The sequence below is a fragment of the Triticum urartu genome, chromosome 6A (assembly GCF_056163025.1).
Source record: "Triticum urartu cultivar PI428250 chromosome 6A, HENAU_Tu73, whole genome shotgun sequence".
Classification (NCBI taxonomy): Eukaryota; Viridiplantae; Streptophyta; class Magnoliopsida; order Poales; family Poaceae; genus Triticum; species Triticum urartu.
The window spans coordinates 500,806,937-500,877,891 of NC_141878.1; the positions used below are offsets into that span (position 1 = coordinate 500,806,937).

The window sequence follows — 70,955 nt, forward strand, 5'->3', positions numbered from 1 at the left end:
ATTTATTTTGGGAAAGTCATTTTATTCCCTCTCTCATATTTTTGTAATAGAAATAATTGATGATAAAATAAATAAAATCAAATGATCCTATTCTCAAAATTTGAGAAAACTCAAATATGAAAATAACAAAATCCCCAACTCTCTCCGTGGGTCATTGAGTTGCGTAGAATTTCTAGGATCAACCAAAATGCAAAATAAAATATGATATGCATGATGCTCTAATGTATAACATTCCAAATTGAAAATTTGGGATGTTACAGGAGCGAGAGCAATGGCCGGACACCACCGAAGACGTCAGCCTCGACTGCAATCATCCGGACACTCCGGTAAGTATTCAATCTCCGCTCACCTTTCATTCAAGCATCTCTTGACAGGACACTAAACGACCTGCCCTTATACAGGACTGGATAAAGAAAGCGGTGTTAATCTGGTGTCCGGCGCCCCTTCCCGAAGACCCTGCATCCGCCCTACTGGCGCGGATGTTGACTCCGACACCGTACTTGGTGTCTGCAGAGGGGGGTGAGAACAGGGAGCCCAGAGGTGATGCCCATCCTGAGGGCGATTTAGGCTTTGTGTTTGGGGAAACCGAAACCCTTTTGCCCAGGGGCAAAGGTGTGGAGGGAGCACTTCATGGCAAGAAGAGGGCGACTTCTAGAGGTCAGGAGGGAAAACCTTCCAAGAAAGGGAAAATGCCATCATCCGGTGGCGTGGGCCGGGAAAGTGATACCTTCATAGAGCTTGATGATGAGGACGAACCTCCGGCCAGACCGTAAGTGAAGCAGGGCACTTTAACCATACCTCAATCTTTTCCTTATTACCGAAATAATCCTCCGACATGCGTGCATCCTCGCAGGTTAACACCTGGTGTTTCTCAATCGTCCTCCTCCTCGGGAGACCTGCTTCCAAAGATGATGGAGAGTGACACGCCTTCTCTGGCCTCTTCGCCCAACAGGGCGGATAATCTCGAGGTGTCGTCCCGGAGGGCTCGGCTCAACCAGCAAGTAGCGCATGAAACGAGGAAGGAGGTACCTAAAGGTGGTGCCTCTGTCACTCAGGGTTCGGGGATCAAGAATGACGGCCTCGAACTGTCCAGTTTACAGCCAGAGACAATGCTGGAGGCGGTAAGCGAATTCCTTCAAAGGAATGTCGTCCTCCGACAGCAGTGTCCGAAGACCCGGGAGTGTCGGAGACGCTGATGGACATGCTGCGACGAGCGTCCGTTTCGGAGGAGCACCGTGCCTTAATGAGTACGGTGGTCGAAAAAGTTTTATCCGTGAAGAGCGGGTTGAACGAGGCCTTTACGTGCCTTCTGAGGGGTTTTGAGGTTTGTGATGCAATGTTGTCAATTGGATAATATTGACAGAATGCACCTGTTGTGTATGCAGTAGCCCCTAAGACTCGGATCGCCTTCCAAAGGAGGCGATCGGAGGATCGAAAAGATATTTTCAGGTGCTAACCTAGGTTTAATTTGGAATGCAGGCTGTCTCCCCTCCCGCCACTGCCCGAAATTCGGAGGTGACCGAACTATAGCGAAAGCTGGATATTGCGGAGTATGACATTGCTTTGATCCACAGTTGTCTTGACGACTCGCAAGGTATATATTTCGAGTATTTCTTACACCAATGTGCTTGTAATTTAAGCTTGGCTCTGAAAAGAGTTTGATATGAAATGTGCATGAATGCAGATGGTGCTACCACCGTGGAAGCCCTTCGGGCGGAGCTAGCCCGGGCCAAGGAGCAGGCCCGGTTTAGTAATGCGGCGGCCAAAAAGGCATCAGCTGAATTGAAGGCCGAACAAACCGCGCGGTGTCAAGACAAGGAGACGATGTCCACCATGGCGCGCGAGTTAGAAAATGTGGCTAGCCGCTATAAACTTCTTGAGAAGGAAAATGAAGCCAAGACGGCTGAACTTGACAAGGCCTTACGAGAGGCGAGAGAAATGCGGTTTGAATCCAGAGCCGGCAAGCTGGGGAGATTGTGGCTGGCAAGCCCTTTTTGCTGCAGGCTAGGTTCAGCGATCCGAACTATGCTCAGCTTAACCAAGTATGGAGTTCTCCGGACAATTTTTTAGATTTGTCGAAGAGTTCTTCCAATGCGGCGCAGTTTTATCAGGCGCAAGAGGGGTATGCAATGGAGAAGCTTTTTTTGTCACAATTTGGCGCGTCGAAGCGCCCTCTGTTGCTTAATGAACATATGTCCCAGTGGGCCGAGCTGCATAGGATATCCGGCGTGGCCATGAAGGACGTCATAGTCCGATTGTGGCCAAGTGAGCCTATTCCGAGTAGTTATTTTGGCCTGGTGCGGCGGCTTGTCGATGCTGTGAAGCGGTCGGCGTGCATTGAAGGTGCACGGATGGCCTTTGCCCAGGTCAAAACATTTTGGGGCAAGATGAAGGCCATCGATGTTGCGGCGAGGAGTCCACCCAAGGGCAAGGACCATTATGAGCCGGAGCACTATTTTGAAGACGTCTTAGAAGCTGCCCGCTTGATAGAGGGTCAATGCTCGAAAGATATAATGTTCGAGTGATTTATATAATGATGTAACAGACAACTTTATAGTTTCTATTTATATTTTGCTCAAAGGCTTGAATTCCTCCTCTGTGGCCGTTTTAGTATAATCTGAAAGTTTTCCAGTCGTCGGCTTCAGCCCCCTCGTAGGAAGTACGGGGGTGTTCGGAAAATCATTTAATCACTCTTTATCCAACGTCTTGGTCCATAAAGGAGGTGATAATGCGGTGAACCAGGCAATCGGACTATAGGGCATTAACACTTTCACTTAGCCATAGGAGTTTTATGGTGGGGCTACGACATAGCCCCTAGTATGTATACGGCGCATAGTGCCTTACATATGCTGATCTAAAAAGATCCCTCGTGTGACACAGAGAATCACTAAAGATTCGAATAAGTCTTCAAGTGGTTGACCAGCTCTCGCTGCATCATGACAGTCAGTTTTCGGCTTTCTCTGCTGAGGTGCTCATCCGGTCTAGGCCAGGGCACAATAGCAGTAGTTCTCCCTTTACTACCCTAGCCGATAGAGCGGAACGTAGGGCAGCAAGCACAGGAGCCGGGCAACCCAACTATTGACCAAAGACAATGATTCGGAGCTGATGCATATAAGGCCAAACTTGCGACGCTGAAGTATGCTATAGAGTTGTTCGGACTTTTACTGGCGACTCGTTTGTTCCCATACTGGGCCCCTGGCAAGTTATGTCGAGGCGCGTCTTCTAAGGCAGCCGTTATGGCCGGACTCATTGTAGAAAGAGCATGAAATATTAGTTCGGATAAAGTTTACTGGGAGCGGAGCAATATGCCAATGATAAATATATAAAGAGTAAAAACCACAACCCAGCTATTTGACATGCTCGGGGTTGGGAATAGAGGAAAAGGGCATGGTACAGGCTCAAAAAGGAAGAGTGCGGTCTACAAAAGCTTATTTTGGACCTCCTGTTGCACGTCTGCGCCGCCCGTCCTCGGGGAGGGGAATCCTTAACGGGAGTGGCCCCTTAGGTGAGTGTGCGGATCCGGACTTCGAGAGAGTCTGATGTAGATGTTGTCCTGATGGTCACCTGTTTTTAAGAAATTATACAGAAAAATAAGAAAGGTGGATAAAAACGTTACGGGGATTCTTGCAGGGTTGTCCATATTGTGCTTCCGTCGATGCCCATGGTATCTTGAGTGCGTAGTTATGTACGCGTGGTGTAAACTTTGCCGGTATAGTAGGTGGGTGGTGGAAGCCGAACTGCTATTTCCATTCTGGGAGTGGTCGAACTTCAGAGGGAAAGTGTTTCTGGGCCCTGGTGTTTGGCTGGCGAGCCGATCCGTCGTCTCTGACGCCTGGTGGCCTCCTCCCCTTGTGATCGGCGTTGAGTTTGCCTGCCTGCTTAAGGACCCAACAGTTTCTGTTGGTATGATTAGCTGGCCTATCAGGGTGACCGTGAATCTGACAAGGTCGGTCCAATATCCTGTCAAGGGTGGATGGTCCATCCTGGTTTGCCTTTAGTGGCTTCTTCCATTGACCAGGCTTCGGATTTGTGAAATCCGGCGTTCACCACTGTGTCGCATGTATTACTGCGACTGTTGTGTTCGGTTCATCGTGGCTTACCATTGCCGTCTCGAATTTCGGAAGTGCCCGGGTCGCTGGCATTGTTGCTTTTACGAGCGAGCCAGTTGTCTTCTCCCGCACAAAAGTGAGTCATTAGAGCGGTAAGAGCTGTCATGGACTTGGGTCCTTCCTGGCCGAGGTGACACGCTAGCCATTCATCCCGGACGCCATGTTTGAAGGCTGTGAGGGCCTCTGCGTCCGGATAGTCGACAATTTGGTTCTTTTTTACTAAGAACCTGGTCCAGAGCTCCCTGACTGACTCGCCAGGCTTTTGGACAATATGACTTAAGTCATCAGCATCTAGGGGCCGGACATATGTTCCTTGGAAGTTGTCTCGAAAGGCGTCTTCCAAGTCTTCCCAGCTACCAATAGAATTTTCTGGTAAACTGTTTAGCCAGTAGCGAGCTGGCCCCTTAAGCTTGAGAGGTATGTATTTAATGGCATGAAGGTCATCTCCGCGAGCCATGTGAATATGGAGGAGGTAATCCTCAATCCATACCACGGGATCTGTTGTTCCATCGTATGATTTGATGTTAATGGGTTTGAACCCGTCTGGGAATTCATGCTCCATTACCTCGTCGGTGAAGTAGAGAGGGTGTGCGGATCCTCTATGTTGGGCCACACTGTGAAGCACCTCCGGTGGACTCCGCTTACGGAGTTCGGACCGGGCGTGGTCGACTCCGTAGTGTCCGAATGGGTGACCATCATAGTCGGTCGGGGTGTATCTCCGTGATCTGTACATCGATCTTGTGCGCCCTGCTCTATCCTCCGGGTCTTGGTTGATGTCGCGAGTGTTCCCTCCAGCTGTTTTGTTCTTGATTTGACGGCCGGATGGGTTGTTATGTTGCTCTGTATGGGCTGCTGCTTTGTCTGGACCGAACTGTGGCCGGCACGCCGCATTGTTCAATGGTGGTGTGGACTCCATCGCCCTGCCATCGTATTGAAGGAGCCACCTACCCTTTGGGTGGCTTTTGTCTGGGCTACTAAGGCCGTATTCTTCGGTGGCTAAGACCTCGGTCCATCTATCATTGAGCAAATCTTGGCTTGCTTGAAGTTGCAGCTGCTTCTTCCTTAAGCTCTTTGCAGTGGCTATAAGCCGGCGTTTGAAACGCTCCTGCTCGAGAGGTTCCTTAGGCACGATAAAATCCTCGCTGCTGAGGATCTTCTCTTCCTCGGAGGGTGGGAGATAATTGCTGTCCTCCGAGTCTCCGTATGTGGCCTGTTTATCAGGGCTGTCTTGCCCCGTTTTCCTGTTCCTCCTGTTCGGATTCTACCACAACAGGGTCTTCATTGTCCGGAGTGTTTTCTTTTCTGGTGCTAGCAGTGTTTCCTCTTGGGCGATGTGGCTTGGAGCGGCGCCATGGGCGCCGGTGTTCGGACTGTGTACCAGGAGGTTTATTCTCGATTGGATCATCCTCATCATCGGGTGTGTCTATCATACACACATCATACCAGGAAGTGGCCATCCCATGTCTAGCGGGTAGCGAGCTCTGGCCCTGCCCCTCGTCGTCGTCCATGCCAGCGATGTCTTCGGAGCGGGGGTCAGGCGTGTTGGTTGGGTCTTCGACGGTGGCTATAAAGTGGGTGGCGGGTGGGAAGCAAAATTCTCCATCATCCGCCGTAAGTTCGAACCGAACATAGTTCGGCGATGAGCCATCTGCTAGGGATAGGTTTTTTAATGAGTTTAGTAGGTCGCCCATGGGCGAGTGTTGGAAGACATCTGCGGCGCTGAACTTGAAGATCGATAACCGACCGAGTTCGGTATCCGCGGACTCGCAGGGATCGGAACTCGGCGCCGGTGAAGAGTCCGGGGTTCCATTGATGCAGATGACATACGCAGTGGAATCTACGAGAGGCTCCAACGTCGTAGAATCGGTAGCCCCCGCAATGGGGTTAAGCTTCCCAACTTTGGGGGACTTGATCTGCTCCGTATCTAAGGCTAGAGTTGCTGCAGGAGCTCTCTCCTGGATGCGGCCCGATGACAGGTTTAAGCCATGTCCATCGGGGCAGCGGGGAGCGATTGCTGCGGTCTCGAATCCGTCGAAGATCAAGTCTCCACGGATGTTCGCAACGTAGTTCAAGCTTCCAAATATGACCTGATGGCCAAGGGCGTAGCTGTCAATCTGCTCCATATGGCCAAGCGAGTTGGCCCGCAGTACGAAGCCGCCGAACACGAAGATTTGTCCGGGGAGAAAGGTTTCTCCCTGGATAGCGTCATCATCGACGATTGAAGGGGCCATCAAACCTTTTGATGACGACACAGTGGAACTCTCAATGAAAGCACCAATGTCGGTGTCAAAACCGGCGGATCTCGGGTAGGGGGTCCCGAACTGTGCGTCTAGGATCGATGGTCACAGGAGACGGGGGACACAATGTTTACCCAGGTTCGGGCCCTCTCTATGGAGGTAATACCCTACTTCCTGCTTGATTGATCTTGATGAATCTGGGTGTTACAAGAGTTGATCTACCACGAGATCGTAATGGCTAAACCCTAGAAGTCTAGCCTATGAGTATATGGTATTGAATCTGTCCTATCCGGACTATGCCCTCCGGTTTATATAGACACCGGAGAGATCTAGGGTTACATGGGGTCGGTTACATAGGAGGGAATCTTCATAATCGATCGCCTAGATTGCCTTCCACACCAATTAGGGTCCAATCCGGACACGGGTATAGTCTTCGGCCTTCATGTCTTCATAGCCCATCAGTCCGGCCCAAAAGATAACAGGCCGGACGCCCAAGGACCCCTTAGTCCAGGACTCCCTCACCGACCTCGATGGTTGAGCTCCTCCTATCTCCCGCCACAGAATGAGGATTGACCTCCTATGATGCTGCCACCGCCCACCGATCGAGGATTGACCTCTTCTCCGGTAGCCGCTGCCTAGGCCGCCGCCACCATCTCTATATGCAGAGCAACTGTTTTTTACGGATATCCGCGGAGCGGCTGCTTACACGGTATCTCACCGTAACTCAATTATATGGACAGGGTAGTACATCACATACGGTTATGTAATGGCAACCGTGTCTAACCTACGTTGTCTTCTCACACGGTTTGGTGCAGAAATTGTGTGTGACATTGTAATACCTAACAAAAATGACATGTACAAACAATGTGCCGTATACAACATATATATAGTGCCATTAGTAGTTCCCGGCCGTTAGCTTATCTCCATAATTTCCCCATTTCCCCCAAATCCCTACATAGCCTCAAAATTCCCTCGCGTGGTGCTGACATTGGGGGAATGCGGACGAGTGGTGCTGATGGTTTCGATGTGGCTGCTCCTACTCGTATCGCCGCCACGATGGCGGTCGCCGCCGAGAACTTGCCTAAGGTCATCAGAAGGCAGGTGTACTACGGATCCAAATCGTCCTGTCAGGTTCCAATCTATCCTAATCTTTTTTACCATGTCCAAAGTATGTCTCCTTGCTGAATCCGTCCTGAATGACCCCCCCCCCCCCCCGAGGAAAGCACTATGCCGCCGGATCCGGAGCTTGACTCCGGACTCCCACAACACGAGTTCGACTCCGAGTTTTGCGCCACCGAGAAGTACCAAAAGCTGAGTTGTGTGCACGGGCACACTCTCGCTCGACATGTATTCACGGAGGGTGACATTGGCAGGCGGTTTCTCAGTTGCCCCTTAGAGGTTAGTGCTAATTAAGTTCATCATTTTACTTCAGTTAATGCCACCGCTCATCCAGAATACTATTTAACATTGGCAGGGATATGAGGCTTGTGCCTTTGTTAACTAGCTGGATGAAGAATGGCATGGTAGGGCGCGGAGTGTTATCACCAAGCTCGTAGAAGATAACGTAAAGCTGAAGAAGAAACTGGCTGATCTGGAATGTACAATCAGTACGATGAAGCAAGAAAGAATCAATCACAGGCAATAGATGAAGGCAAGAGACAAGAAGGAACTAGCATGTGTAGTTGTGGTTGTGTCATTAGCCATGTTCTATGCGCTGTTTGCAATGATGATTAGGGGTTTTGTTTGACAGTATTGCTAAAGCACATCTAGATGTGCTCTAAGTAATGCACATCTAGGTCCTATATATGCCATTGATGTTACACGAAGATTTGTGCAGATATTTTTCTTTGTCTTTTTTCTTTTCCTTTCTAGTTTGATTATTACTGGCTTTATCAATAAGAAGAGCTCAACGTATTGCTTTCCAACTGTCCTACTCCGTTCATACCGGTACCGGTGCATAATCCCAAAACGCGTTCCTTGTTTTTGTCCTGAAAAAGGAAACCAGCCAAATAGCCAATAGGAGTCCTGCGCAACCCCGGGAATTTGGAGCGACTTGGTACAAATAATTACGGTTGATTATATCAGTGGTTAGATAATACGTCAACCCCCGCTTCAATCCTCGCTTCAATTGGCAGTTCCTCTTCTCTGCATACCCCGCTTAAGTGTCCACCATCTTCATCATCCTCGGCAGGCCACGCTACACACTAGCACACACTTTGTAGCCATGTCGAGCTATAGCGAGGACGACAGTTCGGCCAGCATTCTGGCGCCCGATGATAGGTCAACATCGGAATCATCCCGCTCGTCTTCCATGAGTCCGGCGTCAAGCCTAGACCTCGATTATATCCGGTTCATGGAAGGGACGCCGCCTCCGGAGTCGTCATATGACAACCAGGCGGACGAGGAGCCGTCGAAGGATGAAGAAGAGTACGACGATGATGAGGAGGAGGAATGGTCGAACAAGGAGGAGGAGGACGACGACAGCAACGATGATGACGACGGCGGCAGCGACAAAAAGCCAACGGTCAGCGGCAAGAAGCGTCCTCGCCAAGACGATGTCACGGGGCCATCCAACAAGAACAACAAGAAGAAGAAGGACTAAATTAAGCAGACTGTATATATCTATGTTTATCCTCTCAATCTCATTGCAGACGGTTAGTAATATGTATTCGACAGAGATCTTCTACATTATCGCCAACAGGTTGGTTTGTTGAACTGTGTGCCCTGACGAGCACACAATTCACAAAAAAAGACCGTATGGGTTGTCTATAATGATCGCGCACAATTCTGATTACCGACCTGTTTGCCGGGTATCACACACATCTTGTTACGCCAAATCGTTTGTGTTCACCTCGCTCATCGCAAACGGTTCATCAGAGTGAATTGTATGCCGTATATCGCACACACCTTGATCTGCCTGCCCGTTTCGGTTGTTCTGTCTCATTGCAAACAGTTCGTACAGATCAACCGTATGCCCCTCATCGCACGCGCAACTATAATATGAACCGTGTTTGATGTATCATTCATCGCAAACGTTTTGCATCACTTCTAACGGTTTTCGTACAGCACCGTTTACAATTATTGCATCGCACACAGTTTCTCAAAGGGTCTCTGATCGTAGTGTCGCGTTAGCAGCATCCTGCAGTAGTGATATCTTTTACCTTTGGGGACATGTCTATATCCAATAGAGTACCCAGTACTCACACTCCACATGTCATCCTAGTCTTGGTACTCTTGTGGCTCTTTGGTTTGCTCCGTCTAGTAGTTGTATCTGTGTTATCTAACCTTGTTTACTCAGGTTCGTCTCTTCCTAAGCCAGCTCAAGACCACAAGGTAAGTATATGCATCACACTCATCTGCATGAAGATTTCTTGCTAATATACATATTGTTTGCAAGAAGGAATCATGAACATGAAGTTACACTTCATATATTCATATCATTTGCTCTGATGCATATAGCCAAGATACATGTAACACATTGCTTGCTCTGTCATGATTATGCATTCACATGCTCTTACATTCCATATTTACATGAGTACATACATGTAGGGGGAGCCTATGCATGTTACATGTCTTTCCAAAGCTTTACTTGTTATTCTCTATATCTTTATCTAAAGCTTTGATGTATATTGTCATCAGTTACCAAAAAGGGGGAGGTTGAAAGCACAAGTGCTCCCTGGTGGTTTTGGTAATTAATGTCAACATATCTCCTGTTGGACTAATGTTTTTATCTAGAATATTTCAGACAAGTTCAACAGATGGAGTGGCATGGACAAGAGGGTGTGGAACCCTTTCAAGATGCTAAGGACAAAGGATTTTCTCAAGCTCAAAAGCTCAAGACTCTACATTTTACTTTTAGTGATCCAAGATCACATTGAGTCCATAGGAAAAGCCAATACTATTAAAAGGGGATGAGGTGTTGCTTAATGGGTTGCTTGCTCAAAATGCTTAGTAATATGCTCCAAAAACCCTCAACCACTTTCTCATATCCACATATGTCCCAAACCAAAAGTCAAACTCGGCACCACCAAAACATTCTATCCGGCGCCACCGAGTTCTCTTGACATAGCCACTGCCACAAACCCTAGTCACTTCGGTCTCACCGATAGAAATCTCGGTCTCACCGATAGGGGATTGCAAACTCTCTGTTTCCCTTCATAACGTTTTGGTCCGACCGAGATGAGCGATCGGTCCCACCGAGTTCGCAATGCAAACTCTCTGTTTCCCCTTCGTAATGTTTCGGTCTCACCGAGATTAGCGAATCGGTCCCACCGAGTTTGCCTGACCAACTCTCTGGTTAGCTTATTACCAAAATTGGTCCCACCGAGTTTGTGTAATCGGTCTCACTGAGATTACGTTATGCCCTAACCCTAATGAAATCGGTCCCACCGAGTTGACATGTCTGTCCCACCGAAAAACCTAACGTTCACATTTTGAACTAAATCGGTCTGACCGAGTTTAATTATTTGGTCCCACCCGAGTTTGGTGAATTGTGTGTAACGGTTAGATTTTGTGTGGAGGCTATATATACCCCTCCACCCACTCTCCATTCGTGGAGAGAGCCATCAGAACATGCCTACACTTCCATCATACATTTTCTGAGAGAGAACCACCTACTCATGTGTTGAGGTCAAGATATTCCATTCCAACCACATAAATCTTGATCTCTAGCCTTCTCCAACTTGCTTTCCACTCAAATCATCTTTCCACCAAATCCAAATCTGTGAGAGAGAGAGAGTTGAGTGTTGGGGAGACTATCATTTGAAGCACAAGAGCAAGGAGTTCATCATCAACACACCATCTATTACCTTTTGGAGAGTGGTGTCTCCTAGATTGGTTAGGTGTCACTTGGGAGCCTCCGTCAAGATTGTGGAGTTGAACCAAGGAGTTTGTACGGGCAAGGAGATCGCCTACTTCGTGAAGATCTACCCTAGTGAGGCAAGTCCTTCGTGGGCAATGGCCATGGTGGGATAGACAAGGTTGCTTCTTCGTGGACCCTTCGTGGGTGGAGCCCTCCATGAACTCGCGCAACTGTTACCCTTCATGGGTTGAAGTCTCCATCAACGTGGATGTACGATAGCACCACCTATCGGAACCACGCCAAAAATCTCCGTGTCTCCAATTGCATTTGCACACTCAAATCCCATCCCTTTACATTCTTGCAAATTGCATGCTTTACTTTCCGCTACTCACATACTCTTGTCATGCATGCTTGATATGTATTGTGAATGTTTAAACATGTGCTAAAACTCCACCTCAACTTAAAGAAATTAAAAACTGCAACTTTTTCTTGCTAAGAGTCTATTCACCCCCCCCCCCTCTAGACACCTCTTATCGATCCTTTCAGTATGGAGCTAAGGTATTCTCCAAACTAGATTTAAAATCTGGGTACCATCAAATCAGAATGTCCACTGCTGACATTCCCAAGACAGCTTTCAGAACACACATGGGACATTATGAATACAATGTAGTACCTTTCGGGTTATCTGGTGGCCCTGGTACCTGGTACTTTTCAAGGTTTAATGAACAGTGTGTGTGAAGAAATCAATGAACCAGAGGAGAAGAAATGTATCTTAGTATTCTTTGATGATATGCTCATTTTCAACAAATCCTTAGAAGAGCACATTGGTCACTTAGAAATAACTTTTGCCACATTGAGAAAACATGAATTGTATGTCCAAATGCACCTTTGCAACAAATCAAGTGAATTACCTAGGGCATGTGATCTCTTATCAAGGAGTATCCACTGATCCTGGCAAAATAAAGGATGTAATGGATTGGCCAGAACCTGATAATGCCACAAAATTAAGAGGGTTGCTGGGTTTAACAGGATATTACATAAGGTTTGTGAAGGATTATGGAAAAATATGTAGACCTCTACATGATATGCTCAGAAAAGATGATTTTCAGTGGGAATATGCTTAACAAGCTTTTCACACTTTAAAGCAAGCAATGCCAACCTGCCGTGTGTTAGCACTACCAGACTTCTCTGTCCCATTTACTATAGAAGCTGATGCTTGTGCAACAGGGATTGGAGCTGTACTCATGCAAAAAGGGAAACCACTGGTTTATCTCAGCAAGAGTTTAGGGCCCAAGTCTGTAGCTCAATCAATTTATGAGAAAGAACCAATGGCAATACTAGAAGCACACAAAAAGTGGAGATATTATGTGTGGGGAAACAAGTTGATCATCAAAACTGATCAACAGTCTCTGAAATACATGACAACTCAAAGGTTGACAGAAGGTGTTCAACACAAATTGCTATTGAAGTTGTTGGAGTATGATTTTACACCATTGAATATAAAAAGGGAAAGGAAAATGTAGTGGCTGATGCATTGTCCAGGAAGGAGGTACTAAAAGCAACGCAATGCAATACTGTTACTGTGGTGGTTCCTAAATGGACTGAAGATGTAGCACAAAGTTATTTAGGGGACTAGGACAATGATAAGCTACTAAAGAAAGTAGCTGTTGATACTGATCAAAACCCTAAGTTCTCTCTAAACAAGGGACTGCTGAAATACAAAAACAGGATTTATGTAGGAGCTAGCACTGATTTCAGGAAATAGTTGTTACAGACATTCCATTCATCTGCTTTGGGAGGGCATTCTGGTAGTAAAGCTACTTACTACAGATTAAAGAAAGTGTTCTATTGGCCCAACATGAAGAAACACATAGAGGAATTTGTCAGCCAATGTCCTGTTTGCCAATTGAACAAGGTTGAACACATTCACCCTCTTGGACTGCTACAACCACATCATGTGCCTGATATGGCCTGGGCACACATCACAATGGATTTCATCACTGCATTACCAAATTCACAGGGAAAAGAGGTCATTCTAGTAGTGGTGGACAAATTGACCAAGTACTCCCATTTCATACCTCTCGCACATCCTTTCATAGTTCAAACTGTGTTTGAAGCTCTAATGGACAATGTCATCAAACTACATCGTCTGCCTATCTGCATTGTTCCTGACAGAGACACCATTTTCACAAGCAATTTGTATCAAGAATTGTTCCAAGCTTTTGGTGTGAAGATCAGATTCAGTACATCTTCTCATCCTCAAATGGATGGTCAGACAAAGAGAGTGAATCAATGTTTAGAAGCATATTTGAGAGGGACGATGTTCCAAGAACCAAAGAAATGGTTGAAGTGGTTGCCTTTAGCTGAATTGTGGTACAATATCAGTTACCATTCTTCTTTGAAATGTACTCCTTTTCAAGCATTATATGGGTACAAACCACCTCAAGTGAGAGAGTTTGCTGTAGAGAGAACCCTGTCTCCAACAGCAAGATTAACAGTGGCAGAAAGGGAGCAAATGATGCAAAAGCTGAAAGCTAACTTGGAACATGCACAAAGCAGGATGAAACATTTTGCAGATAGAAACAGAACAGAAAGAGCATTTGAGGTGGGAGACATGGTATATTTAAAGATCCAGCCATACAGACAGAATGCTTTTGGTCTCAGAGGATCACTGAAACTGAGCTCAAAATTCTACGAGCCTTACAAAATTCTGGAAAGAATTGGAGAAGTTGCCTACAAGCTGCATCTACCAGAGGGCACAAACAATCACCCAGTGTTTCACATCAGCCAGCTCAAGAAACATGTAGACCATCAAGCTGTGCCTCTACCGCACGTTCCACTGGTCACCACATAAGGATATGTCAAAACTATTCCTGTAGCTGTGCTGGACCGCAGGGTGATTCAACACAACAAGACTCCGGTTGGCCAATGTTTAGTGCAGTAGGAGAGCCTCGCACCTGATGATGCTACTTGGGAAGATGCAGCCTTCCTCAACAAAACCTTCCCAGGTCAGAAGCTTTTTCGCCTCGAGGACAAGGCGGTTGTCATGGCGACGGCATTGTCAGGCCCTGGACCTAGGACATACAGAAGATCGACACCAACTCTGACTTCAAACAAGCAACAGCTGAGATGACAAGATGGCGTTTCAAGCGATCCAACGGCTCGGATGGTTCCTCGCCGATCTCCAGTAGTTTTAAACCTTTTTACTATGTTGTAACTGTTAAGTGACCGTCGGGAGAGTTACTGCTTGAGCTGGAAAGGAGTATACGTAGCGTGAGTCGCGTGAGGGAACACAAGTCATTTTTTTCCTAATTCATAGCATAGTTAGAAACCCTAGTTCATCTGGTAAGGCAGGGTATGTTGGCTCCGATCCCCAAAATTGTAGCAGAACAAGCCCTCGAATTACTCTGTTTTAGGCCTTGTTCGGTTACACCTCTTCTCAAGAGGATTGGAGAAGATTTGGGTGGATTTTGATTTGTAGAAGATTATATCTATCTCAAACCCTGCCAAACCCCTCCTAAATCCATGTCAACCGAACAAGGCGTTAATGAAATTCAGAATAGATCGGAGAATTCCTGGTATTCCGGTCCTCACACCAACGCAGACGTAAGCCGATCCGATCCAAACAAAAAAACTCGGAACCAAAATAAAATCGCGTCGCCACCGGACCCCGCTCCGCTTCGCTTCCTCCCACCCAAGGGCAACACAAGGCACCCACGCCGCCGCGGCGATCCCACACCTGCAGATCGAGCGGCGCGGCGCGGCGGCCGGCGGCCGGAGGGAGATGAGGAAGCGCGAGAGGGAGAACCCGTGCGGGGTCTGCGGGCACTACCACAAGTGCGAGGAAGGGGAGATATGCGGGGTCTGCGGCCACAGGCCGGCCGCGGCGGACGCGGTGGCCCCGGCGAGGGTCGACTCCGCCTTCCCCTCCGAGGTGCTCAAGGGCTTCCTCTTCCTCGGCAGCTACGACAACGCCTCCCGCTCCGAGGTCCTGAAGACGCTCAACATCACCCACATCCTCAACGTGCGTAATGTGCCCCGCCCCTTCTCCCGAGCCCCCTTCCTCCTCAGTTTCGATCGTCTCCGCGCCGTGAGGTCGGAGAAGTGTGGTGGCGTGGATCCGCGATGCTCTTTTGCGCGACATTCGTTTCTGTGGGGTTTTGCCCCAGGGTTTGGTGACTCGGTAGGGTTGCTTCAAGCGTGATGCGAGGGGTGTAAGTCTGCCTGGCGTGCTGATTAGATGTTGAGGAGGCGAATATAGTATCCAGTACTTCTAGTAGCATTAGCCCAATCCCGTTGCTCGTATAAAATCTTCAGGAGGGATGGTTTGATGCGAGTATTGCACAATGGTACAAGGGTTTGTGATCGTGGGTACTTATGAGCTATGGCCTACTTCTTTAGTAGTTAATTTGTCATCATTACACTTGCCTCAAAGGTTATTTTGGTAGGTTTTGATTGTAGTATGGGTACTGCTTTTATTTTATTATAAGCAGTGTAATGAAGTTGTTTTGAAAGATAGTTATGATGAATTCATAACATAATTATTATTTTCCCAGAAAAGGTAATGCTTAATGTGCAGGAGTATCCTTAGGTGCAAAGGAAAACAAATAGCATGAGTGGCTTCTTTGAACCATATATATCTTCTTTGAACCATATATCAAATAGGAAGACCGAAATGGGGAAAAAATTTAGAGTGTAGTGCTTGATTGAAAATTATATGGGAAAAAGGTGCTGTTCACTGATTGGAATCAGGGGTACACAGTTGACCACTGAAATTTGAGGAATAACATCTGGTGCTAATTACTATCTAATATATTTTTAATAACATCTGGTGCTAATTACTATCTAATATATTTTTTCTTATATGATACCCATATTTTGGCACTTCAGGTGTTCCTCAGCTAACTGAAATTAGCAAAACAATAGGACATGACATTAAATGTCTTGTTCAGATCATACTTGTTCACATGATTTTTAAATAAATATTTTTCTGTTTTCTCTAAGATTAGCACTCAAGGTCACACACTTCATGTTATGATATTGAAAAGTAGAACAGTATCTCACGGCTGGCAGTGGCTGGTTGCACTCCATGCAGTGCCTAGGCGAAGCTTCTATGCTGTATCTGCTTGTGCCATGCTCTGTGCTCTGGTGGGACTAGTGGCCTTAGACGCTGTCGAGAGCCTGTTATTATTTACGTGCCGAGGTGAAGCAAAGCTTCTAGATGGTTGCGTGGGGAAGTGGGAGGAGCAAGGATGTGGGAAGAGGCAAATATAATTTGAAGGGATAGGTGTGAGTAGTAATTCATATGGTATTATTATGGGATTAAATCTGCAATCAGGTCATATTTTTGTTTTTAGGGGTTTCAACTTAATTATTGAGATTGGATGAGTAGGATGGTTTGCTTCAAATCCACAATCGTACTTTTGCTTTAAGCTTGTCATGAAAAATAGGTCAGCTTGACAACTAACTCTTGTTTGAATTACATAATCAATATTGCTGTTATATGGATGATATGCTCATCAATAAGTTTTGCCGGTTATTTTCTCTATAAGGTTAATTTCTCTTGCAAGGCTGCAGGCCTGACAGTCATATTGATTCTCTCTGCTTCTATTTATTTTAGAATTGGCTGTATGTGTTCGTATTTTTTACACCTTACAAATATGTTTTCCACCATCAACCATTCATCATGCTAGCAGGAAACATGGAGAGGTGTGGAAGAGGAAAAACCATGAACGAACTAGTTGTGCCTAAGAAGTTCTTGTGTAGCTATCCTCACTTTAATACATTCTTCTCATAAACTATGGAAATCAATATTGCAGTTATTGGTATATAGCAGTGTACCTGTCCTTTGCTATTCATTCAGAAGTTAGCATGCTGGCATTATCTTCTGTTGTTTGTTTCCATGCTTCATTTTTAAGTTGAAGGTTACTCACAGTGGTGCTGTTTAACAGACTGTGCCGGATTGCCATAATCTTTACCGGAATTCATTCACTTACCACTGCCTCCAAGACGATAAAACATTGGATTTTGATGGTGCTACTCAGTTTCTAGGTATTGTCATGTTATGCTTTCAGCGTTTTGTTCTGGAATAGATTGAATGTTGTCACTGCTTACCTTTATTTTTACCCTGTAACCCTGACATTGTTGCTTTATTTTGTTCCAGCATATATTTCTTACATTTTAGCCTTATAAAATGCTGCGTATTGCCATAATCATTTAAACATGACTTTTGAAGCCTTGCTGCTCTTAGTTTTGTTTTATGTTTGTCAAGAAAGAAGTTAGATCCTAGTACGATTTAACTAGTTCTACTCAATCTCTTAATCCTTCGATTTCCTCGTACTCTTCATCTGCATTATTGACAAAATGGAGTACCAAGTAGGAACAGCATGCATTTTTCTTCTCCAGCACCGAACTAGGAGATTTCCTTGCGCTCATACTGTCTATGCACTCCACTCTCCTTCCTCGTACTCTTCATCTATATTATTGACAAATGGAGTACCAAATAGGAACATCATGCATTTTTCTTCTCCAGCACCGAACTAGGAGATTTCCTTGCGCTCATACTGTCTATGCACTCCACTCTCCTTCCTCGTACTCTTCATCTATATTATTGACAAATGGAGTACCAAATAGGAACATCATGCATTTTTCTTCTCCATCACCGAACTAGGAGATTTCCTTGCGCTCATACTGTCAATGAAGATGTTTTGTCTAATCTTGTCCTTCTCCGCTATTGCAGAGCAATGTGAAAGAGGGGCTTCACGTGTTCTTGTCCATTGCATGTCTGGGAAAAACAGGTGCTTGCTTGTAGTTAGCACTATTGCGATTGATTGATGATTACTATCTGGACATATTACTGATTGGTGAATACTTCCCTGGAACACATTTTTTAGGTCAGCTGCTGTGGTGACAGCCTTCTTGATGAAGTCTAGAGGGTGGAGACTTGCACCGTCTCTCCAGTGGGTAAAAGATCGACGGCCACAGGTCCAAATAACAGAAGGTAACTGTATATCCTTGTCTAGTGAGCAAATTAATATCCCTCTCGTGTATTTAAAAATCTGCCAATCAACCATTCGTAATTTTCTTGAATGTTAACAGCGGCTACTCATACATAATGAAAATGATGTGGTGAGATAAATTTGACCATCCATGTTAGTCAATCAACACATGTGTTGTCAACTGAATGTATCATTAGTAGTACTTATCTAGTGAAATTGGTGTTGTAAGATAAACTCGAGTAGCCTTTTTGTTACAGCACAGGGTATGGGTTGTCATTTGAATGCTTGAAAATATTTTAAGGAGCTAGATTAATACATGCATTGTTAGTTAGTTTTCTCATTGCAAGACTCTGGGAATGCTATGGATAACCTGTTATGCAGATTAATCTTGTTTTCCAACAATAAACTTGGCTATATTTTCTCTCATCAAGTCCTTGCCATTGTTTCTCCTAACAAAAAAGTACTACAGTCAAGTTAGTCATCTGTTAGTTGAGCAACTACAGCCAATAAACTTTTTTCTTGCATTTTCAAACTGTATGGATCGATGGGCAATCCAAATGTGTTTTCATAAGCTAACTGTAACCCTTTTCTGTACAGCTTCTCAGTGTCAGCTTGTTGAGTATGAACAGAAGCTCTTTGGACCCAGCGCTGGCTCACCAGCTCAGACAACGGTTCTAACCGAGTCATTTCCTTCACTTGGATTTGGTTTCCCACAACCATCAGGTGACATCCAAGTGCCTGCGTTCAACCAGACTCCTGTGCCATCCATTTTCGAGCGAGCCGGCCCAAACAATGTTCCCAGTAACTTCACTTTCGGAGCCGAGGGTTCAATGGGAGTCGGAGTTGGTCCCGCCGCAGGGATCAGCAATGGCGCAGTCACCCCAGCTTCGACGGATAACCAGATGGACAGCTCTTAAGATGACTTTTAACATGTCGCATATCACTTGGGACGGATGCATGTTACTCTTAGGCCTATCGAATATGTCACTGCATGTTTAGCTTTCACTTGGTATGGGTGCGTGGGTCTATCGAATATGTCATTGGATGTTTAGCTTTCACCAGATTGAGAAATGGTCCTGGCAAACCTTTGGGGTTATATCTTACAGTATATGGCAGTAGACTTGGCACTCGGCAGTTCACTATGGCTGTGGACCTGTGGTTGGTGGCTTATACTATTTCTGTTACCTGCATGACTTCGGGTGCATTCGGGGATGGTTGTGGTTGGTGGCACATGTTTCTGTACCTACATAACTTAACTTTGGGCGCTTTATGCTGTGCATTCGAGCTTGCCGCAGCCAGACGATTGAAATTGTCCGGATCAGGTGACAATTTTAATTTACGCAGTACGACACGCCTGATAATGTTTCTTCGGCGTCAACCCTATTTGTCATCGCCATCGATCCGCTCCAAAAACTTGTTGAGGTGGCGACAGCCAAAGGGTTGTTCCATAGGATCCGCGGCCGCAAGGCCGTGCTCCGAACATGGAACATCGTTATACGCGGATTCCACAGCCCTGTGCACCATGACCCCCGTATCTACCCATCGCGGTCACTGCCCCTTTGCCTTCACCAAAAGCTGTTGGGTTACCCTTTAATTTCAGGGACCAAAGAGTTGCGGGGCCAGGACGCAACCGTTCATTGTGCAACTTGATGGAGTATTTAATTTGATATATCATCAGGATCTTCAGTTTTGCAACTTCTTTTTTCCGGATAAGGCAAAGGCCATATGTTAAAGTCGATCAACCCTAATTAGACAATCCTTACAGAAATTAGAAATTGCACACCAGTCCTTTGGAAATTTGACGTTGTTTTCCTTGTGCACTCACTGGCGACACGCCGTGAGCGAAGCTCAAGGCCGCCTCTGGACCAGCTAGCATGAATCTAAACGTAGTACCAAGCACATTTCGAGCTGGGAAAGAGACCATCTGAACAAGGATATGTTGATACTACTTTGCATCCCAGGTACCAGGAACTCCGGAATCAGGTCATATTTTGGAGAGTTTACATTGTTTTCAGGCTTTCCGCAGAAGCCCCTCCGTCCCGAATTTATTTGTCACAAAAATGTACTCTCTCTGTTCTAAATATAAGTCTTTTTAGAGATTTCATTATAGACTACATACGGAGCAAAATAAGTAAAACTACACTCTAAAATATGTATATATACATCCGTATGTAGTTTGTAGTGGAATCTCTAAAAAGACTTACATTTAGGAACGGAGGAAGAATGTACCTAGACATATTTTAGTTCGAGATACATCCATTTTTACGACAAGTAATTTATGACAGAGGGAGTATATCCTGAATATCACTCCAGTTCATCACCCTGCTAAAAACACGCAGTAGCATGTAATGTATCTGGACGCACCAATGGACTAAGCTACTACTCCACTTGTATCCTTTTCACTGAAGCTTTTTTTTTTTCGGGTGCTTTTCACTGAAGCTTCCATAAGTGGTAAGCAAACCCGATGCGGCGACCCAGAGAATGCCCAACGCAAGCACGGCTTCCATGCGCGCCAGATTCACTGAACCTGGACGTGCAAACCGCGCACAACGAACTTAGACGCACCTACCCGAAACATATATAGAAACGGCCCGCCCCCGTGCAGGATACACGCTACTCCAAAAACCTGCAACTGCTTTGGAAAACTGGTGGCCAACGCACGAGCGGCGGCGAGCCCGATCTCCATGCTTATTCCGACGTCACAGCAACCGCCGGAGCCGCCGATCATGGGGTCCTCGCCGACGTCGTACAAGAAGGCCACGGCGGCGCTGGACGAGGCGGCGAGGGCGCGGCTGCGCGGCCCGTTCTTCGGCGGCACCACGCCGTCCGCCTCCGGGCAGGAGGACGACGGCCTGGTGGAGCTGGTGGATGAGTTCTACAACGGGTACGGCGAGGACGCCGTCGCCAAGGAAGCCGTGGCGCCGCCGGTAGCTACCACGTGGGTCGACGCGCTGCAGACGGCGCTGGCAGATGCGACGGCCGACGCGGCTGCGGCGCGGATCCGCGCCGAGGCGGAGCGCGCCGTCGTCGGTGCGGGGCCGAACGTCGCTGGCGGTGAAGCGGTCAGGAAGCTCGTCGCCGCCCGGCTCCGTGCGAGAGGGTTCGATGCCGGTGAGTGCCCTTGCCTTGCTTTGAGATACTTCTCCAGTCGATTTTAGAGTGCGTTCTAGATTCGTGTCGAACTCAAGAGTGTTAAGCAACAGAGATTGACATTTTTGTTGTCGACGCAGGTGTCTGCAGATCGTCGTGGGAAAGAGGAAGCAGCGTGCCGGCGGGCAGCCACGAGTACGTGGACGTGGTGATCGCAGCCGGCGCGTCGACGTCGCGGTACATCGTCGAGGTCAACCTCGCCACCGAGTTCGAGACGGCGAGGCCCAGCGCCGAGTACCAGGAGCTCCTCCTCGCCCTGCCCACGGTGCTCGTGGCGAGGCCGGAGACGTTCAAGGAGGTGGCCGCGGCAATGTGCGCGGCGGCAGCGGAGTCCATCCGGGGCGCGGGCATGCACGTGCCGCCATGGAGGCGCGCGCGGTACGTGCAGGCCAAGTGGTCCGGCAAGTACAAGCGAGCGGCGGCCGTGGCCGTGGCCGCGGCCGCGCCGTCGGGGTCGCCATGGGAAGCTGTGGCGAGCAGCACTGCAGCGGCCGAAGCTCGCCCGCGCCGCGGCGTGCCGGCGTCGGGCGGCCCGAAGCATTGCGGGATGGAGATGGGCCGCAGGGAGATGGCGTTCGGGAGCAGGAGGCCGCTGATGTTCAGAGGATTGTGACACGCTGCTGCTGCATGCGTTGATGACGTGTCCGATGCTACGATCGGATGAGACGACCGTCTGTTTTTTCGCCTCTTTGACTTGCCAGCTGTGGTGATTTATTTATTTTTGTTATTTTTGTACGTATCTTTTTTTTCTTTTGGATGGCCTGTAGGCTGTAGGGTTCCTGCTGGTCAGGGGCTGCGTGGAAGTGTATGTTTTGGGAGGTTTATCTGAGCAATGAAAAATAATTAATTGTAAGGCACATGTTCCATCAAATTTCTCCGAATAAATATGTAAATACTACTCCCTCCGTTCCATAATGTGTGCCCGGTAGCGTAGTGGCAGGATGAATGAATTTGATCCGTGAAAATATGGAGTATATTGGTTCTTCTAGCCCTTGTGTGAGATTTTTGGTACACTTGTAAGCTGACAGTTGGTATAACAACACTCTCAGCGTGCAACTGGACCAATAACTATGGCTTTCATTGACCCACTGGTCTGGTAGCAGGAAACTGAATGATATCTCCACTGCAAGTTACTCCCTCTGTTTTATAATGTAATGTATATAGGTTTTTTGAAAAAAGTCAAACCCCAAAACCTTGACTAAGTTTGTGAAGAAAAACATTTACATCTAGAATGTATATCATTAGATTCATCATAAGAGTTAGTTTCACATTTTATATATTTGGTATTGTGCATGTATGAAAAGAGAGAGTAATAACCTCCAGTGCAAGTATGTGCACAATCTAAAGAAGCTCTTCTGTCTAACTAAAAAAAGCCTTCTCAAAGGGGCTTCAGATCCTCTTTAATAGTATCTGAATAAGAAGACAGAGACTACGACCAAAACTAAATTACACCTTTGCTGGCACAAGGAACAACAATTAGTAAGTCATTTTCCTAAAAAAACAATTAGTAAGTTACAACCGCTACCCAGGTTTATGAATTCTGATCTTGACAACGCTGCACATATATGTTTCGCTAGTCAAATTAAAGACCTAAAAATTAGACCCGGACCAAAACACAAATTTGCCTTGGAAGCCCCCGCTACTGTCACCCAAAAAGTATCCATCGCCGCCATCCTGCCTGCCTAGAGGCGGGAGACGATCCAACTTCCTTTTTTGTCCCGTCTCCTCCCCCAATCTTATGGCTTCCTCAACCCTCCGTCACCGGTCTACGTCATGTGCCTAGGATCCATCACCTTGTGCTTCCCCGTCGTCATGTGGCGATGCTAGCCCCCGTGTGCCCCAGACCCGCGATCGCGGGAAGGCTTCCTCTAGCTGTGTGGTGTCTGTTGCGCGACGGGATCCCACATCGTTTACACACAATGACACGAGGCGATATGTGTGCGGCCGTGGCGTCGGGAATTGCTAACGAAGGCATTGTCCTACCATACAAAAGATTCCTCCTCCTCGGTATGTTGGCCAACCAGTGGCTGCCACAGGCGAGGACCGTGAAGTAAGAGAAGGCGTGTGGTGGTGTTGTTAGATACAAATCTGTCACCCGCTACCGCATGGCTCGTAGAGTTGTGTTGTCATGATATGGTTGGGGCCGTGGTGGTCGTTGGTGCATTTCGTCGATCACTTCAGGAGTTTTCTGCCTAGGCATAACTTCAGTCTTGTATGGCATTGCTCTTTGTCTATGTGATCCGTTGTATGGGTGCGTTGGTGTTGGCTGGGTATCCTAAGTGTGTTCGCTGTGCTTGTATGTCCTCAATATCTCATTATAAGTCAATAAAATTTTCCTTTGTTAAAAAACCGAAGATCTAAAAATCCGTGTCCGACTTATAAACCCGACACAAGGGAGTAGATGACTAACATGTATCGCCCTTGCACCCACAAGCAAAAGTAAAATACGCCCTAGCAAAGAATATCATCAATGCGACATCCAATGGTTAGCTTTGCAGGAGACCAATACAAGTGCTCCTAAGATTGTGATGGCCTATGTATGAATGGAAAGAGCCAACCCAGTCATGGGTCAGAATGGGAAGTTTTTGTGATGAGTGGATCTTGATATTTTCTACGCTTCCACAATTATCACCGTCGACAATGAAGCAAACACCGTCTTTTGGGATGCATCTTGGGTCCATGACCATAAGCCCAAGGAAATTTCTCCCCTCGTATTTGAGGCGTCTTCACACAAAAATTGAAAGGCGCGGAGGCACTTCATGAGAACGCTTAGGTCTCCAAAATAAATATGGCTAGCATGCTCTCCATGGCCCACTTCCCTCAATTCATTGCTCTTTGGGCGCTTATTGGTGATTTCCACCTTAAAGGAAATGCCAAGATGACAACTGGAAGCACACGGCTAATGGCCAATGCACGTCGGCTTCCGCATACTCTGCGCAATTCTTGGGCACAATCTACTCCGGTATGATGCACACGGTTTGGAAGGCTTGCGCTCAACCTAAAGTAAAGTTCTTGGCGTGGTTGCCCATCCAAAACCAGATTTGGACCGCCGATAAGTTGGCCAAATTATGGACTTTGTTCTCTTTGCAAAAGAGAACATGAGTCCAGGATGCGCCTTTTTTCAACTGCCGCTTCACCCCTTAGGCTTTGAAATTAGGTGAATGATTGGCTTCATCTTGGGCATTTGGACATCATCTATTGGCACTTATAATATCCCATGAAGGATTGATAAATTAAACTCTCTGCCAAGTGTGTCTGTGTGTGTCCAATAGAAAAACTATGACATCAGTTGCCATGCTCATTAGTGGACCCTTTAAAATGAGAGGAACTCCTAGGTTTTACGCCACAAGAGTGCTCCACCTTTAATCTTGTTCAACACCATAAAGCTCGAGGCAAGACATTGGGTTACCGCCAACGACAAAAAATAAACACAAACACTATTCTCTTCTAAATTAATAAATAAGGCAAATCTTATGTCTCCATTTAAAAAAAAGAGAAAGTACAAGTGCTCCTAGATTTGCAAATGAACCCAGAGTCCTAGCAAAGCTAGCGCTTTCAAGATTTATTTTCTTTCAAACCTCACATCATGACGGCATAACAAAATATGCTAACGAAATTGAAAATCAGCGACCAGAAGGATGCCTAACATAGGTAAAGTGTGACTGCAGAAGTCACTTCTTCCGTTCCGAATTATAATATGTTTTGGACATTCAAATACAGACTACATACGAACTGAAATGAGTGAAAACCACACTAAAACGCCTTTATATCCATTCGGTTAGAAAAAAGTTAAAACATCTTATAATTTGAGACACAGCAAGTAAATGATTTGCGATAGCCTACTGACAGCAGAATGAATTGGACCCTGGGAAAAACCGTCCAATCCCGTAGAAAAGATTGCGGTGCTCCTTACCAGGAACACAAGTTTGGCAGCTATATTAGAAACCGTTTTATCGTATTGATCATTGAGCATACGATTGGACTCCCGCGGCTTTCAGTGACCCAGCAGCTCGCACAAACCCTGGGTGCTATCTCCACCACCTATAGACCTAGCTAAGTGGAACGTTTTTTTTTTTTTTGAAATAAACATGTAGCCAAATCAATCTTAGCCACGTACCCCGGCCGTTGGGTGTTTGGCCATGTACCACCACTGCATGCAGCCATGCTGTAACGCAACGCCACGGCATGTTTTCACCGCAGGGGCGAGGCGCTTGCGGCGAAGGGAAGGCGAAGCAAGCCGTGTCTTCGTATCCGAACACAGAAGGCGGAGACGAGGAGAGGCAAAGCGAATTACGCCTTCGCCGGCACCGGGCGCATCGGCCTTGTGACGCTCGCGGCCCCGGGTTTTCTGAATTCTGATCCGCGGACCCGCAAGAATAAGATGGTGGTGGGTACAGATACAGGTCTCCGTCAGGGAACAAAGGCCCCCCAAAGTTCCGTTACGTTGTACCCCTCAGCTTTGCGTCTTCTTTTCGACAGAGGCCTCACCTCACTCAAAACGAATCTGATCATGATCAGTAGGCCGCGAGCTCGCCATCTCACCCGCTCGAGAGTGAAAGAGGACATGTCATCAGTCATCTCCTCAGGTTAGTCCACGAGTTGACATCTTGCTGGACCTGCTGCCACGATTCGGTAGACAGCACGTACAGAAACACACGGCTCCAAGGTCCACGCGACGCCTAGTGCGCGATGATACGTGCGTGCGTACCGGACGCGCACGCAGCAGCCAACCACCGTCCGCCGTCGTTGGGATCGTACCGGAAGAGGAAGACGAGTCGCCCCGACTCTGCTACGTGACGTCGCCTTCAGAAGCTCTGCATGCTTCGTGGGGAGTGGAAAAGAGCGGGCACGGCACGATCACGCACGCACCCGGCCGTAGGACGGCAGAATTCCACCGCGTGATGGGTGCAAGGAATCGGGCGCGCCCCAACCAGTCCGCCTGACTTATTTAGGCGCCGCGTTTTGTCCCCGTCGTCCGGCCCCAGCCGAGCCGACGCGCGCGCCATGGCCTCCTCCCCCCTCGCCTCCCCGGCCCGCCGCGCCCTCCTCTTGTCGTCGTTCCTCCTCTGCTTCCTGCCGCGCCATGTTGCCGCCGGCGCCGCTGGGGCGGCGGGCTACGTCACCGTCTCCACCGCCAGCTTCGCCGCGTCGAGCGCGACCTGCGACGAACCCGGCCCAGGTAGCGCCGCTGCGCTTGCTTTTCTTGACTTTTGAGAGAGCTGGTTAGTAGCTTTCGGGAGAGTTGTTGTTGATTCGTTTGTTGGCTCGGATCTTTTCCGGTTCCAGTGATCGCGCCGCGGCAGGGGAACGGCACGCTGGCGGTGCTGCGGCTGGCGCACCGGCACGGCCCGTGCGGCCCGTCGGCGGCGTCGGCGGTGGCGGCCCCGTCGTTCGCCGAGGTGCAACGCGCGGACCAGCGGCGAGTGGAGTACATCCAGGGGCGGTTGTCGGGGGGCGGCGGCGCGCGGGGGGCGAGTAAGGGGGGCCTGCAGCAGCGGCAGCAGCAGCTCGCGGCCGGCTCCAGGTCGGCGACGGTGCCGACCACCATGGGCGTCGGCACGTTCCAGTACGTGGTGACGGTGAGCCTGGGCACGCCCGGCGTGTCGCAGACGATGGAGGTGGACACGGGCAGCGACGTGTCGTGGGTGCAGTGCAAGCCCTGCGCCGCGCCGGCGTGCTACAGCCAGAGGGACCAGCTCTTCGACCCGGCCAAGTCGTCCACCTACTCCGCCGTGCCGTGCGGCGCGGGCGCGTGCTCGGACCTTGGGATCTACCAGGCCGGCTGCTCGGGGACTCAGTGCGGGTACGTGGTCAGCTACGGCGACGGGTCCAACACCACCGGCGTGTACGGTTCCGACACGCTGGCGCTGACGCCGGGCAGCACGGTGGGCACGTTCCTCTTCGGCTGCGGTCACGCGCAGGCGGGGCTGTTCGCCGGCATCGACGGGCTCCTCGCGCTCGGCCGGCAGGCCATGTCGCTCAAGTCGCAGGCGTCGGGCGCGTACGGCGGGGTCTTCTCCTACTGCCTCCCTTCCAAGCCGAGCTCCGCGGGGTACCTGACGCTGGGCGGGCCGAGCAGCGCGTCGGGGTTCGCGACGACGGGGCTGCTGACGGCGTGGTCCGCGCCGACGTTCTACATGGTGATGCTCGCGGGCATCAGCGTGGGCGGGCAGCCGGTGGCCGTCCCGGCGTCGGCGTTCGCGGGAGGGACGGTGGTGGACACGGGCACGGTGATCACGCGGCTGCCGCCGACGGCGTACGCGGCGCTGCGGTCGGCGTTCCGCGGCGCCATCGCGCCCTACGGGTACCCGCCCGCCCCCGCCAACGGGATCCTGGACACCTGCTACGACTTCAGCCGGTACGGCGTGGTGACGCTGCCGACGGTGGCGCTGACGTTCAGCGGCGGCGCGACGCTGGCCCTGGAGGCCCCCGGGATCCTGTCGAGCGGGTGCCTCGCGTTCGCGCCCAACGGCGGCGACGGCGACGCCGCCATCCTCGGCAACGTGCAGCAGCGCTCCTTCGCGGTGCGCTTCGACGGCGGCACCGTCGGGTTCATGCCCGGCGCGTGCTGATCCACTGATCCATTCTTTGACCACTTCTTACAAAACCTATCACTAGCAGGAGTATAAACATACATACGTACTTGGTATGTATACCGCATGTAGAGTACATGTACGTACACGAAAAGGAGAAGGTAGACGAATATACATGGCAGGATGACGTAGGTTCTTTCGTTGGTGGATGGAGCACGGTTTCGTCGGGGAATAATAACGGGCTAACCAGAGGCGTGTTGACGCTCGACGCGGTTCGTTGGATTTTTGTGTGTGTGTCGCGGTCAGTGACTCGACGAGCTACGGGTGATGATGGGTTTATGACTAGTGGAGAGTTAGGAGGGAGTGTAGACGGAGTCTGACTTTGAGCCGTCCCGGGAGCCGCGGCGCCAAAGTCATTGTGGACTAGACCGGATGGATGTTAGCCTGTTGGGGGATGGTTGTCGATGCTGAACTTGTCGATATCAGAGGGACCCCTTCTGCTTGTTCGACGAAGGTATCTCCGGGGACATCCGATAGTTGTTGGACCAAGGGCTAAAACACTTTAGATTACTTCATGTCAGAGACACATTATTTGCATAGATTCAGGCTACCGTGCAGATGTAACACCCTACATCCTGCTCTGTTCTTCATCCAGTGAAGTAGGAGTATATGGTCAGTTACAAAAGATGAGGCCCAGTTCAGAAAGAAGACATCGATCCTTTACTCGCCGTCGTCGATCGCTCGACGTTGCCCTTCTCTCGTCATCGCCATTACCTTGCGTAACCGTAGCTCCATTGCGGATGAGATGGTGACCGCTGCTGCCATTGCCGCATATCACCGCAAGAGGGAAGAGCGGCTGACAATGCCACGGCCGCCACCGTCGCGTGGCGGCACCACGTCGTCGAGCTCGTGGCTGCTGCATGACGTGCCAAGTAAGCCGCAGTGCTGAGCGCGAGCAGCCGCGGATGAAAGGTGACCAACACATAGCCTAGAGTGCAATGTGGTCTGCCGTGTGATGCTGGAAAAAGCAGGCAGTAGCCGAGCAACAAGGAGCCTGAAGTGAAGTTTCAGACGAACAAACTGAATTTGTGTCTTGCGAGGAATCTATAACTCAGATTGAACTGAGATTGTATATTAACTAACGTTCTTAATTTAAGAGCAGATCACTGATGGGCGCTATAGCTGATTTTCTTCAGCTCTGTACCGAGGTGCTAGGGGCTGCCCCCCTGTATTTAAATTTGTTCTCTCTTTTCTACTAGCAGAAAGAGCATATAGATATAATTGATTCTAGCCATTTGTGATATGGGATGGAGTATTTAAACCCTCTCTCTCTTTTCTACTCCACTAACAGAAAGTGCATATAAATATAATTGATTCTGTCCATTTGTGATGTGGGATGGAGTATTTAAACTCTCTCTCTCTCTCTCTCTCTCTCTCTCTCTCTCTCTCTTTTCTACCAACAGAAAGAGCATATAACTGATTCTGTCCATTTTGTGAGCATATATATCAGTGAATTATGAATCATTCTTCTGTAGTGCAGGTGGCAAAGGAGATCAATTAAATTATCAATGTGAACTTAACCGGGAGCAGAACTAAACTGAATTTTGAGAGCAGATCAATGGAACCATTCTAATAAAGTCAGTGGGCAAATGAGATTAAATAAGTTGAGTGAAGTGAACTATGGTTGATATCACTAAATTAAAAATCACTGTACTATAGGCAAAAGAGATGAACTAAACCTGAGTGAAGTAATGGAAGATTGATGAATTTCAAAGCAATCTCATGATAGAGGTTTGATCTATGTCGAGGCAATCTGATATGGAAGATCAGCCAATTTCAATTTAGCGACAGAATAATGAGACATACTCCCAAGATTAAAAAGCAGAGCAACTCATCCCTCCAGTGATTGATTCCTTCATGGAACGCGCCTTTTTTTCATCTGTCTGGCGCCGTTTTACAGTGCTCACACCCTTTTTCGTCTATGGACATGTTTTCCCTCTCCCGTTCCATTGGACTGGGCTAGATCGTTCTTGTGGGCTGAATGTGCTTTATGTTTTCCCGTTTCCACTTGCTGCCGTTGGATGATTAGCGAACGGTGAAACGTGAAGTACGTCCCTCAACGGTAGTTTTTAGTACATCAGAGGATCTCGTTCTCTTCAAACTATCAGATACATATATACAGTGTTCAAGAGAAAAATCTACTATTTCCTCATATCTAAAATAAGTGCTGCAGTTTTAAACTAAGCTGGGTACAACCTTAGTTCAGACCTGGGACACACTTATTATAGATTGGTCATTGGAGGTACAACTTTTTTTTCTCTTTGAAGGGAATGCCAATTGACTCATTTTATTTAATCAACGATCTGCTCTTTCTATTAAAATAAAGCTGGGGGAGGAGGTCATCGTCCCAATACAAAGTTGGATTTGAACTATGCACATCTAGATGTGCTCTAGTTATTGCACATCCAAATGAGTGAATCAAGCATAAAGAGAAAAAAAACACCCACAGAAATCTTAATGTAAGATCAATGATATAGGACTTAGATGTGCAATACTTATGACACATCTAGATGTGCTTTAGCAAAACTGTTGAACTATAGTGTATGTTTAACCTAGCTAGGTTGCGCGGCAACTACCAACACACGTAGCTGAACTCAAACTTCGGGCGGGAAAAGCCACGTTGGAGACCACGGGCCCCATAATCCAGCAACCGACAATGCCGATGTCTCCGAGGGCAGCCGCGCCACCGTCCGATCCTTCATGTTGTACACGCCGGAGTGGAGAAAATCCTGAGGAATGTTACCGATTCCGACCAGCTCGCTCATGAAGTAGATGCAGTCTTCTCGAGCTCCCCCGCACGCCTGGCCGTCGGCAAGCACCGAGCGCGAGCAGCTTTGGCTGACAAAGAGAGCGTGCCCCATCAGTGTGTCGACCCTGATCCACCGTCCACGGCCGCCGCCGCTCAGGTCCACCGCCTGGAAGACGTCGAAGCGCGTCATGCCTACGGGTTCCGCGTCGGCGATCCGTCTCACCAGCAGCAGCCGGCGGCCCGACGGGACGAGGTAGTAGTAGAACTGATACACCTCTCCATCATCCCTTGGCGTGCCCGGGATGCATTGGACGGACCTGATGCCCTCGTCGCCGACGTCCAGGACATGGAGCTCCGGCTGATGATCGCGTTCTGCGGTGAGGACGTAGAGCTTCCCTTGGAAGGTCGCAATGTCGGCGGCATGGCTGTTCACAGGCGGCGCCCACTCCATGGTCATGGTCCCCTGTGGCCCGCCGGCGAAGACGTGACGTTCTTGGAGTTCCTCTTGGTTCTGGTCAAGACGGCGAGGACGCGACCGGGCACCACCTTGCGGATGTCTCGTAAATTCCGGAGGTCCAGGTGGTCGGGGTTGATCGGGAGAGGGGTGATCTCCCCGGGGAAAGGGTCCATCAGGGAGCACCACCTGCCTTCTTGATGGCCGTGCCGGTGCACCAGGAAGAACATGCTGCCGGTGGACACGCGGTAGGAGACGTCGTCGTAACCGGGGACGGGCAGGCGGCGGACCGTGCCGTCGGCGAGGCTGAGGAAGGTGCCGTCGCGGAAGGCGAACCACGGTAGCAGCGGGGGCGGTGGCTGCAGCTGCGCGCTGGAGCGCCACGAGCGGCAGACCGCCCGGAGGTGGACGCGGTCGGAGTGGGACGGCGTGCGCGAGAGCACCAGGCCCAGCAGCTCCGGCGGGAGGTCCGGCCAGGGCGATTCCTGTCAGCGCCCCAACTACACAGGAGCCAGACACCGTGGCAGCGCCAGGTCAGCAGCCTGCCACGGCGACCAAACCGAGTGGAATGCAGGGCTACACACCAAGGCGCAACGCCAGCAGGCCGGCCCGCGGCATACAGCCCAACAGGAGGTTCGTTGGGCCGGACTGGACTCGCTAGGGTTGATCTGGGGTCGCCACCTACTTACACCCACAAGCGAGTCGAGGAAGGCATCCAGTAGGATCAGATCGGCGGTGGCTCTTTTCCTCATCGCCTTTCCCTCATAAGAACAGCTTGGCTGATTGTATCTGAATTCGAGTTGTATCTGTGATTGAATTATAGATCGATTGGTACCCTAACATCCTGGTATCAGAGACCACTCCACTACTCCTCTCCGCCGCGCCAACCCTGGAGACTCGCCACCACGTTCAAGCGCGGCAAGTCCTCATCGCCACCATGGATCCGGCCCTCAAGGCGTACCTGGACAAGCTGCACCAAGACGCCAAGGCCGACTCCGCCCACGTGCTCAAGCAACTGCAGACCCAGTCGTCGCAGATCGAGGATCTCCTCCGCTGGAAACCCGATCTGGAGGCGAGGTTCGCGAAGCTGGAGACCACCGTGGCGACCCTACAAGCCGCGGCGCCATCCGCGACCAACGGGACGGCGCTCCACAACGCCCTCCCACCGCTGCTCCAAACGCGCGGACCACCTCTCGGGCCTGATGGCCACGGCGTCGCTGATCTCATCGGGGGGGGGGGGGGGGGGGCGTCGGCGACCCCCGTGTCGCCGACGGCACTCCCGGTCACAGGTACGGTTCCGCTTCCGCTTGTCCCTTCCGCCACGGCCCCATTTTCCTCATCAGTTCTCACCACGTTAGGCCAGCCACCACCATCCATGAGCTTCCCTGTTTTCTCCGGCGACAACCCACAGCTCTGGAAAACGCTGTGCGAACAGTATTTCCAGATGTTCCCCGTCCATGATTCTTACCATGTTCCTATGGCCATCCTAAACTTCTCTGGTCCGGCGAGCATATGGCTCCAATCTGTCCAGAAGAAACTTATCGGGCTGGACTGGGAATCGTTCACATCCCTGCTCTGTACTCGTTTCGGCCGAGACAAACACCAAATGCTCATCCGCCAATTCTATGCCATCAAACAGACCACATCGGTCGCTGATTTCATCGAGTGCTTCGAGTCCTTGATGAATCACCTCATATCATATTCAGAATTAACTCACCCATATTTCTTTTTGACTCGTTTTGTCGAGGGCCTGCGACCGGACATTCAAGCGGTGGTGCTCGTGCAACGCCCACCGGACTTGGATACGGCATGTTCGCTGGCCCTACTTCAGGAGGAAGTGGCCGACGGCGAACTCCCGATCGGTCGCGCCATCACCACCCGCGGTCAGGGGAGTCATCCACGCACAGCTACGCCTTCGTTCTCCGGTCGACCTGCTACACCAACCGTGGTCTTCGAGGATCGACGCGGCACCGATGCCGCATGTGCCAACTCTGAGAACAGCAAGGTCGCGGCACTCCGGCAGTTTCGCTGCGCGAAGGGCATCTGCTTCAAGTGCGGGGAACGGTGGGGCGAGGATCACGTGTGCCCACCGACCGTACAGATGCACGTCGTCGACGAACTCCTCGCCTTGTTCACCCAAGACGACCTCGCCATCGAGTCGCCCCCTTTGTCACCAACTTCTGAAGAAGAGAACCTGTGCACTCTCTCGCGCCAGGCAGTGGATGGATCTTCAGACCCGAGCGTTCTTCAGCTACAGGCATGGCTCCAAGGGCACGAGATCTTACTGCTTGTCGACTCAGGCAGCTCTACATCCTTCGTCGACAGCACTCTGGCCACCAAACTTGAAGGAGTGATGCCATTACCGTGACCATGCAAGGTGCGTGTCGGAGACGGCAACACCATCCCCTGCAACCGATTCATCCCAGCTTGTTCGTGGATCACGCAAGGGCACGAGTTCACAACAAATTTCAAAATCCTGAAGCTGGGCTCCTATGATGCAATCCTTGGGACGGATTGGCTACGCCAACACAGTCCCATGAGCATCGACTGGGTTGCGCAACAGTTGAATGTCACCACCCCCGCTGGCCGCCTCCACCTGTTTGCGATCTTTTCGGATCAAACTCAGCGCTCTGTTATTTCTGCCCCAGAGTTGCTCAAGGCCTGTAAGCAAGGATCAGTCGCTCACATTATCCACCTCAACTCTCTTGATGGCAGCAACGAGCACGACACACAGATGCCGGTCGAGGTACTTCGGCTACTTGAGCAGTTCACTGACGTGTTCGAAGACCCGCGTGGCCTCCCACCGCGTCGTGAGTACGACCATCACATACCGCTGATGGCAGGCACGCAACCTGTCACATCTAGGCCCTACCGATACAAGCCAGAACTGAAAACAGAGATAGAGCGGCAAGTTCAGGAACTGCTCGATGCAGGAATAATTCAAAAAAGCTCCAGTCCCTTTTCATCCCCAACCCTGTTGGTCAAGAAGAAGGACGGGACTTGGCGTCTGTGTGTCGACTACCGTCGCCTCAATTCCATGACAGTAGTGGGCAAGTTTCCTATACCGATTATCGACGAGCTACTCGATGAACTTGCCGGTGCCAAATGGTTTTCGAAGCTCGACCTTCGCGCTGGATTCCACCAAATCAGGATGGCCGAGGGAGAAGAGTACAAGACAGCATTTCAAACTCATTCAGGCCACTGGGAATTCTGTGTCATGCCATTTGGAGTTGCTGGTGGCCCTTCAACCTTCAATGGCGCCCTGACCACAACTCTCAAGCCGGCAAATCGTGTCTGCGTCATCTCATTCTTCGATGACATCCTCGTCTTCAGTAAGACCTTCTCTGATCATCTCCAGCACCTCACCCTCGTGCTGCAACTGCTACGCAAGGATCACTGGCAAGTGAAGCAGTCAAAGTGTTCCTTTGCCCAACGCCAGATATCCTACCTCGGGCATGTCATTAATGAGCAAGGTGTCTCTACGGACCAACCAAGATCCAAACAATCCAGAACTGGCCTGTTCCTGAGTGTGCAAAAGATGTGTGCAGCTTCCTCGGATTGGCAGGTTATTACGGCAAGTTCATCAAACACTTTGGGATCATTGCCCGCCCTCTTTTCACATTACTTAAGAAGAACCAGCTATTCGTTTGGACGAGTGACACACAACAAGCATTTGACACACTCAAGAAGAAACTGATATCTGCACCAGTTCTGCAGCTACCAGACTTCAGCAAGCAATTCGTGATTGACACAGATGCCTGTGCCTACGGGGTAGGAGCTGTCCTGCAACAAGAAGGGCACCCGATTGCTTACTTAAGCAAAGCGCTCGGTCCCAAGAACAGAGGGTTGTCCACATACGAGAAGGAGCGCATGGCGATCCTCATGGCAGTCGATCAGTGGCGTCCTTACCTGCACACGAACGAGTTCATCATCCGCACCGATCAACGCAGCTTGATTCACCTCGACGACCAGCACCTGTCAACCCCCTGGCAACAAAAAGCCTTCACCAAATTGCTGGGTATGAGATACAAGATCTGTTACCGAACTGGTGCTTCCAACACCGCGGCTGGCGCGCTCTCTCGACGCACTCCTGATGCATCACTAGCAGCTATTTCAGTTTGTGCTCCAACTTGGCTGAATGACATTCAAGACAGTTATGCCTCAAACCCTCAAGCTCAGAAAATCATCACGAACCTCGAGCGCAGACCTGACCCCAAGCAACGCTTCACCATGCGGGATGAACTGCTTTACTTTCGCAACAGGCTCTGGCTGGGAGGGTCTCCATCCATGCAGCAGCGCGTGCTCCGCTCCTTCCATGACAGCACAGTCGGCGGTCACTCTCGCGCGCCAGCAACTTATCGACGTCTGCGTCGTCTGTTCGCCTGGCCTAAAATGAAGGAGCAGACGCACCAGTACGTGCAATCGTGTGCTGTGTGCCAGCAAGCGAAGCCAGAGCGTGTCCGTTATCCCGGACTCCTCGAGCCCCTGCCTATCCCAGATCACGCCTGGAAGGTGGTCACCATGGATTTCATCGACGGGCTACCCACTTCTGGCAAGTTCAACTGCATCCTCGTGGTGGTCGACAAGTTCACGTGCTACGCGCACTTTCTACCTCTGAGCCACCCCTTTACTGTTGCCAAGGTGGCTCACTCATACTTGGAGAACGTCTACAAACTCCACGGGCTGCCCACTGCTATCATCTCTGACAGGGACCCGGTCTTCACCAGCACCTTTTGGCGCGAGCTGTTCAAGACCATCGGGACTGATCTGAACATGAGCACTCCATACCATCCCCAAACAGACGGACAGACCGAGCGTGTCAACCAGTGTCTGGAAATTTATCTGCGCTGCTTCATCCATGCCTGCCCACACAAATGGCACCAATACTTGGCCCTCGTGGAATTCTGGTACAACTCTAGCTATCATTCTGCCCTCGACACCTCCCCTTTTGCAGCACTCTACGGCCATGAGCCGCGGCACCGGGGGATTGAGGCCGCGTCCACTTGCAAGCTTCCCCCACTCAAGGAATGGCTCGAGGAGCGCAAGCACATGCAACAAGTCATTGCCGAGCATCTCCGTCGAGCCCGCGACATCATGAAGAAGCAAGCCGACAAGAAGTGCTCCGAGCGCAAGTTCGTTGTTGGCGACGCGGTCTTCGTCAAGCTCCAACCCTACGTCCAGACAACAGTGGCTTGCCGCACCAACAACAAGCTCGCCTTCCGCTACTTCGGGCCTTTCAAGATCATCCGCGCCGTCAACCCCGTGGCGTATGAACTGCAGCTTCCAGAAGGCGCCAAGGTGCACCCGGTCTTCCACATTTCTCAACTGCATCGAGCCATCCCCGCCACCACTTTGGTTGAGCCAGAGCTGCCAGCGTTCAAGGACGAGCCTCTCCAACCCGTCGAGATCATGGACACGCGCTGGCGACAGACACTACAAGGCTGGCACGAACAGATGCTGGTGCGCTGGTCCGATCCTTCAATCCTCGACGCCACCTGGGAAGACGCCAAGTACCTCTTCGACCACTTCCCTGCACTGGCTCGAGGGCGAGTCAGTACTCAAGGAGGGGGGATGTCAGCGCCCCAACTACACAGGAGCCAGACACCGTGGCAGCGCCAGGTCAGCAGCCTGCCACGGCGACCAAACCGAGTGGAACGCAGGGCTACACACGAAGGCGCAACGCCAGCAGGCCGGCCCACATCATACCGCCCAACAGGAGGTTCGTTGGGCCGGACTGGACTCGCTAGGGTTGATCCGGGGTCGCCACCTACTTACACCCACAAGCGAGTCGAGGAAGGCATCTAGTAGGATCAGATCGGCAGCGGCCCTCTTCCTCATCCCCTTTCCCTCACAAGAACAACTTGGCTGATTGTATCTGAATTCGAGTTGTATCTGTGATTGAGTTATAGATCGATTGGTACCCTAACAATCCCTTGCTTGGCGCAGCGTGACGAAGCAGCCGCGGGACCCGGGGCGCCATCCCTGCCTTCTTGCCTGGTCCACCGAGGCAGAAGCGGAACCAGAGCCACCGAAGCAGGGCCGCCATCGCCGTCCTGCTAGAAAGCACTGCCATCGCCGGTTCCTTCGACAAGAAGTTGAAAGAGTGAGACGTGGATTTTGGTGGAGGGGCGTTTGCTGGCGGATCTGGGCGTTCGATTGGTTTCTCTCCTCTTCCTCGCATAGATATAGGCTCCGGTTCCGGCCATGCCCCCGACGCGCCAACACCGTCGCGTATTTCATATGAAGCCGCGTAGCGTAACTGAGGAAGACTAGCTGGCCGCGAGCATCCCGGCCGGGATCCGCGCGTAGCTCCGACGCCATCTTGCTCAGCTCCACCGGACCCCTCCGTGCCATCGCCCTCTAGCCCTCCCTTATGCCGCCGCCGCCATATCAGTCAGGTGACCGGCTCCACGACATCTCCTCGGGACACCGACGCAGCGCCTAGTTACATTTCTGTCGCGACATGTTTCTCTCTACAACCTTTTTTAGAAAAAGAGCATAGCCTGATTTTATAAATAAGCCTACGAAAACATTTAAGACAAACGAATGATAGTAGCAAACAGAGCAAGTTCAAAAGCTGCTCCAGCAGCAGAAAATGCTTCCTCCGGTCTTTTTAGTCTGCATAAATTTTGACTTGAAGTTAAAATATCTCTATTTTGGTCAAACTTATAGAAAAATATATTAAGATTCACAATGCCAACTCAATATTTTAGATTCACTATAAAATGTAGTATATATATATTGTAGATGTTGATATTTTTAAATAAAATTTTAGTCAAATTTTACAAAGTTTAACTTGACAGAAATCTAATTCGCGAATTAAAAAGGACCGGAGGGAATATAGTCTTAAGGGACATACTGGCATGCAGGCCAACCACTTACATACCAAGGAACACAAAGAAAACGCCTTCGCAAAGCTTCAGGCCACACATAGAGTCTGGTCCCGATTGGTAAGTTAGCCACCGTGGGCTTCACGTCAGAAATCAGGAGCTCCGTCGCCTCTTGTCGCCATCTTTAACGAGCGGCTTTGTAACGCCCCAAGACCGGAGCTTCAGATGCCTTCTAGGGTTTTCGAGATTCGTCGTGTGAATTGTTAGGTTCATTGCATTCATCATTGCATCATGTGCATTGCATCATCATGTTTTCAAACTTGCATCTGCTTGTAGTTGCCGCTCCTTGCTTCTTGTTGTGGCGTTCGTTGACCGTTCCGAGACCAACCGTGTTTTCGTTTCCCTCTTGTCAAACCACCTAACCCCTCCTTGCATAGTGCATCGACCCTTTGTGCGCGTCCGAAAGTTGTCCCGAACCCGACCCGCTCTGTCGTGACCGATGAGTCCGGATCATCCCCAAACATCTATAAAACATCTTCATTTTCTTATTTGGACTTCCCAAGCATACTTTATCTCGACCGCCCGATTCCAATCGAATGATCCAAACTCCAATCTTTCCTATATATATAAACCTCCTTGTCCATTTTTAGACCAAACCCTAAATCCTAGGACTTTTGTCCCCCCTAGCCGCCGCCACCTACAGCCTTCCTCCTCCTCGGTTCAGCCGCCGCCACCCACTCACCAAATCCCCCTCGGGATCCATCCCTCCCCAACCATCGCTCGCCACATACAGCCTGCCAAATCCCCTCGCATTCAGCCTCCTCCCCTCAATCCACCCAGCCAACCGGAGGAGCTCCTCCTCTCCCGCTCCTCCCGTAGCGAGCTCCTGTCCTGAGCGCCTCCTCCTCACCTCGTCTCCCTCGCGCTGCCCGGCCACCGGAGCCCCCTCCGCCGACGAGCACCACCAGCAGATGAGTGCCCCGAGAGCCCTGCTCCCTTTCCCTCTTGCTTCTGTTTCTCTCTCTCTCACACGCTGCTCTCCTTCTCTGATTTCTTCGCAGCGCCTCCATGGACAGCCTCCTCGATTGACTTCGTGCGCCGCCCCGTTTGACCTCCAGCTTCAGTCCCTCGTCGCCCACGCCCTCGCCTTGCTCCGCCCTCGCCGTCGTCCCGTGGCGAGCAGCACCAGCAGGTCGCTGCCCCCGCTCCTCCTCCTTCCTGCGTTTTCTCCGTTCCCTGCTGCTCCTCTCTGAATTTCACCCGCCATGGCCGCCTCTCTATAGGTCACCGACGTGCCCGACGGGATCAAGCTACCAGAGATCCTGCACCAGCCCTGTCGTTGCCTTCTTCCGCGCTGTTCCAGACCCCGCCGACTCGCGTCGCCGTCCTGCGCCACGCCCGTGCACCGGCATCCTCTGCATTGAAGCCCTGCTTCGGTTGCAGAGGACGAGCGCCTCCCTTCGATCTTGACCGGCTGGGCCATCTGCTTCGCTCGTTGACCGCGCCTCCAATGGCCTCCAAGGCCCAGCCCTAAGCCAGCCAGCCTCCATCCTCTCCACCAGCTGGGCCTGGCCCATGGGTGAGCAGCCCCCCAGCGCCCCTCTATTTTTTTCGCCGATTGGGCCAACCAGATTCAGCCAGTTGTGTATTCTTTTCCTCCAGCTGTAATTTAGCTATTATCCTAGGTTTTGCAGTTTTACAGAAAACCCCTTGCACTTCATGCATATCCTAACTAATTAACCGTGCATCGGATTAAAACAAACTTTATATGTAAAATGTCTAGAATTTTGTCTAGTTTAATAATATGCCACTTTCATCCATGTTTGAAATGTTTAAAATGCCGTTTGTTTAAAACTTGCTCTTATGCCATGCAAAAATGCTTTAATTCATAACTAAATAACCGTAGCTCCAAACTTAATAAACTTTATATGTAAATGGGGTAGAAAATTGCCTATTTTAACATGGTGGCTTCACCTTGCATGTTTAAAAACTCTAAAATTTGGTTTAGGGCAGAACAGTACCAAATCCATAATTATGCTCATAAGGATTTTCCGGACTTGTTGCTTGTTGTTCCGGCCTCATTTAAACTTGCCTAGATAGTTGTTTTACTTTGCTTCACCACTTGCCATGCTAAACAACATTTAATATTGTTGAGTACATAAACAAGATCGAACTAAATAAGTCATGTGGTGTTTTGTCAATATGCAACTCGTTGCATATTGAGCTCCACTTAATTTGTAGTGTTGTTTGTTGCACTTTGCCATGCCATGCATATTTAAACCGGACATGCATCATGCTTGGTTGTGCATCATGCCATGTTTATGTGGTGGTTGTTTACTATGTTGCTTGCTTCTTTCCGGGTTGCCTCTCTAGTTAGCTTCGGTTTCGTTCCGGAGTTGTGAGGATCCGTTCGGCTACGTCCGTTTGTCTTCTTCATGGACTCGTTCTTCTTCCTTGCGGGATCTCAGGCAAGATGACCATACCCTCGAAATCACTTCTATCTTTGCTTGCTAGTTGCTCGCTCTATTGCTATGCCGCGATACCTACCACTTGCTATATCATGCCTCCCATATTGCCATGTCAAGCCTCTAACCCACCTTGTCCTAGCAAACCGTTGTTTGGCTATGTTACCGCTTTGCTCATCCCCTCTTATAGCGTTGTTAGTTATAGGTGAAGATGGAGTTTGTTCCATGTTGGAACATGGATTTATTGGGATATCACAATATCTCTTATTTTAATTAATGCATCTATATACTTAGTAAAGGGTGGAAGGCTCGGCCTTATGCCTGGTGTTTTGTTCCACTCTTGCCGCCCTAGTTTCCGTCATACCGGTGTTATGTTCCTTGATTTTGCGTTCCTTACGCGGTTGGGTTATAATGGGAACCCCTTGACAGTTCGCCTTGAATAAAACTCCTCCAGCAAGGCCCAACCTTGGTTTTACCATTTGCCACCTAGCCTTTTTCTCTTGGGTTCTGCAGACTCAAGGGTCATCTTTATTTTAACCCCCCGGGGCCAGTGCTTCTCTAAGTGTTGGTCCAACCTGAGCGATGTCCGGCGCCCCCTGGGCAACCAGGGTCTATGCCAACCCGACGTCTGGCTCATCCGGTGTGCCCTGAGAACGAGATATGTGCAGCTCCTATCGGGATTTGTCGGCACATACGGGCGGCTTTGCTGGTCTTGTTTTACCATTGTCGAGATGTCTTGTAACCGGGATTCCAAGTCTGATCGGGTCTTCCTGGGAGAAGGAATATCCTTCGCTGACCGTGAGAGCTTGTGATGGGCTAAGTTGGGACACCCCTGCAGGGTTTTGAACTTTCGAAAGCCGTGCCCGCGGTTATGGGCAGATGGGAATTTGTTAATGTCCGGTTGTAGAGAACTTGACACTTAACTTAATTAAAATGCATCAACCGCGTGTGTAGCCGTGATGGTCTCTTTCCGGCGGAGTCCGGGAGGTGAACACGGTTCTTGTGTTATGCTTGAACGTAAGTAGTTTCAGGACCACTTCTTGATCACTTCTAGTTCACAACCGTGCTTTGCTTCTCTTCTCGCTCTCATTTGCGTAAGTTAGCCACCATATATGCTTAGTGCTTGCTGCAGCTCCACCTCACTACCCTTTTCCTACCCATAAGCTTAAATAGTCTTGATCTCGCGGGTGTGAGATTGCTGAGTCCTCGTGACTCACAGATTACTTACAAAACCAGTTGCAGGTGCCGATGATACCGGTGCAGGTGACGCAACCGAGCTCAAGGAGGAGTTCGATGAAGTTCATGTTCGTTGTGTTGTTTCATTTCCAGTTGATCAGTAGTGGAGCCCAGTTGGGGCGATCGGGGATCTTTTGCATTAGGGGTAGTCTTCTTTTATTTTGGTTCCGTAGTCGGACCTTGTTTGTATTCTGGATGATGTAATGCTATATTTATGTATTGTGTGAAGTGGCAATTGTAAGCCAACTCTGTACCTCTTTCTTATTCAGTACATGAGATGTGTAAAGATTACCCCTCTTGCGACATGCCTACAATGCGGTTATGCCTCTAAGTCGTGCTCCGACACGTGGGAGATATAGCCGCATTGTGGTTGTTACAAGTTGGTAATCAGAGCCTTCCCCGACTTAGGAGCCCCCTGCTTGACGAATCGCTGGCGTTGTTGAGATGGCATCCAGCTCGCCCTTCTCATTAAGAGAAAACAGTCGGATGGTATCATCACGAGTGGCAAAGATAATAACATCCTTAGACAAATGAGTCAATTGAATCTGCCTGGCAGCACAATCAAGATGAGCCTTGTGCTTAAAAATCCAGTCCATTCCAAGAATAAGATCAATATCTGAGTCGCCCAGAACAATAGGAGAAGCTAGAAATTTGTAGTCGCCCAACGTGATAGTAACATCCGGGACGCAGATATTAGCTGTCATTTGCTTGCCCGGGGACACGATTTGTAAAGATCTTTGCAAATACTGATAATCGCACTCATACTTTGATGCAAAAGGTTTGGAAATGAGGCAATGCGATGCACCAGTGTCAAAAAGAACTTTTGCAGGAACATCGTTAACAGGAAGGTTACCCATGATGATATCCGACGAGTCCTCTGCCTGAGCTGCGTTCAACAAGTTAACCTTGGCGAACTTGGGGTTATGCTTGACCACTGCATTGCTAGCAGATCTCACAGGAGGAGGAGGAGGAAGGCACCTCTGATTGAAGCATTTGTTGGCATAGTGACCCTTCTGTTGGCACTTGTTGCACGTGACCTCCGAGAGCGGACGGTGATACAGAGCACTTGATCTTGGAGCTTGAGATGAAGTCTTGTTCTGAAAGACTGGGTTGGGTGGGTGGGAAGATCCATTGCCACCTTTGCTCTTCTGCTGATAAGGCTGACGAAACGGAGGAGGAGGCAGCCAATACTTTTGCTGCTTAGCCACTTGAGTTAAGGAAGAAGGAGTTGCATCTCTGACTCGTTTCTTTGAAGCATCGCACTTGAGTTGAGCAGTCTCTTGTTTCAGTGCCATGTTGTAGAACTCATCGTACTTCTTTGGCTCAAAAAGGACGAGAGCTAGTTGGAGATCTTCTCTGAGACCACCCCTGAACTGATAAATCATGCTCTTCTCGTCAGGGACGTCCTGCTTGGCGAAACGAGCGAGCTTATGGAACATGATGTTATACTGGTAAACAGACAAGCTACCTTGCTTCAGGTTGCGGAATTCCTCATGCTTGCTTTCAACAACACTCTGAGGAATGTGATGAGCTTTGAAGTCTTGGCGGAATTCATCCCAGGTAATCGCACGGCCTCCTCTGGAATCTTTGTATTGCTGAAACCATTCTGCAGCTTGGTCTTTGAGTTGGAAGGAGGCAAACTTGACAAAGTCCTCAGGCCTGACGTTACTGCACTCGAAATGCTTGCATATATCCACGAGCCAATCATCAGTGTCCGAGGCCTCGACACAGTTGCTGAAGGTCTTTGGCTGGTTAGCAAGGAACTGGTTGAGTGTAGCAAACTGATTCTGATTGTTGCCATGGCCTTGGTTGCGCTCTTGCAGAATTTGCATGATCAGCTGCGTGTTTGCATTGGTAGCGGCCATCACAGCTTGCCATGCCTCCGGAGGTGGAGGTGGTGGTGGCGGATCCTGATTATGATTCTGACCCTTAGCAGGAGCCATCCTGAAGAGGGTGACATCCGTTAGCATCTTGACAGACAAATATTTAAGCTGAATCAAATGGATCGAAATTGCACATATAGTCTTCACATCCGAACAAAATGAACGAATGCATTCCAATTGAAATGGTCACATTTCCATAAATTGAGAAGCCACTTAGATAGAGGTAGAAGAATAAAACAACAAGGTACGGACAAGAACAAATACTTGGTGAGGATTACCCAATCCCAAACCAAATATCCGCGGAAGAAGAACTAGAGCTACAAGAATTCCCACCTATGAAACTCCCGAACCTTTCCGATTATGCAATCAGGTGTTGGGGATACTGGGGAAGCATAATATCTCACCCAAATCTAGCAAATCCTACATCCAGCTGTATCCATCCTTCAACAGATAACCAAGAAACCTTCGGAAATCATTTATCTCAACCTTCGAAAAGCATCCTTTATACAAGTTATGGCAATACTCCCGAACTCCCGCCCCAGTACTGAGTGGCGTCGAGGTTATCTCACCAACAACTGCATAAAAGAGATTTTCGATGTCGGCGAAACTCAGGTATTCCAGAATCTCAACGATAAAATTGTGACGACAACACCTCAGAGCTCAACTCTCCGGGACACTGCCACAACCCCTAAATGTCAGGAGGCACCAAGAACAATGTTCTCGTCACAAAACCATAAGAACGATTCCAAGATACCCGCGTGATCCTAAATTTTTTTTAGTGAAATTTGAGAAGAGAAGAGTCAAAACTCTATGTCAGGATGCCTCACCAGAGCGACGAAGGGACTGAGTAGTAAAAAGAATTCCTAACTCTCTGATATATAATCCTAAATGACTCAAAACATTTTTCTAGACTCAACAACGCCAACGATTCAATCAAGCAGGGGGATCCTAAGGTCGGGGAAGGCTCTGATTACCAACTTGTAACGCCCTCGATGCGGCTATATCTCCCACGTGTCGAAGCACGACTTAGAGGCATAACCGCATTGAAAGCAATGTCGCATGTGAGGTAATCTTCACAACAACCCATGTAAATAAATAAAGGGGAAAGATACATAGTTGGCTTACACTCTCCACGTCACACAAATACATAAATAAGTCATTACATTCATCCAGTACACTCAAGGTCCGACTACGAAACCAAAATAAAGATCAATCCCCAAATGCGACAAAGTCCCCGATCGCCCCAACTGGGCACCACTACTGATCATCTTGGAAAGACACGTAGTAACGACGAGAGTCTTCATCGAACTCCCACTTGAGATCGGTCATATCATCTGGAGCGGTATCATCGGTCCCTGCATCTGGTTTGGAAGTAATCTGTGAGTCATGGGGACTCAGCAATCTCACACCCTCGCGATCAAGACTATTTAAGCTTATAGGTAAGGTAAAGGTATGATGTGGAGCTGCAGCAAGCGACTAGCATATATGGTGGCTAACATACGCAAATGAGAGCGAGAAGAGGAGGCAAAAGCACGGTCGATCAAGTATGATCAAGAAGTGATCCTAGAACAACCTACATCAAGCATTACTCCAACACCGTGTTCACTTCCCGGACTCCGCCGAGAAGAGACCATCACGGTTACACACGCAGTTGGTGCATTTTAATTAAGTTAAGTTTCATGTCATCTACAACCGAACATTAACAAATTCCCATCTGCCCATAACCGTGGGCACGGCTTTCGAAAGTTCAAATCCATGCAGGGGAGTCCCAACTTAGCCCATCACAAGCTTTCACGGTCAACGAAGGATATTCCTTCTCCCAAGACATTCCGATCAGACTCGGCATCCCGGTTACAAGACATCCTCGACAATGGTAAAACAAGTCCATCAACACCGCCCGAATGTGTCGACAAATCCCGATAGGAGCTGCACATATCTCGTTCTCAGGGCACACTCAGATGAGCGCTCCATACAACTAAAACCAAACCTCGAGTTTCCCCGAGGGGGCGCTGCACAAGGCTCTAGTTTGGACCAACACTCAGAGGAGCATTGGCCCGGGGGGGGGGGTTTAAATAAAGATGACCCTCGGGCTCCGGAAACCCAAGGGAAAAAGAGGCTAGGTGGCGAATGGTAAAACCAAGGTTGGGCATTGCTGGAGGAGTTTTATTCAAGGCGAACTATCAAGGGGTTCCCATTATAACCCAACCGTGTAAGGAACGCAAAATCCGGGAACATAACACCGATATGACGGAAACTAGGGCGGCAAGAGTGGAACAAAACACTAGGCATAAGGCCGAGCCTTCCACCATTTACCAAGTATATAGGTGCATTAAGATAAACAAACCGGTTACAAGATATCCTCGACAATGGTAAAACAAGTCCATCAACACCGCCCGAATGTGTCGAAAGATCCTGATAGGAGCTGCACATATCTCGTTCTCAGGGCACACTCAGATGAGCGCTCCATACAACTAAAACCAAACCTCAAGTTTCCCCGAGGGGGCGCTGCACAGGGCTCTAGTTTGGACCAACACTCAGAGGAGCACTAGCCCCGGGGGGGGGGGGGGGGTTAAATAAAGATGACCCTCGGGCTCCGGAAACCCAAGGGAAAAAGAGGCTAGGTGGCGAATGGTAAAACCAAGGTTGGGCATTGCTGGAGGAGTTTTATTCAAGGCGAAGTGTCAAGGGGTTCCCATTATAACCCAACCGTGTAAGGAACGCAAAATTCGGGAACATAACACCGATATGACGGAAACTAGGGCGGCAAGAGTGGAACAAAACACTAGGCATAAGGCCGAGCCTTCCACCATTTACCAAGTATATAGGTGCATTAAGATAAACAAGATAATATTGTGATAACCCAACAATAAACAAGTTCCAACAAGGAACGATCTCCAATCTTCACCTGCAACTAGCAACTCTATAAGAGGGGCTGAGCAAAGCGGTAACATAGCCAAACAACGGTTTGCTAGGACATGGTGGGTTAGAGGTTTGACATGGTAATATGGGAGGCATGATAAGCAAGTGGTAGGTATCATAGCATAGGCGTAGTAAAAGAGCGAGCATCTAGCAAGCAAAGATAGAAGTGATTTCGAGGGTATGGTCATCTTGCTTGCAAAGTTCTCAGAGTTGCCTTGATCCTCGTAAGCATACTCAACGGGCTCCTCGTTCACGTAGTCGTCTCCCGGCTCTACCCAAAGCAAGACAACAAGCAAAAGGAACACAATCAACCACATGCAATGCTCAAGCAACATGATGCAAACATGGTATGATATGCGGGATGCGATATGTGATGCATATGCATGATTTGGAAATGAATGATTGAACCTGGCCTCAACTTGGAAATCCAAGAGCTCCACTGGAAAGAGGAGTTGATTTCGGTCAAAATCGATATAAAGATCACCAGAATCGAATGCACAGTTTGGAAATGGCAAGCAAAACAAATATGGCACTGGTCTGCGATAAAAAGCAAGTAGCCTCCTAAATGCATCAGGATAAATAATCTACTACACTCAAACATGGCAACAAAATACATGGAAGGGATCCACTTATGATGCTTGACAAAAGATGAACACTGAGCTACGGCTAATTCACTCAATAAAAGGTTCAAACAAGCATGACAAAAGTGCAAAAGATAACAGGTTTTAGACTTTGTGAAATTAACAGCATATTAGGAATTTAACCTCAAGAAGCAATGTTTAGAGCATGAAAACTACATGCTATGGGAACATATCATGGCAAAGCAAGGCATGACATGAAGCTACTCAAAGCATATAACAAAAGTCGCTTAGTGACCATGAGCCAAAAGGGTTCAGAAAATACAATTGCAAGCATGTGAACATAGCAAAAACATAAACAGACTCAGACTTAGTGAAAAACTGAAGCATGGCAAAACGGATAACGAGTAGGCATGTTTACGAGCTCGATGCACTCACTACGAGGCATTGCATGACAAACTAAGCATACACCCAGCAAATAGACATGGTATAGAAGATAGACATGGCAAGAACAACAACATAGCATGCACGGATCAACAACAACAAGCTCAGCAAAATTGCTAAACATGTTAACAATCTGGCAGGAACATTTCATAGCAAAAGTAGAGCTCGATTGACTAAAGCTAGGGTGCTCCATAATTGCAAATAAAGACATGGATGGATAGAGCACAACATTATCTACAAAACATCCTTACTGATCATCCTCAAAAGAGGCACGTATCACTAGGAAAACAACATGAACATATGGCATAAAAATTACAGCAGGACAAGGACTTAGTGAAATTCTAGTCCCTGAAATTAGCATCATTGAGTAATCTACTTTGCATGCTTGTGCTAGTCACCACAAAGATCACAAAAATACAGGGCATACACCCCTGTAAAGATGGCATGGCATATTTCAAAACACATGTAGAGCTCAGGATCATAGCATGCACACATTAATAATGGCAAAAATGACAAAAGTGCATTTGCTGAAACAGATCTGAAACTATCATCACATAGCCCTCTTCCAACAGCATTTAGGGCATCAAGATGAGCTCAAATGAAAATGATGCAATGAGATAAAATGATGTACTTGTTGAGACGAACATTTTGATATGCTACACGCACGAATCGGAGCTACGATGAGGAAGTTATGGCATGTGGAAGAATGCAAAAATGCTAGGGATAGGGACGAAAAAGTCAACCGAGGTGGTTCTGGATCCAGATCGGATATCGTCGGGAACTGTAGCAGTGCATGATTTCCGAGGATGGCCGGCCGGAGTTGCTCGTCAAGGGGGTTGCCAGAGTTGACGAGGGAGGCCAGAGGAGGTGCGCCGGCGAGGGAGGAAGAGGCGGCGGCCTCGGGCGGCGCGGGCGAGGCCGGTGGACGGGGCGGCGGGCGCCGGAATGCAAAACGGACAACGGGGAAAAAGCTCGGATGCATGAGATGAACACGTATGCAAATGCAATGCACATGATGACATGATATGAGATGCATGACAAGGACAAAAGCACACGAAGGCAAAAACCCGACAACGAGGAAATAAAATAACTTAGTGCCGAAAACGGCAAGAGTTGGAGTACAAATAAGGTAAATTACATCCGGGGTGTTACAACCCAGTACTGGGGCGGGAGTTCGGGAGTATTGCCATAACTCGTATAACAGATGCTTTCGAAGGTTGAGGTAAATGATTTCCGGAGGTTTCTTGGTTATGTGTTGAAGGATGGATACAGCTGGATGTAGGTATTGTTAGTTTGGGTGAGATATTATGCTTCTCCTGTATCCCCAACACCTGATTGCATAACTAGAAAGTTTCGGGAGTTTATAAGTGGGAATTCAAGTAGCTCTTAGGATATCTTTCCGAAAGATGCATGATATGAGATTGGGGTTCGGCGTCTAGTGGTCCGCCTATCCACAGTTGGTTTTATAGTGGTCTCGTAATGTCCTAAAGAGTCCTTGGCTATGCTGACTCGGGGACGCTTCGTATGTCATGTGCACTGCCTTGTACATGATGGTGCTGTACGATCGAGCCCGTGTGGGCCCCACCACGAAAAACTTCGGACGAAATCTCTATCATATGTTTGTTCCGGCTTATTCTGCAAGCCAATCCTTTGTTTTTGTTTTCAGTTGTGGTATTCGAGTTGCTTCGAAGTCAAATGTTGATTCCATACCTTGCCTAAGTGGTGTTCTCATATTTCTATGTGAATACTAATCCTTATTGATCATCGAGGTTGTCATGTCAATCCTTTTCAACCGGCGTGTTTCTCTTCAAGTGGATCCGATCATTTTCAACATTCGCAAAATCATCTCTAAGTTTCGCAACGGTGTTGTTTCATCCGTCCCAAATTGCCTTTGTTTGCCCGCCCTCCCACCCTTTTTCTTCAAGGACTCAGATTTCTTAATCAAATATCCATCCTATGGATGTGAAGACTCTTCATTCTTGTCTTTCAATGTTCTTATCCGGTGATTCTCTTGAAGATTCTAACGGAGCTTCTAGTTTAACATTCTTCGTTCCTTTTATCTTCTCCGGTGGATTAAAATCAAGCTTTCGGTGTTGATCATCCCTTTCCTTATTTCAAATACCTTCTCATACCGGTGCACCTCATAATCATTCACTTCTCGCTATTCATTTGTTCCGGAGTGTTGAAGATATCTCAGAAGATTCGTGTTTCCACTCTGCATTCGTTCGAGCTATTTCAAGGATGTTATCTCTTTTGAGCCATTTAAATCAACCGGTGCTATCTCCCTTTCAAGCAATCGTTCAACGGTGTATCTTTTGAGTGGGCCCTAACCCACAGGTCTTTTCCCAGGATCTTACCCGACTCTTCTAATTCTCCCGGAGCTTTTCAAATTCTTTTCCAAGTTTGACGTAAGAATGATTTATCATCAGTCAGATGGTTTCTCCAAGATCTTATAATTCTTTTAATCATTGGCTCAACCTCTTTGCTTTTCATTCTCCCGGAGTATCTCAATAATTCATGGTGGTGTTTCTCGTCGTCATTCTCAGATTTTGAAGACCAAAGAAGAGATTTTTCTCAATCTTGCTCCATTCTCTTCAAGATTCGTGATTCTAGCTTGATGCCATCCTCTCATAATTATTTTCGATTGTGAGATATTCTTTTCACCCTTCCAGAGCAAATCAGGAGCCTTTTTAGTTTGATTCTCCGAAGGCCATCATTTCGGGATTATTCATTCCAGCTTTCAGCTATTGTTCTCCAAATCATACCGGTGCATCATTCAAATATTCTCTAATCAGCTCGTGATCTCTTCGTTCTCATGTATCTAAATTCCCTCAAGTATATTCATTCATTCTTTAATTCTTACGGGTGATTCATCCATTTACTTCGTTCATTTTCAATTCTTACGGTGGTTCATTCAAGAGTTCCCTTCCTTGGTTATCATATCAATTCATACGTTCTTTCCAAATCCTACCGGTGGTTCATTGAAGACCTTCCCAAGTTTGCGCAATATCTATCTTAATCCTCTCTACGAGAATAAGTAGTATGCCAAATCCGTGCTTGTCATCAATCTAAATTGGTGAAGGATAAGCATAATGTAATTTCTTATTCTTGTTTCATCGAGTAAGTTCAATTCCTGCTTTTCGGAGTGGTTCATCATATCACATTCTCGGTTCGAGATGTTTTATCTTTTCTTTTCCAAGAGTTCCAAGCTCTCGCAATTATATCACCACGGAGATCCATCTAATCATTGCAAATCTTCACCTTGTGTTTTCAACTTCTCTTTCCTTTCGTTTGATCATTCTTTATTACCGTAGTTCTTCATGGAGGCTCTACATGGTGGTTCGTCAAGGATTCTTTTCATTCTTCAATTGTTCTTCAAGATATCTCTCGAAGCTATGATCTGCCAAGATATACTTCAAGTTTTCTTCATTTTGTAATCCGGAGTGCAATTGTTCTCTGTTATCTTTTGAGGTGGTATTATGTCATTCTTGATGATTTCCCTTCGTGTTTCATGTTTCACATGTTGTCAAGAATGAGATATTTTAAATTCATCAACCTCTTCGTTGGAGTTATCTTGGGTTATTTTTCACCTAAAGTTTCTCCTAAGGATTGTTGCTATTTATGGTGCTCATAAATGACCCAAGTTCTTCATCTATCCTCCCGGTGAAATAAGTTTCTCGTCTTCTTGTTCATATCAACCCAATCTATTGTTTTCCGTTAGTGGCAGAATTTCACCTCATAATTTTGAGATGTTTTCCATAAGTCCATTTCAAGCTTATCCTTTTCGTTGGTGTTAATCCAACAACTCTGTTCTAGTATTTGCTGTAAGCGTGTTCTCTCAAGATCTTGTTTCCCTCCGTTCATTTCATTCCATTCTTCTTCCGGAGGCATTGTGATGTTTCTCATCTTCTCAAGTTGTAAGGATCGTGTTCTTTTCGTGCTTGTCCTTTTATCCGGAGTGTTGTGACCTCTGCTCAGGTTCTTTTCGCCTTATCAAGTCTTGCATCTCTTTTCAACCGGAGTGCTGCCCGAATTGGTTCTTCCTTGTTACTCTTTTATAACGGAGAGTTATCAACTTTGTTCATCTCCGTTGTATTCTTTTCTCAAATGGCTTAACCTTTCAAGGATCTTTGGTTTCACTCGTTTGTCAAAGAAGCAACTTAGTTTTACCTCTTATCTTCCTCTTCCTTTTCCCTTCAGTGCCATCCTAGATCTCGGGACGAGATCCTCTCGTAGTGGTGGAGTGTTGTAATGCCCCAAGACCAGAGCTTCAGATGCCTTCCAGGGTTTCCGAGATTCGTCGTGTGAATTGTTTGGTTCATTGCATTCATCATTGCATCATGTGCATTGCATCATCATGTTTTCAAACTTGCATCCGCTTGTAGTTGCCGCTCCTCGCTTCTCACTGTGGCGTTCGTTGACCGTTCCGAGACCAACTGTGTTTTCGTTTCCCTCTTGTCAAACCACCTAACCCCTCCTTGCACAGTGCATCGACCCTTTGTGCGCGTCCGAAAGTTGTCCTGAACCCGACCCGCTCTGTCGTGACCGATGAGTCCGGATCATCCCCAAACATCTATAAAACATCTCCATTTTCTTATTTGGGCTTCCCAAGCCTACTTTATCTTGACCGTCCGATCCCAATCGGATGATCCAAACTCCAATCTTTCCTATATATATAAACCTCCTTGTCCATTTTAGACCAAACCCTAAATCCTAGGACTTTTGTCCCCCATAGCCGCTGCCACCTACAGCCTTCCTCCTCCTCGGTTCAGCCGCCGCCACCCACTCACCAAATCCCCCTCAGGATCCATCCCTCCCCAACCATCGCTCGCCACCTACCAGCCTGCCAAATCCCCTCGCAGTCAGCCTCCTCCCCTCGATCCACCCGGCCAACCGAAGGAGCTCCTCCTCTCCCGCTCCTCCCGCAGCCAGCTCCTGTCCCGAGTGCCTCCTCCTCACCTCGTCTCCCTTGCGCTGCCCGGCCACCGGAGGCCCCTCCGTCGACGAGCACCACCAGCAGATGAGTTCCCTAAGAGCCCTGCTCCCTTTCCCTCCTGCTTCTGTTTCTCTCTCTCTCACGCTGCTCTCCTTCTCTGATTTCTTCGCAGCACCTCCATGGACAGCCTCCTCGGTTGACTTCATGCACCGCCCGTTTGACCTCCAGCTTCAGTCCCTCGTCGCCCAGGCCCTCGCCTTGCTCTGCCCTCGCCGTCGTCCCGTGGGCGAGCAGCACCAGCAGGTCACTGCCCCCGCTCCTCCTCCTTCCTGCGTTTTCTCCGTTCCCTGCTGCTCCTCTCTGAATTTCACCCGCCATGGCCGCCTCTCTATAGGTCACCGACGCGCCCGACGGGATCAAGCTACCAGAGATCCTGCACCAGCCCTGTCGTTGCCTTCTTCCGCGCTGTTCCAGACCCCGCCGACTCGCGTCGCCGTCCTGCGCCACGCCCGTGCACCGGCATCCTCTGCATTGAAGCCCTGCTTCGGTTGCAGAGGACGAGCGCCTCCCTTCGATCTTGACCGGCTGGGCCATCTGCTTCGCTCGTTGACCGCGCCTCCAATGGCCTCCAAGGCCCAGCCCTAAGCCAGCCAGCCTCCATCCTCTCCACCAGCTGGGCCTGGCCCATGGGTGAGCAGCCCCCCAGCGCCCCTCTGTTTTTTTCCGCCGATTGGGCCAACCAGATTCAGCCCGTTGTGTATTTTTTTCCTGCTGCTGCAATTTAGCTATTATCCCAGGTTTTGCAGTTTTATAGAAAACCCCTTGCACTTCATGCATATCCTAACTAATTAACCGTGCATCGGATTAAAACAAACTTTATATGTAAAATGTCTAGAATTTTGTCTAGTTTAATAATATGCCACTTTCATCCATGTTTGAAATGTTTAAAATGCTGTTTGTTTAAAACTTGCTCTTATGCCATGCAAAAATGCTTTAATTCATAACTAAATAACCGTAGCTCCAAACTTAATAAACTTTATATGTAAATGGGGTAGAAAATTGCTTAGTTTAACATGGTGGCTTCACCTTGCATGTTTAACAACTCTAAAATTTGGTTTATGGCAGAACAGTACCAAATCCATAATTATGCTCATGAGGATTTTCCGGACTTGTTGCTTGTTGTTCCAGCCTCATTTAAACTTGCCTAGATAGGTAGTTTTACTTTGCTTCACCCCTTGCCATGCTAAACAACATTTAATATTGTTGAGTATATAAATGAGATCGAACTAAATAAGTCATGTGGTGTTTTGTCAATATGCAACTCGTTGCATATTGAGCTCCACTTAATTTTTAGTGTTGTTTGTTGCACTTTGCCATGCCATGCATATTTAAACTGGACATGCATCATGCTTGGTTGTGCATCATGCCATGTTTATGTGGTGGTTGTTTACTATGTTGCTTGCTTCTTTCTGGGTTGCCTCTCTCGTTAGCTTCGGTTTTGTTCCGGAGTTGTGAGGATCCGTTCGGCTACGTCCGTTTGTCTTCCTCATGGACTCGTTCTTCTTCCTTGCGGGATCTCAGGCAAGATGACCATACCCTCGAAATCACTTCTATCTTTGCTTGCTAGTTGCTCGCTCTATTGCTATGCCGCGATACCTACCACTTGCTATATCATGCCTCCCATATTGCCATGTCAAGCCTCTAACTCACCTTGTCCTAGCAAACCGTTGTTTGGCTATGTTACCGCTTTGCTCAGCCCCTATTATAGCGTTGTTAGTTGTAGGTGAAGGTGGAGTTTGTTCCATGTTGGAACATGGATTTGTTGGGATATCACAATATCTCTTATTTTAATTAATGCATCTATATACTTGGTAAAGGGTGGAAGGCTCGGCCTTATGCCTGGTGTTTTGTTCCACTCTTGGCGCCCTAGTTTCCGTCATACCGGTGTTATGTTCCTTGATTTTGCGTTCCTTACGCGGTTGGGTTATAACGGGAACCCCTTGACAGTTCGCCTTGAATAAAACTCCTCCAGCAAGGCCCAACCTTGGTTTTACCATTTGCCACCTAGCCTTTTTCTCTTGGGTTCTGCAGATTCAAGGGTCATCTTTATTTTGACCCTAGCGGGCCAGTGCTTCTCTAAGTGTTGGTCCAACCTGAGCGATGTCTGGCGCCCCCTGGGCAACCAGGGTCTATGCCAACCCGACGTCTGGCTCATCCGGTGTGCCCTGAGAACGAGATATGTGTAGCTCCTATCGGGATTTGTCGGCACATCTGGGCAGCTTTGCTGGTCTTGTTTACCATTGTCGAGATGTCTTGTAATCGGGATTCCAAGTCTGATCGGGTCTTCCTGGGAGAAGGAATATCCTTCGTTGACCGTGAGAGCTTGTGATGGGCTAAGTTGGGACACCCCTGCAGGGTTTTGAACTTTCGAAAGCCGTGCCCGCGGTTATGGGCAGATGGGAATTTGTTAATGTCCGGTTGTAGAGAACTTGACACTTAACTTAATTAAAATGCATCAACCGCGTGTGTAGCCGTGATGGTCTCTTTCCGGCGGAGTCCAGGAAGTGAACACGGTTCTTGTGTTATGCTTGAACGTAAGTAGTTTCAGGATCACTTCTTGATCACTTCTAGTTCACGACCGTGCTTTGCTTCTCTTCTCGCTCTCATTTGCGTAAGTTAGCCACCATATATGCTTAGTGCTTGCTGCAGCTCCACCTCACTACCCTTTTCCTACCCATAAGCTTAAATAGTCTTGATCTCGCGGGTGTGAGATTGCTGAGTCCTCGTGACTCACAGATTACTTACAAAACCAGTTGCAGGTGCCGATGATACCAGTGCAGGTGACGCAACCGAGCTCAAGGAGGAGTTCGATGAAGTTCGTGTTCGTTGTGTTGTTTCGTTTCTAGTTGATCAGTAGTGGAGCCCAGTTGGGGCGATCGGGGATCTTTTTCATTAGGGGTAGTCTTCTTTTATTTTGGTTCCATAGTCGGACCATGTTTGTATTCTGGATGAAGTAATGCTATATTTATGTATTGTGTGATGTGGCTATTGTAAGGCAACTCTATACCTCTTTCTTATTCAGTAAATGAGATGTGTAAAGATTACCCCTCTTGCGACATGCCTACAATGCGGTTATGCCTCTAAGTCGTGCTCCGACACGTGGGAGATATAGCCGCATCGTGGGTGTTATAGGCTTCCACTGCTGTAAAAGGTTATGCAGTTTATAAACACGATCGAGAACTAACTCTCTCATGAATTCCGCTTTCTGAATAAGCGGTGTCGTGGTTCTAACTCTGACAGTGATGTAGGGGGGTATGTATGGAGAGGCTAGATCTCAGCTATTAGGAAGTTGTAAACACACCAAGATGTACGAGTTCAGGCCCTTCGCGGAGGAAGTAACAGCCCTACGTCTCGATGCCCGGAGGCGGTCGATTGGATTACTGGCGTGTGAATAACAGGGGTGCGAACCCTTCATACTGAGGAGGGGGGTGGCTTATATAGAGTTCGCCGGCCCCCTCCTGCCCTCAGTAATGCAGGGTTTAAGGTACATTTAAGGTCGGGCGTTACTGGTAATGCCCCTAATAAAGTGTTATAATGACCATAAAGACTACTTAACAGCTGACCGTTTGCCCGCGGAGTGACTACAGGTCTCCTGGCGGTCGAGTGGTTGGCTTCATGGTCGAGTGATAGCTTTCTGGTCGAGTGTCTTGGATCCGTCGAGTGGGATACCTTGAAGTCGATTGAAAGGCGACTTCTCCTAGGGATGTCCTAGGGTAGGGCGCCTTTGGACAGGTCCGTGCCCCTACCCTAGGTACATAGCTTCATCATTAGCCCCCGAATGGATCGAGGTTAGAGTGGGGAAAGAGTTGGAGATCTTTCCGACTGATTCTTCGGGCTACGTGAGCGCCTCGTTTTTGGGTCAATCGTCACGGATGACGTTGCCAACCTTTTTCAGTCGCCTTGATCCATTCCAGGCCTTTCGTCGAGTGAATTTCTTTGCTTGCGATGTACTGAGCACCGGTGTGATCGGGGTCTTCTGTTTTGACAAGTAGTTCTGTGGCCCGCGGATGTCGCAGGATTCGGATTTTGGGAAGCGCGCGGGGCGGGAGCGGCCGCAGTAATCGGAAGCGATAAAGCGGAAGCTCCTCGATCCCCGTGTCGCCTTTTTCGCCACGTACTGCGCGCGCGTCTGCTGCGGGATTTGACTGGATAGCCTGGGCCTACCAGTCAGCCACTCGGAAGCGGTCCCTTATAAATCGCCGGCTCGGGGTTTCCAAGCAGTGCGCTCTCTTCTCCTCCTTTCTTCCGCCTCTCTCACTTCGCAAGTCCCTCCGCCACCTCCGTTCCCTCCCCAGCGCAGCAGGCCCGTGCGAGACTTCGCCGGCGACGATGACGAAGAGCAAGACCTCCGCTCTGGAGCGCGCGAAGAAGGCGGCGGCGGCGAGGAAAGGGAAGAGGCCAGCTCGGGGCGGATCCTCCTCCAGGACCGCTCTGCCCAAAGGTTGGATTCAGGGCGACTGGATGCCGTCGGTGCTCTGTCAAGAGGATCTCGACGACATGGTCGAGGGGGGAGTCATCCCCCACCAAGCCGCGCGTCTTCCAGGGGGAGAGATCGAACCTCAACCCCGTGACGGTGAGTGCGTGCTCCTAGCCACCCACATCGACCGAGGGTTTTCTCTGCTGCCCCATCCCTTTTTCCGGAGTTTCCTGAATTTCTTCAGAGCGCAGCTCCATCACTTCACTCCCAACTCCATCGTATACCTCGCCGCTTACATTTCCATGTGCGAGGCTTTCTTGGGTTGCCGCCCCCATTGGGGACTCTTCAAGCACATCTTTACCTGTCGCTCTCAATCGGTCAAGAAGGCCAAGTCGAGTGACGAGAGGACGCAGGTGATCCAGCTGTGCGGGGGCCTGGCGATCCAGGTGAGGGGGAAGAGTTGTTTTCCTTCCATCACTTTCCCGGAGTCGGTCCGCGGTTGGCAGGCAACCTGGTTCTACTATCAAGACCAGGCGACCCCAGGGCAGTCGACTGGACTTCCTCCATTCTCTCTCGACCGAGCTGTAAAGCCCGCTTCTCTGAAAGTGTCGCCGGAGGAAAGGGCCCAGGTCAAAGTGTTGGCGGGTCGAGTGGTTGAGCTCGTTCATGAGGGTGTGACTGGTATGGACCTGCTGGAGGTCTTCCTCCGAAGGCGTATCCAACCGCTCCAGGCCCGTGACCACCCGATGTGGCTGTACGCGGGCCTTGACGACACCACTCGGGTCCACCCGGAGGAGGTCACACGACGAGATGCTGGAGGGGTGGCTGTCGAGCATTACGGGGAACAAAGACAACCCCCGAGGAGCCAGGAGGGTGGTTCCACTCGACAATTCGTATGAGGTGGACCAGGTATGTCTTTATGTTCCCGACTGAAATCTTGCTTTCTGCATTGGTCTTCTTTGAGTTGGTCGATTGACTTTCATCTTATCCATTGTTTTCCAGGCGACCACTGAGATGTACTCGACGCCCAACGGGGCTCAGGGGCTAACCGAGGAAGGGGAGGCGAGCGGAGGTGAGAGCGGGGACGACCAAGGCGAGTGGGAGTCCGACGGTGAAGGAGAGGGAGACGACAACGTCGACTCCAGCGAAGAGGAGGAGGAGGCCGAACCCCCTCGCCTAGAGGGGTGGTCCAAGCACACACACGACCCAGCGCGGGAACGTGGCAAGGCGACTGCTTCTGTTGGGCAGTCGTCGAAACGCCCTCGGACCTCTTCTCCTACGCCGACTGGGAAGGTCCCCAAGCTCCCATGCACGACGCTGCCCAAGCCGCCCAAGGCTCTACCCAAGATTAAGATAGCTGTCCCTACCATTTCTGGGTAATAATAAGACTTGTTTTCCTTCGTCGACCATGGACAGATCCTTGGTCGATTCATTGAGCCAACCGACTGACTTTTGAGTTTTGTAGTGTTGTTACTTCTGAAGTCTCCGCCAAGGGTGACGACCAAGAGATGGAGGATGCTGTTACCTCCAACCCTGGTACGGTTACTGACGTTCTGTATTGAGTCGACTGATCATTTACTGCAACTCTGGTCGACTGAACTTTTCCTTTGTAGCCCCTCCTCATGTTATCGACCTCCCGGATGACGACGACAACGGTCCGTTGAGAGTGAGGAGGCACAAGAGGGCGTCGGCTGACAAGACCCTCCAATCCGCTCCGGCATCCGAGGCCGTGGCTCAGGATGGTGGTGACGCTGCTCGGGCTTCTGTGACCTTCGCCGTTCCTCTGGCGAGTGCACGGCCCTCGTTGTCGACTGCGGATCCGTCTTCACTTTTTGCCGCATACCCCGTCCCTGAGGACCAAGCGGCTACTGCAAAGGAGGCTATACGCCAGGCGGGGATCATGATGGAGCAAGTGAAGATGGCTCAGGATGCCAGCCAAGCAGCCTATGACGTGAGTTCGGCTCTTCAGAGCAACGTCCAGGTCAGTCGACTCAACACTTGGTCTGTTATGATATGCTGTTTGAAGAGTCTCTTTTCTGAAGATCTTTTGTATCTGTATCTGTACACCCACTGGGTGTGTTTGCCTATGCTTGGACGAGTGGGGGCACGCTGAGTGCACCCACTGGGTGTAGTCCCCGAGACTACGATGGACTGCTGGCAGTCGACTGTAGTCTTTACATTGTGTTGCTGTAGCTGTATTTCTTCACTCGGTTTGGTCGGGCCAGGTCGAGTGGAACTTTTTCTCTTTTTTTTGGTCGAACCAGTGGGGGCACGCTGAGTGCACCCACTGGGTGTAGTCCCCGAGACTACTGTCGAATATTTTTTTGATTCGGCTGTGGTCTTAGAAACGTCATCATTGTCTCTTAGTTACTCGGAAGCAACTTATCTTGGACGTCTGTCGACTGATTTTTTCTTTTTGCAGAAATCTTGCGAACTTGTAGCTCGCTATACTGAGTTGGAGAATCAGCAGATCCAGCTCAATCTTAACTTGAAGCTTGCTCAGGAGAACTTGAAGAAGGCGCAAGAAGAAGCAAAAGGTATGGTTGGTGAGGTTCTCCATTCTTAACGGGTGACTTTTCTTTCTCGTCCATTCTTGATTTTGGTTCCACTCGACGCGCCGTAGGTAAACTGGAGGAAGCTCTGAAGAAGGACCAAGATCTTGCAGAGGCACAGAAGGAGGCCTCGAACAAAACGAAGCTCGCGGAAGAGAAACTGGCTTTGGTCGGAGCTCTTGAACAGGAGAACTCCAGACTGAAGACTGCTCTCGAGGCAGCTAATCGGGACGCCAGTCGACTGAAGAAAGAGAAGATGGCGCTGCACGACAAGGAGGGTGAGCTGTCGGGGAAGGTAAAAGATCTGGAGGCTTATCTTGGTGGACTCGCCAAGAAGCTGTTTGTCATGCTCGAAGGTACTTATTCCAACCCGGCTGTCTTGTAGTTGTCGAGCCTGCGTACGGCCACTGTCTCACCCTTGAATCGTGTTTGTAGAATTCTGACAGAACTTTGAAGAGGAGACCAGTCGAGTGGAACCAGGATTGGACCCTGTTAACTCTCTCGTGAAGGACGAGGCTGCAATGAACGTGCTCCGTCTGGAGTCTCGTACTGCCAACATCGTTGACTATCTGGCTCGGCTGAAAGTTGCGATGTCGCGGATCGACGCATCCCTCTGGCCTGGGACGACGCTTCAAAACGACCTCGAGTCTCTGATGGCTCGACTTAACGAAGTCCCAGGTCGAGTGGCGGAGTGGAAGAAATCTTCAGCTAGATGTGGTGCTGATGTCGCTCTGTCCCTGGTCCGCGTCCATTGCAAGGAGGCGCGAGAAGAAAAGCTGGCAGCCATCCAAGTCGCCAATACCAGGAAGCACAACTTTCAATACTTCATGGAGACCTTCATCGCTGCTGCCACCCGTATTGACGACGGGATCGACTTGGACGAGTTCGTCGCACCTTCCAGTCCTCCTCCTGAGGAATGAAAAAACTTTAAATTTACCTCGGAATGCCGAGTGGATTTGTAACCGTTAAACTCTGCCTTAAATTTGCCTCGGGATGCCGAGTGGACTTGTAACAGTTATACTTTGCCGAGCCGAGGGCTCGAGTACTTTGAGGTCTGGGACCTTTTAGGCTTTATCTGAAATTGATTTCTCGTTGGACATCTTCATGGTTTGATTCGTCGAGTGGAACTTGATCTTCACTCGGAGTTAGCAGTCGACTCACGGATTGGGTTGAGTCTTGTACTTAGGCGAGCACTGGGCTATAGCTAAGCCTCCGAGTGGGAGGTTTGCTCTCCACTCGGTAGGGTTTTTAAACACTTAGGCGAGCGCTGGGCTGCAGCTAAGCCCCCGAGTGGGAGGTTTGCTCTTCGCTAGGTAGAATTTTTTCAAACTTAGGCGAGTGCCTGACTGCAGCTAAGTCTCTAAGTGAGAGAACTTAGGCGAGTGCTGGACTGCAGCTAAGCCCCCGAGTGGGAGGATCGCTCTCCACTCAGTAGGATTTTTTCAAACTTAGGCGAGTGCCGGACTGTAGCTAAGTCTCTAGGTGAGAGAACTTAGGCGAGTGCTGGACTGCAGCTAAGCCCCCGAGTGGGAGGATCGCTCTCCCCTCGGTAGGATTTTTCCAAACTTAGGCGAGTGCCGGACTGCAGCTAAGTCTCTAGGTGAGAGAACTTAGGCGAGTGCTGGACTGCAGCTAAGCCCCCGAGTGGGAGGATCGCTCTCCACTCAGTAAGATTTTTTCAAACTTAGGCGAGTGCCGGACTGCAGCTAAGTCTCTAAGTGAGAGAACTTAGGCGAGTGCTGGACTGCAGCTAAGCCCCCGAGTGGGAGGATCGCTCTCCACTCGGTAGGATTTTTTCAAACTTAGGCGAGTGCCGGACTGCAGCTAAGTCTCTAGGTGAGAGAACTTAGGCGAGTGCTGGACTGCAGCTAAGCCCCCGAGTGGGAGGATCGCTCTCCACTCGGTAGGATTTTTCCAAACTTAGGCGAGTGCCGGACTGTAGCTAAGTCTCTAGGTGAGAGAACTTAGGCGAGTGCTGGACTGCAGCTAAGCCCCCGAGTGGGAGGATCGCTCTCCACTCGGTAGGATTTTTCCAAACTTAGGCGAGTGCCGGACTGCAGCTAAGTCTCTAGGTAAGAGAACTTAGGCGAGTGCTGGACTGCAACTAAGCCCCCGAGTGGGAGGATCGCTCTCCACTCGGTAGGATTTTTTCAAACTTAGGCGAGTGCCGGACTGCAGCTAAGTCTCTAGGTGAGAGAACTTAGGCGAGTGCTGGACTGCAGCTAAGCCCCCGAGTGGGAGGATCGCTCTCCACTCAGTAAGATTTTTTCAAACTTAGGCGAGTGCCGGACTGCAGCTAAGTCTCTAAGTGAGAGAACTTAGGCGAGTGCTGGACTGCAGCTAAGCCCCCGAGTGGGAGGATCGCTCTCCACTCGGTAGGATTTTTTCAAACTTAGGCGAGTGCCGGACTGCAGCTAAGTCTCTAGGTGAGAGAACTTAGGCGAGTGCTGGACTGCAGCTAAGCCCCCGAGTGGGAGGATCGCTCTCCACTCGGTAGGATTTTTCCAAACTTAGGCGAGTGCCGGACTGCAGCTAAGTCTCTAGGTGAGAGAACTTAGGCGAGTGCTGGACTGCAGCTAAGCCCCCGAGTGGGAGGATCGCTCTCCACTCGGTAGGATTTTTCCAAACTTAGGCGAGTGCCGGACTGCAGCTAAGTCTCTAGGTAAGAGAACTTAGGCGAGTGCTGGACTGCAACTAAGCCCCCGAGTGGGAGGATCGCTCTCCACTCGGTAGGATTTTTTCAAACTTAGGCGAGTGCCGGACTGCAGCTAAGTCTCTAGGTGAGAGAACTTAGGCGAGTGCTGGACTGCAGCTAAGCCCCCGAGTGGGAGGATCGCTCTCCCCTCGGTAGGATTTTTCCAAACTTAGGCGAGTGCCGGACTGCAGCTAAGTCTCTAGGTGAGAGAACTTAGGCGAGTGCTGGACTGCAGCTAAGCCCCCGAGTGGGAGGATCGCTCTACACTCGGTAGGATTTTTCCAAACTTAGGCGAGTGCCAGACTGCAGCTAAGTCTCTAGGTGAGAGAACTTAGGCGAGTGCTGGACTGCAGCTAAGCCCCCGAGTGGGAGGATCGCTCTCCACTCAGTAGGATTTTTTCAAACTTAGGCGAGTGCCGGACTGCAGCTAAGCCTCTAAGTGAGAGAACTTAGGCGAGTGCTGGACTGCAGCTAAGCCCCCGAGTGGGAGGATCGCTCTCCACTCGGTAGGATTTTTTCAAACTTAGGCGAGTGCCGGACTGCAGCTAAGTCTCTAGGTGAGAAAACTTAGGCGAGTGCTGGACTGCAGCTAAGCCCCCGAGTGGGAGGATCGCTCTCCACTCAGTAGGATTTTTCCAAACTTAGGCGAGTGCCGGACTGCAGCTAAGTCTCTAGGTGAGAGAACTTAGGCGAGTGCTGGACTGCAGCTAAGCCCCCGAGTGGGAGGATCGCTCTCCACTCGGTAGGATTTTTTCAAACTTAGGCGAGTGCCGGACTGCAGCTAAGTTTCTAGGTGAGAGAACTTAGGCGAGTGCTGTGCTGCAGCTAAGCCCCCGAGTGGGAGGATCGCTCTCCACTCGGTAGGATTTTTTCAAACTTAGGCGAGTGCCAGACTGCAGCTAAGTCTCTAGGTGAGAGAACTTAGGCGAGTGCTGGACTGCAGCTAAGCCCCCGAGTGGGAGGATCGCTCTCCACTCGGTAGGATTTTTCCAAACTTAGGCGAGTGCCGGACTGCAGCTGAGTCTCTAAGTGGGAGAACTTAGGCGAGTGCTGGACTGCAGCTAAGCCCCCGAGTGGGAGGATCGCTCTCCACTCGGTAGGATTTTTTCAAACTTAGGCGAAGCGGATTCGCAGCTAAGTCACCCACTGGGGGATTTCGTAAGCAAGCAGGAGTGACAGCAATTATTGAAACACTCTTGCCTTTGATAAAAATAAACTGCAGCAATTTTTCTTATTACATCTCGTCCAAGGGAGAGCTCAAGTGTAAAAGGGGCGGAGTAGTTCCGCATTCCATGCTCGTGGCTCGTCGACCTGGCGATCAACATTGTAGAGGTGATACGCTCCATTGTGGAGGACTCTGGTGATGATGAAGGGGCCTTCCCAAGTAGGAGCAAGCTTGTGTGGTTTCTGTTGATCCACTCGGAGGACCAAATCTCCTTCTTGGAAGGCTCGATTCTTCACATTCCGGGCGTGGAATCGACGCAAGTCTTGCTGATAAATGGTCGATCTGATCATGGCCATCTCCCTCTCTTCTTCTAGGAGGTCGACTGCGTCTTGCCGGGCCTGTTCTGCTTCATCTTCGGTGTAAAGCTCGACTCGGGGCGCGTTGTGAAGAAGATCACTTGGCAGAACCGCTTCGGCTCCATAAACCAGAAAGAATGGAGTTCTTCCAGTCGACCGGTTAGGGGTGGTCCTCAATCCCCACAAAACAGACGGAAGCTCGTCGACCCAAGCACCTGCCGCGTGCTTGAGATCACGCATCAGTCGAGGCTTTAGTCCTTTGAGAATCAGACCATTTGCTCTTTCGGCTTGTCCGTTCGACTGGGGATGGGCGACCGATGCGTAGTCGACTCGAGTGCCTTGAGAGGCACAAAAAGCTCTGAACTTGTCTGAATCGAAGTTTGACCCATTGTCAGTGATGATGCTATGCGGGACTCCATATCTGAATGTTAGCCCTCTGACGAAACTGATAGCACTGCAAGCATCAAGATTCTTGATAGGCTTAGCTTCAATCCATTTGGTAAACTTGTCGACTGCCACAAGCACATGAGTGAAACCACTTCTGCCTGTTTTCAGTGGACCAACCATGTCTAGTCCCCAAACGGCAAAGGGCCAGACGAGTGGAATGGTCTTCAGGGCTGATGCAGGCTTGTGTGACATGTTGGAGTAGAACTGGCACCCTCCACACTTGTCGACTATCTCTTTTGCCATCTCATTTGCTCTAGGCCAGTAAAATCCCGCTCGGTATGCTTTAGCCACAATGGTCCGAGAGGACGCATGGTGACCACAGGTCCCCAAGTGGATATCGTCAAGGATTACCTGACCTTCTTCTGGTGTTATGCACTTCTGACCGATTCCAGTCGCGCTTTCTCTATACAACTGCCCCTTTATGACTGTGAAGGCCTTGGATCGGCGGACGATCTGTCGAGCCTCTTCCTCGTCCTCTGGGAGCTCTTTCTTTAGGATATACGCGATGTACGGTATCGTCCAGTCGGGAGTGATTGCCAAGACTTCCATGATTAGGTCGACCACAGCAGGAACTTCGACTTCAGTCGGATCTGTGGCACTTTTCGGTTGTGGGGCTTTTTCTGTGAAAGGATCCTCCTGGACTGACGGCGAGCGGATGTGCTCCAAAAACACATTGCTGGGAATGGCTTCTCTCTTGGAGCCTATCTTTGCCAGATCATCAGCTGCTTGATTTTTCAGTCGGGGGATGTGATGAAGCTCTAACCCCTCGAATTTCTTTTCTAGCTTTCTCACTGCATTGCAATAGCCAGTCATGGCCGGACTTCTGACGTCCCACTCCTTCATCACCTGATTAACCACCAAATCTGAGTCGCCATAGACCATGAGGCGACAAACGCCGAGTGAAATGGCCATGCGCAACCCATACAAAAGTGCTTCATACTCTGCTTCATTATTGGAGGAATCAAAGTGAATCTGGAGAACATATCTGAGCTTATCTCCTCGGGGGGAGACTAGAACTACTCCAGCACTGGAACCATTCAGCATCTTAGATCCATCGAAGAACATGGTCCAGTGCTCCGAGTGAACTTGAGTCGGAAGTTGCTGTTCAATCCACTCGGCGACGAAATCTGCAATTGCTTGGGACTTGATAGCCTTCTTTGCTTCAAACTTGATATCTAAGGGAAGGAGTTCAATCGCCCACTTGGCCACTCGACCAGTTGCATCTCTGTTATGCAGAATCTCTGACAATGGGGCGTCGCTGACGACTGTAATGGAGTGGTCAGAGAAGTAATGTGCAACCTTCTTCGTGGTCATGTAAATCCCATATACAAGCTTCTGGTAGTGAGGGTATCTTTGTTTTGAAGGGGTCAAAACTTCAGACAGATAATAGACTGGGCGCTGAACTCTGAAGGCCTTTCCTTCTTCTTCCCGCTCGACCGTAAGTACTGTACTGACAACTTGTCCTGTGGCTGCAATGTAAAGCAGCAAAGGCTCTTTGCTGATTGGGGCAGCGAGCACCGGCTGGGTGGTGAGCAGAGCTTTGAGCTCTGCAAATGCTGCGTCAGCTTCTGGAGTCCACTCGAACTTGTCAGACTTCTTCATCAGTCGGTAAAGAGGCAACGCCTTTTCACCGAGATGAGAAATGAATCGACTTAGAGCGGCCAAGCAGCCTGTAAGCTTTTGGACATCGTGCACGCGTACAGGACGCTTCATCCAGAGTATGGTGCCAACCTTTTCAGGATTGGCATCGATCCCCCGTTCGGAAACGAGAAAACCGAGTAACTTTCCACCTGGAACTCCGAACATGCACTTTGATGGGTTGAGCTTGATATCATACCTCCTGAGGTTGGCAAAGGTTTCAGCAAGGTCAGCCCGCAGGTCGGAACCTTTCCGACCACAATATCATCCATGTATGCCTCCACATTCCGACTGATTTGAGTGAGTAGACACTTCTGAATCATTCTCATGAACGTGGCTCCGGCGTTCTTGAGGCCGAACGGCATGGTGACGTAACAGAAGCATCCGAATGGAGTGATGAAAGCTGTTTTGATCTCGTCGGGTCCATACAGACGGATCTGATGGTACCCGGAATAGGCGTCTAGAAAAGACAATCTCTCGCATCCCGCAGTCGAGTCGACTATTTGGTCGATGCGAGGGAGGGGAAAATGATCTTTCGGGCAGGCCCGATTGATATGTTTGAAATCAATGCACATGCGAAGTGACTTGTCATTCTTGGGGACCATGACAACATTGGCGAGCCACTCGGAATGGTAAATCTCTCGGATGAACTCCACTGCTAAGAGCCGAGCCACCTCCTCGCCAATAGCTTTCCTCTTCTGCACGGCGGACCGTCGAAGATGTTCTTTCACGAGCTTGAACTTCGGGTTGACTCATAGACGGTGCTCAGCCAGCCCCCTGGGAACTCCAGGCATGTCAGAAGGCTTCCATGCGAAGACGTCCCAGTTCTCACGGAGGAACTGGATGAGCGCTTCTTCCTATTTGGAGTCGAGCGTCGTCGAGATGTGAGTCGGAGCAGCGTCGGGGTCGGTCGGGTGAATGTGAGCTGTCTTAGTTTCACCGGCCGACTGAAAAGCAGATTCTGAAGCAGGCTTCTTGGCTCTTAGCAATTCATTCGGATCAGCAGTCTTCTGGTACTCTTGCAGCTCAACAACTGCCATCTGAGCGTCAGCAATCTTCGATCCTTTCTGAAAACACTCCTCAGCTTTCTTCCTATTGCCGGTAACGGCGATCACGCCTTTGGGGCCAGGCATCTTCAGTTTGAGGTACACGCAACATGGCCGAGCCATGAAGCGTGCGTAAGCTGGCCTGCCCAGAATGGCATGATAGGCACTTTGGAAGTCAACAACCTCGAATGTCAATTTTTCCCTCCGGTAATTCTTTGAATCGCCGAAAACCACATCGAGAGCAATCTGTCCGAGTGACACGGCCTTCTTCCCAGGAATGACTCCGTGGAAGCTCATGTTACTGGTACTGAGTCTGGACATCGGAATGCCCATCCCTTTCAATGTTTCAGCATATAGTATGTTCAAGCCGCTGCCACCATCCATCAGGACTTTGGTCAGTCGAGTGCCTTCGACGACTGGGTCGACCACCAAAGCTTGCCTCCCAGGGGTGGCAATGTGCGTAGGGTGATCGGACTGGTCGAAGGTGATGGCAGTCTGCGACCATTTCAGATAACTGGGTGTCGTCGGAGCAACCATGTTCACCTCACGGTTAATGATTTTCAGTCGACTTTTGCTCTCGACATCAGCAAAAATCATCAGGGTGGAATTGATTTGGGGGTATCCATCGTCACTGTCTTCCTTGTCCCCGACTCTGTCCGACTCTTTTTCCTTATCCTTGGGCTGTTGGCCCTGAAACTGCTGGATCAGGAGCCGACACTGTCGAGTGGTATGCTTTGGGTAAATAAAATTACCCTCTTCATCTTTCTTGGTGTGGATGTGACATGGTAGATCCAAAACATCCTTTCCATCCTGATCCTTGACTTTCTTGGGCTTCCAGGTGCCCTTGGGTTTTCCCTTGAAGTTTCCTTGGTCTACGGCCAGGGCCTCCCCAGGAGCGGCTGGCTCGGCCTTCCGTTTCTGTTTCCGACTGGAGTTTCCTCCGGTTTCTTGGGCGACTGCCTTGTGCTTGCCACTTCGGAGTCGGTCCTCATCTTCACCATTAGCGTACTTGGTGGCAATCTCCATCATCCGATTCAGAGACATCTCTCCAGTTTGACCGAACTTCAGATTCAACTCTCTGTATTTAACGCCCTCCTTGAAGGCACAAACTGCTTGATGGTCTGGCACATTCTCGACCGAACTTCAGATTCAACTCTCTGTATTCAACGCCCTCCTTGAAGGCACAAACTGCTTGATGCTGTGTGATCCACCTCTGGATGTATTCCCTTAGAGTTTCATTCGACTTCTGCACGCAAGACCGCAACTCTGTAAGGCCTGCGGGTCGCTTGCATGTTCCTTCAAAGGTTGTGATAAACACTCGGGAGAGGTCCTCACAGGTGTAAATACTGCTGGGCGCCAACTGATTTAGCCACGCTCTGGCTGAGCCCTCTAACATGAGAGGCAAATGCTTCATGGCCACCTCATCATTGCCATCGCCAATCTGGACAGCCACTCGGTAATCTTCGAGCCAAGTGTCAGGCTTAGATTCGCCGGTGAACTGGCTGATTCCCGTCGCCAGCCTGAAATTGGGAGGAATCACTGCGGCTCTGATGGCTCGACTGAAACACTCTGGCCCTGAAGCACGTGCTCTGTTGCTGGCAGGCGCATCTCTGTTGTGGCCCTCTCGATGAGCTCTATTCCTGTCAACCAGACCTTGAACGAGGATGGATCTTGCATCAAAGCCCGGGTCTCTGGGGTCGACTGGAATCCTCTGCCCAACACTATGAGGGCATCTGTCATCTTGCCGTCGAGGCGCATATGACCCACTCCTCGGGGGAGGGGTTGGCACTCGACGTCGCTCATCACGGTCGAATCGGTGATCATACTGCTCATTCCCCCTGTACTGATCATGCCGGTCACCACGTCCCTCACGCCTCGGGGGCGATCTCGGGCTGTGAGCCGACTCGACTGTATCCGTCGCGACAGATCGACTGTGGATCCTGTTCCGCGACTGAGAGACAGCAGAATTCTGGTTTCCCGCCGCCCGGAGCAGCGCTCTGATCTGCAACAAGCCCCTGCCCGCCTCCGACTGGGAGGGCTGAATTGATTCTGCTATACGGGCCGCAGCGGCCAAATTCTGAACTGGGGTTCGGTATACCTGCGGCGGCGGGAAGAGCTAACGCCGGCTGGACTCGGGAGCTTGCTGACGTCGACTGGACTCGGGAGCCCGCCGACGTGCTTGCTCCTCGAGTGTCCGCTGGAGATTCTCCAGTCGAGTGCGCTCGGCCAGGTTAGCCAAGCGCGCGTCCTCCAAGGCCCGGGCCTCGGGGGTTTCTCCGACAATAGGAGTGCGGAGCGCGTCCATGTTCCAACGGCGAAGCTCCTCTCGCTGCGATGATGTGAGAGGTTCGGGGAGATACTCATCGTGGGGATGCGACGGGTCGCCCCCACCCGCGCCTCCACCAGCGCGAGGGAAACCAGGAGGACTGTGCGTCCCATCGACCGCCAGAACCTTAGCCGCTAGGTCGCTGCTATCGCACTCGGATGCGGTCTCTGTGGAGCCAGTCGACAGGTCGAACAGGCCGCAGAGGGATTCGTCGGGCTCGATCGCCGCAACTTGCGGGGCGGCCGACTGGCGAGCCACGGCATGGCTCACCCACCTCTGAAGTCTCGACCGACCGGAGCGCTCACGCCGGTGGGAGACAGAGCGAGGGGACGATACGGGGGCCGGCCGATACTGGGTCGACGGCTGCCGTAGGAGGACGCCAGGAACGCATGCGCGGAAATGCGTCGCGCCGCGGACGGGGAGCGTGTCGATGTCGAGTGGTGCCTCCTGGAGCCAGGCAGAGTCGTCGGCGATGAACGTGAGTGCGCCGAGACGGATCTCACGGCCCTCCACCAAAACCCCGCACGAAACCATGATCAAAGGGATCGAAAAAATCGCAACTTCTCCAATTAGGCGCTAAGATTCCGGCCCCAAGGTGGGCGCCAACTGTCGTGGTTCTAACTCTGACAGTGATGTAGGGGGGTATGTATGGAGAGGCTAGATCTCAGCTATTGGGAAGTTGTAAACACACCAAGATGTACGAGTTCAGGCCCTTCGCGGAGGAAGTAACAGCCCTACGTCTCGGTGCCCGGAGGCGGTCGATTGGATTACTAGCGTGTGAATAACAGGGGTGCGAACCCTTCATACTGAGGAGGGGGGTGGCTTATATAGAGTTCGCCGGCCCCCTCCTGCCCTCAGTAATGCAGGGTTTAAGGTACATTTAAGGTCGGGCGTTACTGGTAATGCCCCTAATAAAGTGTTATAATGACCATAAAGACTACTTAACAGCTGACCGTTTGCCCGCGGAGTGACTACAGGTCTCCTGGCGGTCGAGTGGTTGGCTTCATGGTCGAGTGATAGCTTTCTGGTCGAGTGTCTTGAATCCGTCGAGTGGGATACCTTGAAGTCGATTGAAAGGCGACTTCTCCTAGGGATGTCCTAGGGTAGGGCGCCTTTGGACAGGTCCGTGCCCCTACCCTAGGTACATAGCTTCATCAAGCGGCGTGACAAGAGATCTAAATCTTTCATGATGAGTTTGATAGTTGTAACACTGTGTACGTCTTGGCACCTGAATATCTTGGCGTTTCTTGCATCCCAGATCTTTCAAAGGACGGAGAGAAGGATGAATAACCAACAGGACTGGTCGAGATCGGTAGGTAACTCATAGTCCCACAGATCGTCAACTGGTCGAGATCGAAATGTTAAATGTTGGCCACTCTGATAATTTGGCAACTGGAGTGGGTTAAGAGTTTGGGTAAGTGGTAGCAAGAGAATTTGGAAGTAGCCAAGCTTCAAGATATAAGAAGGAGTAGGAGCCATTGTTTGTTAGGACAAAGGGTAATTTCGGTGTTGAAGCTTTACCCAATCTAGCATGGGGGAGTGATTTGACAAAGAATTTCATAAGAATGCATTTGTTTTGTTGGTGTAGGTTCTTAATGCCAAGAATGCCAATTTTGTTTGGTTTACAAATGTTATTCCTTGCTATAAGTTAGTGAGCCCACAAGCAAGATTATTTTGGAGCCCAAAAGAATGCATGGCGAAATCATTCAGGGTGTTTATAACTATTTTTTAAATTGCAAAACCAAATAAAAATAATCTCCCTATTCTATATTAAGTGTCGCTGATTTAGTACAACTTTGTGTTAAATTAGCAACTCCTGATGTTCCATATTAAGTTTTGCTGATTTAGTAAAACTCTGCCAAATCAGCGAC

The 70,955-nt window shown here is 49.7% G+C and overlaps 3 protein-coding genes and 2 pseudogenes across 3 annotated transcripts; 4 read left to right on the top strand and 1 right to left on the bottom strand.

The window, feature by feature from the left end:
- Window positions 1-14,789: 14,789 nt before the first annotated feature.
- LOC147965887 (protein-tyrosine-phosphatase IBR5-like) lies at window positions 14,790-19,335 on the top strand. Its single transcript, XM_087528482.1, has 5 exons — window positions 14,790-15,171; window positions 17,099-17,198; window positions 17,887-17,944; window positions 18,041-18,147; window positions 18,743-19,335. Exons 1-5 carry the CDS (start codon window positions 14,932-14,934, stop codon window positions 19,060-19,062), a joined length of 825 nt encoding a protein of 274 aa, XP_087384608.1. The 5' UTR covers window positions 14,790-14,931; the 3' UTR covers window positions 19,063-19,335.
- Window positions 19,336-20,759: 1,424 nt separating this feature from the next.
- Window positions 20,760-22,210, top strand: LOC147965888 (uncharacterized). Its single transcript, XM_087526984.1, has 2 exons — window positions 20,760-21,256; window positions 21,376-22,210. Exons 1-2 carry the CDS (start codon window positions 20,830-20,832, stop codon window positions 21,906-21,908), a joined length of 960 nt encoding a protein of 319 aa, XP_087383110.1. The 5' UTR covers window positions 20,760-20,829; the 3' UTR covers window positions 21,909-22,210.
- A 3,888-nt stretch (window positions 22,211-26,098) lies between these two features.
- LOC147965889 (aspartyl protease family protein At5g10770-like) lies at window positions 26,099-28,110 on the top strand. Its single transcript, XM_087528483.1, has 2 exons — window positions 26,099-26,474; window positions 26,582-28,110. The coding sequence occupies exons 1-2, from the start codon at window positions 26,300-26,302 to the stop codon at window positions 27,865-27,867; spliced, it is 1,461 nt and encodes a 486-aa protein (XP_087384609.1). The 5' UTR covers window positions 26,099-26,299; the 3' UTR covers window positions 27,868-28,110.
- A 2,372-nt stretch (window positions 28,111-30,482) lies between these two features.
- Window positions 30,483-31,843, bottom strand: LOC147965890 (uncharacterized; annotated as a pseudogene).
- Window positions 31,844-32,028: 185 nt separating this feature from the next.
- On the top strand, window positions 32,029-59,865 carry LOC147965891 (uncharacterized; annotated as a pseudogene).
- Window positions 59,866-70,955: the final 11,090 nt, after the last annotated feature.

Coding starts and splice junctions, on each gene's coding strand:
- LOC147965887 (XM_087528482.1), top strand. CDS start 14,932: ATGAGGAAGCGCGAGAGGGAGAACCCGTGCGGGGTCTGCGGGCACTAC. Junction 15,172..17,098: donor ACATCACCCACATCCTCAAC/GTGCGTAATGTG, acceptor GCTGTTTAACAG/ACTGTGCCGGATTGCCATAA. Junction 17,945..18,040: donor TGCATGTCTGGGAAAAACAG/GTGCTTGCTTGT, acceptor CACATTTTTTAG/GTCAGCTGCTGTGGTGACAG.
- LOC147965889 (XM_087528483.1), top strand. CDS start 26,300: ATGGCCTCCTCCCCCCTCGCCTCCCCGGCCCGCCGCGCCCTCCTCTTG. Junction 26,475..26,581: donor CTGCGACGAACCCGGCCCAG/GTAGCGCCGCTG, acceptor TTCCGGTTCCAG/TGATCGCGCCGCGGCAGGGG.
- LOC147965888 (XM_087526984.1), top strand. CDS start 20,830: ATGCTTATTCCGACGTCACAGCAACCGCCGGAGCCGCCGATCATGGGG. Junction 21,257..21,375: donor TGCGAGAGGGTTCGATGCCG/GTGAGTGCCCTT, acceptor TTGTCGACGCAG/GTGTCTGCAGATCGTCGTGG.